The sequence below is a fragment of the Hibiscus syriacus genome, unplaced genomic scaffold, assembly GCF_006381635.1.
Source record: "Hibiscus syriacus cultivar Baekdansim isolate YM2019G1 unplaced genomic scaffold, ASM638163v2 tig00111640_pilon, whole genome shotgun sequence".
Taxonomy (NCBI): domain Eukaryota; kingdom Viridiplantae; phylum Streptophyta; class Magnoliopsida; order Malvales; family Malvaceae; genus Hibiscus; species Hibiscus syriacus.
In genome coordinates this window covers 333,711-385,506 of record NW_024063142.1, presented here as the reverse complement: position 1 = coordinate 385,506, position 51,796 = coordinate 333,711, and the positions used below count along the sequence as shown (strand labels likewise).

The 51,796-nt window shown below is 35.5% G+C and overlaps 8 protein-coding genes and 2 pseudogenes across 12 annotated transcripts; 4 read left to right on the top strand and 6 right to left on the bottom strand.

Annotated features, from left to right (window-relative positions):
* The first annotated feature begins 7,301 nt into the window (after nucleotides 1-7,301).
* On the top strand, nucleotides 7,302-8,929 carry LOC120166365. Its single transcript, XM_039175628.1, has 2 exons — nucleotides 7,302-8,595; nucleotides 8,788-8,929. The coding sequence occupies exon 1, from the start codon at nucleotides 7,365-7,367 to the stop codon at nucleotides 8,553-8,555; it is 1,191 nt and encodes a 396-aa protein (XP_039031559.1). The 5' UTR covers nucleotides 7,302-7,364; the 3' UTR covers nucleotides 8,556-8,595; nucleotides 8,788-8,929.
* A 786-nt stretch (nucleotides 8,930-9,715) lies between these two features.
* Nucleotides 9,716-10,424, bottom strand: LOC120166530 (annotated as a pseudogene).
* A 1,937-nt stretch (nucleotides 10,425-12,361) lies between these two features.
* LOC120166393 lies at nucleotides 12,362-14,441 on the bottom strand (annotated as a pseudogene).
* A 1,455-nt stretch (nucleotides 14,442-15,896) lies between these two features.
* LOC120166529 lies at nucleotides 15,897-16,989 on the bottom strand. Its single transcript, XM_039175783.1, has 3 exons — nucleotides 16,951-16,989; nucleotides 16,576-16,846; nucleotides 15,897-16,334 (listed from the first exon to the last, which is right to left on the bottom strand). Exons 1-3 carry the CDS (start codon nucleotides 16,987-16,989, stop codon nucleotides 16,048-16,050), a joined length of 597 nt encoding a protein of 198 aa, XP_039031714.1. The 3' UTR covers nucleotides 15,897-16,047.
* A 6,342-nt stretch (nucleotides 16,990-23,331) lies between these two features.
* On the top strand, nucleotides 23,332-28,084 carry LOC120166599 (pyrophosphate-energized vacuolar membrane proton pump-like). Its single transcript, XM_039175831.1, has 8 exons — nucleotides 23,332-23,672; nucleotides 24,994-25,568; nucleotides 25,665-26,044; nucleotides 26,129-26,215; nucleotides 26,303-26,633; nucleotides 26,976-27,386; nucleotides 27,525-27,584; nucleotides 27,688-28,084. The coding sequence occupies exons 1-8, from the start codon at nucleotides 23,423-23,425 to the stop codon at nucleotides 27,892-27,894; spliced, it is 2,301 nt and encodes a 766-aa protein (XP_039031762.1). The 5' UTR covers nucleotides 23,332-23,422; the 3' UTR covers nucleotides 27,895-28,084.
* Nucleotides 28,085-28,624: 540 nt separating this feature from the next.
* On the bottom strand, nucleotides 28,625-31,190 carry LOC120166432 (nucleolin-like). 4 transcript variants are annotated; one of them, XM_039175686.1, is made up of 4 exons: nucleotides 30,992-31,190; nucleotides 30,750-30,885; nucleotides 29,429-29,487; nucleotides 28,625-29,325 (listed from the first exon to the last, which is right to left on the bottom strand). In XM_039175686.1, the coding sequence occupies exons 2-4, from the start codon at nucleotides 30,867-30,869 to the stop codon at nucleotides 29,001-29,003; spliced, it is 504 nt and encodes a 167-aa protein (XP_039031617.1). In that variant the 5' UTR covers nucleotides 30,870-30,885; nucleotides 30,992-31,190; the 3' UTR covers nucleotides 28,625-29,000. The 4 variants fall into 4 exon arrangements, with proteins under 4 accessions (XP_039031617.1, XP_039031618.1, XP_039031615.1 ...); XM_039175687.1 differs by having other exon boundaries at nucleotides 30,750-30,880; XM_039175684.1 differs by having other exon boundaries at nucleotides 30,750-30,905; nucleotides 30,992-31,189.
* Nucleotides 31,191-37,368: 6,178 nt separating this feature from the next.
* Nucleotides 37,369-40,756, top strand: LOC120166614 (zinc finger BED domain-containing protein DAYSLEEPER-like). 2 transcript variants are annotated; one of them, XM_039175849.1, is made up of 3 exons: nucleotides 37,369-37,612; nucleotides 38,289-40,117; nucleotides 40,148-40,756. In XM_039175849.1, the coding sequence occupies exons 2-3, from the start codon at nucleotides 38,303-38,305 to the stop codon at nucleotides 40,586-40,588; spliced, it is 2,256 nt and encodes a 751-aa protein (XP_039031780.1). In that variant the 5' UTR covers nucleotides 37,369-37,612; nucleotides 38,289-38,302; the 3' UTR covers nucleotides 40,589-40,756. The 2 variants fall into 2 exon arrangements, with proteins under 2 accessions (XP_039031780.1, XP_039031779.1); XM_039175848.1 differs by having other exon boundaries at nucleotides 38,289-40,756.
* A 1,511-nt stretch (nucleotides 40,757-42,267) lies between these two features.
* On the top strand, nucleotides 42,268-43,035 carry LOC120166528. Its single transcript, XM_039175782.1, has one exon. The coding sequence runs from the start codon at nucleotides 42,268-42,270 to the stop codon at nucleotides 43,033-43,035; it is 768 nt and encodes a 255-aa protein (XP_039031713.1).
* Nucleotides 43,036-43,895: 860 nt separating this feature from the next.
* LOC120166602 (protein NUCLEAR FUSION DEFECTIVE 4-like) lies at nucleotides 43,896-47,203 on the bottom strand. The gene is made up of 3 exons (XM_039175836.1): nucleotides 46,862-47,203; nucleotides 44,839-45,749; nucleotides 43,896-44,576 (listed from the first exon to the last, which is right to left on the bottom strand). Exons 1-3 carry the CDS (start codon nucleotides 47,183-47,185, stop codon nucleotides 44,090-44,092), a joined length of 1,722 nt encoding a protein of 573 aa, XP_039031767.1. The 5' UTR covers nucleotides 47,186-47,203; the 3' UTR covers nucleotides 43,896-44,089.
* Nucleotides 47,204-49,122: 1,919 nt separating this feature from the next.
* Nucleotides 49,123-51,031, bottom strand: LOC120166412. The gene is made up of 2 exons (XM_039175664.1): nucleotides 50,337-51,031; nucleotides 49,123-49,725 (listed from the first exon to the last, which is right to left on the bottom strand). Exon 1 carries the CDS (start codon nucleotides 50,969-50,971, stop codon nucleotides 50,354-50,356), a length of 618 nt encoding a protein of 205 aa, XP_039031595.1. The 5' UTR covers nucleotides 50,972-51,031; the 3' UTR covers nucleotides 49,123-49,725; nucleotides 50,337-50,353.
* Between the last annotated feature and the right edge of the window lie 765 nt (nucleotides 51,032-51,796).

Below are 51,796 nucleotides of genomic sequence, written 5' to 3'. Positions count from 1 at the left end.
ATCATTGTTGCCAATGTAGTCCATGACATCCTCCTAGTCATATGTCTCCGTAGTTGCCACCGATTAGCTATTGGAATCGTGTGGGATTACGATTTTCATCATAGGGTTTGCGGGGTATAAAATGTTGATTCATCGTCAATCGACCTTCGATCAGTTACGATTTCTTACGAGTTTTGGTCATCGGGGAGAGGTGAGGTGAGATGGAGCTTTGTCGACGGTAAAGGGCGACGACCGACATGGGTTTAGGGGTTGAAATGAAGGTTTTTAAAGTTTTGAGGTTATTTCAAAAATTCTATGTTTTTTTAATATATATATTATTTTATTTTTTTAATTTTAAATAAACTTTTTAAAATTACCAGATTGTGACACGTGTCACTTAACAGGATAAATTAACACAGTTGACGTTCCGGGCACTTAAAGTGGTAACATTTGTAATTTTAAGCATCAAGATGAGTCAAAAAATAATTTAGGCTCATATTCGTGAAAAGTGGTATAGTTTGAGCACTTATTTTATATTCAAGCCAACAATATATTATGATTTTATGATAATTAGACGATGAGGATTATATATTACATTTTTTTTGGTTTTTAGGTTGAAGTTTTATATATTTTTAAAGGGATTTTGAGAAGATCTAAATTAGTAAAGTGATAGAGGAAAATGAGACGAGATCATTGATATCTAGAGTGATTTAGAAGACGTCAGAGAATGACAATGTCTAGAGTGTCGATGGTGATATTTAGAGTGATCTAGAAGACGTCAGACTAGAAATGACCGTCCAGTTCAGCTAGTAGAGCACAAGGCTTTTAACCTTGGGGTCGTGGGTTCGAGTCCCACGGAGGGCAATTTCATAATTCGGAGGTCTCCCACGGAAGCTGCTCTCAACCTGGCGTTGGGGGCAGCCTACTATCCTACCTCCCCCTTACCTCATTACATATGAGAATAAGGGTCAGCTAATTTTAATTTTTAGAAGACGTCAGACAATGAGACGATATCATTGATATCTAGAGTGTTGATGGTGACCTAATATAGAGATGAAACTTTAAAACTTCTAAAATTATTGAAAAATGATAAAATTGAAAGAATCTTTTTTTAAATAATAAGAAAATGACGCCCTTTAACATTAACATAAACAGAAAATAGTTTATATCGGCAAAAAGACAATGGCACGAAAAAAACAAGTTACTCACATTGTTATCTTTGATTCAACGTTCAAGTGATGAAAATAAATGATTTAAAAGTAGAATGATTAAATTATTAAAATAAAATTATTTTCAAAATTAAATAATGATATTTATAATTTACTTTAAAAGTTTTAAAAATGATGTTAATAAGAGAAATATATCTTTTGTTTAATAATTCGTTTCTACTTTCTTTTTTTGGTTACAAATAAGAGGGACTGAGCAGACAGTGGTTGGCCTACAGACGAACCATTTTATCTTCCCTTATTATAATCTGAACAGCATCCGGAGGCCGATGAAGATGAACGAGGCCAAGAGGATTTTATGTTCCCAAACGAGCAAGAGTGTCAGCCAATTTATTCGCTTCACGTTTGATATGGTAGATCTCGACTAGCCATCTTCTGCAGAGGAATCTACGGATATGGCGGGTTAAAGTGTCATCATAGGCATAGCTAGAGGACTTGAGCCTTCGAACAGCTTCGCTGTTATCGATTCAATCAGGGCCATGGCTAGGTTGTTGGAGATCATGTGCAAATTCTTGTAAAGAAGCCCTTAGATCTCAAAATTATTTTTCTAAAATAATAAATGACTAATTTCATTAACTTAAAAAACTTCACTTAAATAGTAATTTCAAATCATCAATTACATCACATCCATAAAAAAATACAACTTACAAATTCACTTAAAACGTGATACTCGTGTTACATTCTTTAAAACAAAATCATCTATAAAAGTTTCAATATCAACGTCTTCCAAAATATCACTCTCAATAGTTATTAAAGCAAGTCCATTTAGCCTTTCTTGCGTCATGGTTGTCCTTAAGTATGACTTAAGCAACTTTAGCTTTGAAAAACTCCTCTCTGCAGAAGCAACAGTAACATGTATAGTCAATAAAATTATGTATGCAATTGTGACATTTGGAAAGCAATTGAAGCGTTTCAAGAACTTTAATATATCCATTGCTCCCATCTTTTCCTTAGGTAACATCTCTAAGCAATTTTAACTCAGTAAAAAGATCATTTCCATGACAATCAGAAAACTCACCTCTCCTAAGAGCATTTTCAAAGTGACTACAACAAGATTGGAGTTTAATGTCATCCATTGATTGCAAATTTTTAGAAGTAACAAAAATTCAAAAACACTGTCATATAATTCATATTGTTCAAACCTCTTTTCCAATGATGAAATAGTTTGATCAACAATGTAGATAAAATATTGAATTCTAAATGATTCTTCTGGAGATAATGATGTCTCCTCACTATCAACCTCATTAAATTGTTTTTTTTACGTATTACACGCCTTTGAAGAAAGATAGGGTTGACTCCAAAATCAATGGCTAATTTTTTTGCAAGGTCCATGACATTTGAAAATCCAACATCTCTATAATTTCTGAAAAAGGAAATCAATCCTTTTATCTCACACATAGAAATATCAATCACCATATTTTCTGACTGTAGATATTTGCTAACCTTGTTCACAACAAATAAAATATCATACCAAATTATTGTAGATAGTAAAAACTCAAAACTACCAAGCTCATTAGTTGCTAAAGATTTTGCTTCACTCTGAGTTTTAGAATCAATATCAACAGTAGATACTTCAAGTAAGGCTTCCCTTAATTCAACAATTTGAAATCTTATTGTTGTGATACTATCAATTCGACTTTCCAAACGTGTGGCTGACTGTGATTTGGGAGTATACTCTTTCACATAATGCTTTAAAATATCCCACCTATTTGTTGAACTAGCAAATATAGTATATATGCGTTGAACTAATCCAAAAAAGTCCCTTGCTTTATTTGAAGTGTTTGTAATGTCACACAAAACCAAATTAAGGGAAGATATTCGACTGACGAAATTTATCAGTGGACTTTCCTGTGAAGGGAAATCATCCAAAAATCATATTATTTGGTTCAGACTAGCTCAAAGGAGCCACCTGAAGAACTATGGCTGGCCTAGACCTGTGAAGGGAGGCAATTTTTTTTAAAAGATAGCATTTGCAGCATAACTCAAGGCTAGAAGGGTTATCTGTCACAAAGACCTTCGAGTTCGATTGCACTCAACTTCAAGGGAATATCATTTGCAGCATAACTTAAGTCGAGAAGGGTTATCTTCCAACCAAAGACCTTCGAGTTCGACTACGCTCAGCTCCAAGACATATCATTTGCAGCATAGTTTAAGTCGAGAAGGGCTATATGCCAAAGACCCCTGAGTTCGATTACACTCAGATTCGAGGGCATATCATTTTACAACATAACTCAAGGCTATAAGGGATAAAGTCACCAAAGACCTTTGAGTTCGACTACGCTCAGCTCCAAGGCATATCATTTGCAGCACAACTTAAGTCTAGAAGGGTTGTCTGCCAACAAAAGACCTTTGAGTTCGACTACGCTCAGCTCAACGGCACATCATTTGCAGCATAGCTTAAGTCGAGAATGGCTATCTGCCAAAGACCCCCGAGTTCGATTGCACTCAGCTTCGAGGGCATATCATTTACAGCATAACTTAAGTCAAGAAGGGTTATCTGCCAACCAAAGACCTTCGAGTTCGACTACGCTTAGCTCTAAGGCATATCATTTGCAACATAGCTTAAGTCGAGAAGGGCTATCTACCAAAGACCCCCGAGTTCGATTACACTCAGCTTCGAGGGCACATCATTTACAGCATAACTCAAGGCTAAAAGGGTTATCTGTGACCAAAAGACCTTCGAGTTCGACTACGCTCAGCTCCAAGGCACATCATTTGCAGCATAGCTTAAGTCGAGAAGGGCTACTGCCAAAGACCACCGAGTTCGATTATATTCAACTTAGAGGCAAATCAAGCTTACATAATAGCTCAAAGCAAGGAGGGCTATCTGTCAATAAAATTATCGAGTTCGGTTCCAGTCAGCTCGATAACACCTCAATCACACTACTGTCCGGCTGCAATAGAGGTTTTCAAGTCGAGAAGAAGACCCAAGTTAACCGTGCCTAAGTGACAAAAGTTATCTATCAACGAAGACCTTTCGAGTTCGATTTCATTCAGCTCAAAGGCCTGTCAACTACAAATAGAGGTTTTCAAGTCGAGAAGAAGACCCAAGTTAACCGTGCCTAAGTGACAAAAGTTATCTATCAACGAAGACCTTTCGAGTTCGATTTCATTCAGCTCAAAGGCCTGTCAACTACATGGTGGAATCAAAGAACTACTTTTCAGACGAATTTTTAACCAAGGTCTTTAGTCGAGAAGAAGACCGAAGTTGACTACACCAAAGACAACGAGAAGCCACATTCCAATTCTGAACTATAGTTTCAATTCCATATCACTTCAAGATGGACTCGACTTCGCGACGGAGGGGCCATCCACTACTCAAATCGACAGGGAGTTATTCTATTCAATCTTCAACTCCACCGGACGAAAATTTGTGTCTTTTTATCTTTGTCCTATTTTTCGTTCCACAAAAAAAGGACAAAGAGGGGCAGCTGTAGACACTCATTTTCATCCAAATTTGGGCTTTTTTATTATTTATTTATTTTTATTATAAGTATATATATATATATATATATATAGTAATATAGTATAATTTTTGAAAATGTTTTTGAAAAATATAATATATAGTTTTCAAAAACGGTTTCCGAAAATATTTATTATATAGTTTTTAAAACGTTTTTGAAAGCTTATATACAATATATAAGTTTTAAAGCATTTTGAAAATTATATAATATATAGTTTTGAAATCATTTTGAAAATATAATGTATAGTTTTAAAAAAAACATTTTTTGGAAAATTTATATAATATATAGTTTAAAAAACATTTTGGAAAACTTATATAATATTTTTAAAAATCATTTTGAAAACTATATAATGATTGGGCCTGAACCAGCCCAGTACAATGTGGGTTTGCAAAACCTTAACATACTCAAGCATCATCGCCGCAAGGCATGGAGACAGTCAGTAAACGGCGTCGCACAACCAAACAGTCAGGGGCGAAACGGCCGGCCGAAGATCCTGAGACTGACCCATCCCGGGATACCGACCACAACAACAACGACCCCCCTTTTTCGGGACTCACAACGACCGGTGGGGTATTATAAAATCCCAACGACACAACACGGCATGGGGGGGAGCCAGTAAACTAAAATCAACAGAGCCTCATCGACAGAAACCAATCTCAACACATCATCCAACATAAAAAACAGAGAGCCACAAACAAAACACTAAAAACCAACAAACCACAGGAACACAATCACAAAACAAAACGCAACCATCAACTAAAAAATCGAGGCAGCAAACAACGAAGCAATTATATTTGAAACAACAAAGAACATAACCCAAAAGGTTCAGCCTTTGAACCATTCGGAAGAGAGCACGACCGTTGAGCACTAAAGGTTGCCGGAAAAGCGAGAGGACAACGCATCAAAGGTAAAACGCTGAAGCTTTGAGCGTAGATCTACGCCGGTGGGGGGAGTTCTTGAGTGTTTAAGTTTCGGTTCTGGCTTGGGGGCATTGAGACGAGTGTTTCGAGGTGAGTTTAGTTTTTTTGACCGCCGTATGACGGCTGAAAGCGGCGGCGGGGCGGTTGGCATAGGCCGAGGAAGGTGGCCGACTGGATTTGGGTTGAGAGAAAAGAAAGAGACGAGAGCACGAGAGTGTTAGAGAGATAGGGAATGTGAGAAATGAGGATTGAGGGATATTTCTGAGCCTTTCACACCCATATATGTCCCTCCCAAAACGACGCCGTTTTGGGAAGGGATTGTTGTGCAATTTTGAGATTGGATTAACCTCGTCTGCAGCCCTCAGGTTTTGTAATACTTATATTTTAGTCACTGAATTTAATTTTCATCATTTTAATTCGGATTCTGAATTTAATATATTTGCGATTTGATCCCTAATTGATGTTTCCCTCAAAAATAGCCTTGGAATTTTTGCATGTTTCAATTTAGTTTTTTTCTTCTTATTTTTTCTGATTTAGCCACTGACATTTTTAGTTTTTGCATATTGATCATTTTTTGTTTATTTATTTTTACATTTTCTCCGGATAATATTCATTACATTAACATTTTTAGTTTTTATTTATTTTTATTATTCTTCTTCTTTTCCTACTAAATTTCATTTATTTTTCACTTATCTATTTTCTTTATATTATTATGTAAATATATTTTCTTTTCTCTCACATTTTTTTCTATTTTGTCATTTAATACATTTTTAGTGATTCTAACCAATTAAAGGTAAGTAACTCGAATTGAATATTTTAAATTTTAATTTTAATTTTAAATTTTTGCAATAAAAGACAACCTATAAATTAATTGGTACCGAAAGGGTAGTTCAAGGATGCTAATCCTTCCTTGACCGTAACCGACTCCCGAACCCAACGCGTTTCTGGTACAACGTAGATCAGGTAAGATGGTGTCCGACCCACCTATTATCGTTTTAAAGTGGTCGCTGGCGATTCTAACCCAATCCACATTTTTTAAGTCGAAGCCCAATTTCGGGACCCAACCGAAAGACGGTTCCGACAAACTATATAAACAAAATAAGAATAATGATACTACACATTTTTAAATTAAATATTAAGTTTTTGATGTTATAATTTTATCCTTCAATTATAATTTTTATTTTTAAATCAATTTCAAAAACTTTTAACATTTATATTTCATTTTCAAACTATTACACTCATTTTAATTTGGTCCCAAATGTTCTAATTTCATCTATAAATTATTAATATATATATATATTTTACATCAATTTATTTTGTAACATTCATAATTTTTGGTTTTCTGTATAATTAATTTAAAAATAATTTAAAATGAGAGTCATAGTTTGAGGATAAATTTAAAATATTTAAAAATTTACAAACTAATTTAAAATAAAATTCATAATTTAAATATGAAATTATGTATTTAATAATTTATGAAAATTTGAATAAAATAAAATTTTTATAAATTACACAAAATCAAAATTCACATATCATATTGTATATTTTATGAAAATTTAATATTTTCTCTTTAAAATAATATATAATGTAGAAAACTGAAAAGAAACAAACATTACTATAAATTAATTTAATTTATTTATAATCAAATTTAAATATAAAATACACGAGGAGAAAAAATCATAAAGATCAAGCGGCTGAAATCAACCTCAGCCCCTTGCACCCAAAAACAATATTCCTTCTCTTTATTTGTATGTAACTTTGGAGAGAATAAAATCATGACAACCATGGGAGACCCATCATCCAAGGAAGATAACCCAGGAGTTCTAAAGGTTCTCGAATCTCTAAAACAAGCTTCGCACGAGTTACAATCTCATCCAACTCGCAACCCGGCTCACTCCGACTCACCCGCCATTAAAGCTCTGCTCGAGCTTCAAACCGAGTCTGACCCCATACTCTCCAAAGACCCACATCTCTCTGCTCTTTCCCGCTACATCGCTGAACTCAAAACCCTCGTTGAAACCCTTGAAAAGACTCGTGGTCATGGCCTCAGGAGCTTCTTAACACGTCGTGTCTCGACTCATTCCATTTCCCGAGTTGCCGGTTCGATCGAGGCCGAGATTCAAGCTTGGATCGACCGTGAGAGCATTGAGAGCTTGCTGAAGGTTCTGAAAGAACCGTGGAAGGACGAGGACGAGTTAGTTCGGTTACTGACTCAGTTCGAAGACCGAGTCTCACAAGGCTTTGATCGCGAGTTACAGGATTTATTCCTGAAATCGAAAGCCTTCCCGGTCTTGCAGACGGTCCTTTGCGACCCGAGTTGTCCAAATCGGATCAGGGAAAAGGCAGCGTTTTGTGTGGCCGCTTTGATTCGATTCAACAAGGATGTGTTCGTGGGGCAAGTGAATATGGGAGATACCATCCACGCCCTTTTGGAGATGAAATCAATCCATAGCCTCAAAGTTCTACGTGAGTTGATTACATTTACTAAATCCCCATTTGTGGATGAGATACTCTGTAACGGGGAAATCCCCAAGATTTTAATTCTATTGGAATCCAAGGATTTGGACATGAAAGTAGTGGCCTTGGATTGCATCCTTGAAATTGGATACTTGGGACGCAAGGAAGCTGTTGAAGCAATGCTTAAAGGAGGATTGATAAAGAAGCTCGTGGAGTTGCAGAGGTCAGAATTTGGTGGGGATTTGATTGAGATGGGAAAATTTGACGATGAGAATCAGGAGAGCGAGGGGAAGAAAAGAGAGAAGAGAGAAAACAAGTTTTTGAAAAGCCATCCATTTGCAAGCTGTGTGGCAAGGTTTGCAGTGCAACTAGAGGCTGGGGAAGGGCTGAGGCAAAGAGAGAAAAGGGCCTTTAAGCAAGAGATTTTGGAGAAAGTTAGAGAAGCATCTGTTGGTGATGCGGAGGCTGCCACCATTATTGCCGAGGTTTTGTGGGGGTCTTCACCTTGATCCTGTTCTGTGACAATAATTCAGACATGGGGGAAAATAGGTAATTATTTTCGAATTCTTCTTTTTAGGGGTAAATCTTTTGGTTTGGTAGATAGAAAATTGGGTATGTATTTGTTGTTGTAAAAGAGGGTTTATAAAGATTGTGTCCTCACCTGGAAATTAAACTATAATGAATGTCTCCACTCTCCCTTGTTAAACGTTTTTTTTTTCCTTTTCGTTTTTGGGTGTACAGATTACATTGGGTCGTTGCCTCTCAAATTTCAATCATGGAGTGGTTTGATAAATTGGTATTAAATTATAACTTCTTACCTTTTTCATATGAAAATTATGTTGGTGCCTCCCAAGGGGTACAACAATCATTGCATGTCGTATGCTTTTCTTTTATATATGAATTTAGAAAAAGGAAAAACAAAAAAATGTGATTTTTTTAAATAAATCAAATCGGAAGAAACGAAATGATTAAAGATTACCAAAATTCAATTTCTTATTCTCTAATTTTTATATACAAGTATTTGTTCTTCATTCCGACTCCATTAAACATGAACGGGAGGTGAGCATGAATCATGATGCCTTAATCACTAACGTGTTTATTACACATCTGTTCCCATTCCTCTAACGGCAAGCATTTGTTTCACGTAGGCTCACAAAACCTTATGACCAGTCCATGCAAAGTTCCAAACACGACACGGATGTATTACTAGGAAATTTCTTTTAGTTGACCTTTCCTTTGGACATCCACTATTTTTCAATCTTTCCCGACAATGTTAAAACATGTCTAATTCATTAAGACTTTTCTAAACAGGAGCTCTTTCCTGTAGGGATGAAAGACACAATGCTCAAATTGCTAATTCTTAACAAGGGCGGGCCCTATTCATCACTTACAGTATAAGACGTAAGTTGCCTTTGCTTTTATCTAAGACAACGATTGTTTGGATTCTATTATTTTCCAAAATCATGGCACCCTACGTCTCTTGAAGATGGAAACAAAGCAATAAAAACAAGACAGAAATACGCAACAGCTGACATCAAGTTGCAGACACATGAGCAGATAACTCAGATGTTAATGGAGGCAGAGTAAAAACCCAAAGTAACCATTTTGATTCTTCATCCTAAGAATCTGGAAAAATGTAGAAGTTATTTATATTGCAATTTGCAGGCATTCAGTTAAGGGGGAGGTTCATGAATTTCCTTTTTGCAAAGGCTAGCCACCACTTATTTGGTGTTCCATTAGGTCTATACGCGACACTCAACAGTCTCCCACTTGTCTCTTCTCTTACTTGCTTCAGATAATACCTAAGCAGTTCTGCATTTAAGGAATCAGGTCAGGTAACAGATAAACGTGTTTTTTTCCCCAATAAGGAGATTTACCAGCTTCATTCTGAGACTGGAGGGGGAAAGAGCGCCGTAAAAGGAAAACCTGGTTCTCCAGGTATGGTAACATTTTCCGATCCTAGGTTAATAATGGCCTTAGTCCCCTCCGCCAAGGTTCTACAGCCCTCGAGCCTTTTTAGAGACAAGTTTATGTGGTAAGTCAAATATTTAAGGAGCTTCTGCAGGGTTCTTAATATCAAAGTTCCGGAAGAAGACATTTGCACGGAAGAATGTGATGGCTTCGTCAATGATATCTGTTTTACCTGCATGCAACCATCTTCCATTATCAAATCAAATAATAAGAAAAAGGAACATCATATCGTGAACAACTAACGAATGATGCTGATGGGGAAAAAAAAAAACATAAATCCGACCTTGTTCTGAAACAGGAGCAGGACCCTTTTTCTCACTTTTCAATGAAAGTAAAGGGCAGACACAGGCTTTGGTAATTCCTTCCTCGTCGACAAAACTAGAGTGGTAAACCTGCCACTTAATCATTTCGAAGTCAATATGAACCGAAAACGATCATAACCAAAACTAAACCAGATTGATTCAGATACCATTTTCCTTTTTGCAAACCAAGCGATTGGATTTCCCCTGATTTTGCAGAGAATGGGAAACCGTTCATTCTCTCTATAATGCACTACGTAGATATCCCAGTGTTAATAACAGGAAAAGAAAAGGAAATTTACCAACAAATTTTTATGGTTGATCTTGAATAGCAAAAATGACTCAGGTGGGTGTTGTTCCATGTAATTATATAGTTAGAAATGGGAGAGAAATACGGAAAAAGATGGAGCGACTTCGGCCAACAAAAGCTTTCAACACCGATATTTCGGCCTGCCTAGTTCTATCCAAATTGAGCTCGAGTAGTTAAATGGGCCGTGGTGTTGGCTTCCTGCCATTAGTGAAAGAAAGTGAAATGAATGTGCTCTAAATACAAGGCCCAGATCAAGAATGAAATACAAATCCTATAGATGAATCAATTACCGGACCAAGTGAATTGGTTTATGGAATCACTTTAATCGTGTATATTTTGAAATCCGAATCACTTGATACAATTGACGCTCTTTATAATTTTTATTTAATATAACATAAATTTAATATATCATTGATACATGAATTTTGTTGATGTCAAGTTAAAAGCTTTGGAATCCTGAGTGTCTATCTACCATGTGGAAATACAATGTATACATTTTTGGGTTATCAATTCATCTTTGATTCTGATTATAGTTATACGGATATTTTAATTACGACCCTAGTCATCGTCAAGCATTCTGGAACCACCCAGGCAATCAAAACAGTCTGGCCATCACACAGCCAACTAAGCAACTTGGCTTCTTTTGGCTTCTTTTGGCTCTTACTGCCTTCACCTAAGAAAGAAAATGAAACTATACAGCTCAGATATTTATACCATTGCCAACTTGTAAATTTTCAACATATTTTTCTTTGATTGAATCCTGCCTTCTGTTTGCCTTTCAATAAACAGTCAAAACTACCATTCTCCCCCTACCCTCATAGTCCAACCACCTGTTCGATACATAAATTAAAGCATAATTCCAAAAAAAAAACATAAACATTATCAGAATGCATTAATATAAATTATTAATGTTGAAATCCAATGCAACTTATAAATATATAATTATCATTAGAAGATATATTTTGAAAATATTCTAGATTAATATGGAAAAAGTATATATCTAGAAATATCCATCAAATAATATAGAAATTTATAATATGTAATATTATATCTAGAATTATCTATTAGAATGACCTAGATATTTGTAATGTTAAATGACTAAGAGGTTGATATATGTCAATATCCAATGACAATTAGAATCTATAAATAGGTGTGAGTTTCTTTGATAATGCAAGTAGTGTTTTACTAATACATGTTTATTAAATGATATTGACTTACAGCTTGTAACCAATAAAGATTTTGGCTTAACCAATAGGGATTGGTTCAAGTGATAAGCAGTTTGATATCGCTTAAGCAAGGTCTCAAGTTCGAGTCCTTGTGTATGCAGAAAATCTCTGGTGAGAGACTCACCCACTAAAGTCAGATGTGCGATGCGGGTCGGTCTGGATTAATAAAGACGAAGTCTTGGAATCGGGAGGGCAAAAAAAAAAAGAAGATTTTGGCTTACTTTATAATCAGGTTTAGAACAACCGTCATTTCAAATCTAACACATTTTTTTCTTTCACTTCAAAAGCCAAACTAAAAAAAAAACAAAAACAAAACCATGAAAACTACAACTTTACAATATTTTCAATAACCTAATTTACACACATTTTTAGTAGAATTTTGCACCTCTTGAAGACAACTGACAAAGACCTCCGAGGCCAAAAAATAGTAAATTGTGTCAAAATCAACAATGCTTACTTAAAAACAAATCTTAGTTACATTTAAAATGATTTTGAGGTCTTCTATTAAATTAGTTTGTGATAGCTGACATTGAGACATAAGAAATGTTGACCAAAGGTCATCTTTGACAGGCAAGTTCGTGGATATCCTTTTCGATATCAAATACAACATTTGGGTGTGCTAGTTTAAGTGCATTCTCTGACATTCTCTTCAGCTCATCCGTCTTTGTGTTGAATCATTCCGACACAATTCTAGTTGTTTCCTTCAGACTTCTAGTGAACACACCTGCTTCATTGTCTACTACATATGGTACGTTGTCCTTTTCCTAATGTAAGAAATGAAGATTTAAGGTTAAGACTTGAGAACAACAAAATTAGAAGGCTCCATTTACAGAATAAGGTAGTTTCAATAGGAAAAATTGGTAACTAAACATGTCCTGGAATGTAGTCATTGTTAACAATTGGAAGCCCCTTATCAAGGCCTCTGCAATAGTACTAGGACCAACCTGTAATTTCATATAGTCTAATTAGCCTATATACACTAAGCAAAAGTAATGCATAAACATAGGAAAGTTTAAATTCAATTTCATTGCCTTTGTAATTATGCAGCCACAAGCACCCATCCATTTCTCTATCTGGGTTTCAAACCCTCTCACCTAGAGTGAAGGTAAAACATGGTTTAATCAACCATTTTCATTGTGCATGTTTAATGATTTCATGGGGTAAGTTGAATCTTAAAAAAGAAAATGATATTACCTTCACCGGGATCATCCATTCCTGCAATTCCAATGTTGAAGCAAGGCCTTTGTTTCGGCTACAAATTATGATCATTTGTCCTATTGGTTTTCGTTGATGTTTATCATATAGTGATTCACTGAGTGCCACTGTTGTTTTCTTAACAGGTCCCATTCCTTCACCCCTCCTGTCAGCAAAACCACAGGCAACTTAGGATCTAACTTTAGTTCTATTCTCAAGATCCCTCCAAGCTAATGCAAGCATATGGATTAATTGATTGTTTTTATGTGTACTACAATCCTCACCTTGGAAAGAACTGCACGGACAAACGAAGGCCGAAAAGGAAGACCGAAAACCCGAACTTGTGAATCTTAAAACCATCGTATAATGATCTCTTGGCTACCTTCTTTGACGGGCAGTAGCATATGTTAACTCTAGGATGAAAACTGAATTGAATTCCAATTGTTTAAAGATACTCAGGTGGAGTTGCTATAAAGGAAATCTAGAAGTTATAGGGTTTGGTGAACTGACCATGTAGGATGGCAGCTATTGAGATATGTAATTACAGTAACAAAAATCACTTTTTTTGAAGGCCTTTCCATTTAAGAACCAAGAGAGGAATGTGTTGTATCAATGGATGAACACTAATGATAATGTCTGGCTTATACTCCATTAAACCCGCCTCTACCTCCCTTCAATGACAACATACTTGGCGTAATAGTAAGCAATGGCAGGCAGATAGCTGCTCTGTATCCATCTAGGATATGTACCGTGAAAGGCAACTTTCCAGAGTAGTACATGTTTCACCATAAACTTGTAGGACCTTTCCATGTCGTTCAATAGCCACCATGTATATTCTTTTCACACATCTTTCACATGTATCTGAAAAAGCAGGTGATGACATCTTATGCTTCTTGAAGAATTAATTGCGTAGGCAAATTCATTAACCGAGACATTTAATTAATCCAAGATCTTGATGAACAGATTCAGGACTTAGTCTGAATTTGAATTAAAAAGCATAGGAAGGGGACGAGAAATGGAAAAATCCAAGATTGAATCGTACCATAAAAGAAAAGAAAAAGATACGATGGCCATCACCCGTGTCACTCATCAGGATCAGCACATTCTTGCTTCTTTCAGCACCCATCTGCATCAGCTGTATGGTCCCGTCCTCATCCTCGTATTCGTCTTCACTCTCGTAAGAACACCGCCTTCGATGTTTAGGGTGGTGTTTATGATGATAATAACGGCGGCTGCTACCGTTACCGCCGTAAAATCTCTGCCAGACCTTCTCTGTAATGGAAACCGCCTTTTCTAGCGTCGCTGCCTTCACCAGCATGGATGCACAAGTCCAAAAAAACGAAAGAAAGCAAGATACCAAGAATGACAAAGAGTAGTAGCCTTTGGAAGTTGTTTTAACTGCCGACGACGGGAAATGGGAGTTTTCCGGTAGATATATAGGAAGTGATGGCGGAGACAGAGGTGACAAATAATGGTAATTGATGTTTACAAGGTTCATGCGGTGCATAAGTTGGCAAAAGGTTCAAGTTTAATAAGGTTGTTGCAGAAGGAAAGGCTTTTTTAATTAATTGGTGAATTTCTGTGATCGTCAGATTCGCATTTTATTTTGGAATGTTCGACAGCGAAGATTCGGATCTTTTCCTTTGCTCTACAATTATTTTTAGACTTAGTTTTTCTACATTGATTGCGTTAACTTTCTATTTATTTAAATATTTCAAAACACATTTTTATATACTTTACAATTGTTTAGCCGCATTATATATAATAATTTTCGGGAGAGCTTATCACATATATAATATATAGCGGAACGACATATATATATGAGGGTGGGCACGTGCCCACACTTAAATTTGAATTTTCTTTGGTTAATTTGTTATTTATTGATAGTGTTCATTTTAAAATTTTACATATACTTACCCTAAAATTTTAATTAAGCGTACCCATTCAAAAAAATTATGTTGCTAATCTATGTGTGCCTACATTAAAAAAATATTTCTGGATCCGTCACTCGCAGAGTTTGATATCACTTAAATAGATTTTGAGTTTGAGATTTTATGTATGTACAAAATCCCCATTAAGACTCACCTACTAAAATCATATATACAACTTGGGTTGATCCGAATCAATCAAGATGTTACACTTAATAAGCTAAAATGTAAATAATAATAATTATAGGTTTTCATTTCAAATTACTCCATAAACAAAAACAATAATGATTTATATGTATATCACCTTAACTAGAAAGAATTTATAATTTATAGATGGCGATACGTGGAGCAAAATCCAAACAATTTAGAATCGAAGCATTGTTGAATATAGATTACTTGAACTTTCAGTACTAAAATTTCAAGTTTGTACTCGCCCTTCGCAATCGCTTTCTGAAAATCATTATAATTTGATATAAAAAAATACGTATCAAAATATAAAGAGTAGATTTATATATGAACCGAATTTATATCTCAATATAATGCTTGATAGCAGCTAAATTTTACGTACATATATATATTTTATTTCCAATATCAAAATACGGAAACTAAAAAATCAGAAATTGACTGAATCTCTATCAAGGGGAGTGGACGGGCGATCATCTTTGAAAATCTTAAATAACTTCTGACTATGATAACTGTTAATGCAACCAATAGGCAGCCCCACAAGAGCTGCAATTTGCTGGAAATGTTATTCTGTAAGTAGCGTTGCTAATGCAAATGCCCATAGCACATATAAAATTTTGTCACGGGTGCTTCTCCTGTTGATACTGTTAAGAAACGGACCAACACTGCCAAGTAAACTAGGTTCCAAAGTACAGGCATGGCATTATCATGCCTTGTCAGTATTCAACCTGAAGAAATCTCAGCAATACAATGCTTGGTTATGATCCTAAACTTTCAGCTAAGATAACTACATAAAGCCTACATTCATGCCCTATTTAACTATGTCCTATATGTCTAGAAAATTACTATCTGTCGACTTTTGTATGTACAATCATTCTTTAGTAGAAGCATCAAACTCGTGATGGCGAACCAGAACATAAGGGACATGGCGGGTCACACCTATTCTCAAAACTTGTTCTCTGGTCCAGACAATCTGCATGATATGCATGCCCACAAACTAGAACTGCCACAACAGAGAACTCGGTAGAAGCCAACGTGTTTCCGAGAAAATAAGGGCTCCGTCTCAGATGCTTCTGACATATGCCACAAATCATCTTCACCGTGTCTGGTGACACTGCATCCACTAACAAACTAGACCGAATCCTATCTGGCCTGCTGAAAGCTTGATGCCTACTATCTGCAGAAGTTGGAACACTAAGTTTATATGGCAAAACATAAGCATAAGGCATCGGAAATTTTAAGCTGCGAGCGCGGATGAGACTCATAGTCAAATTAACGCCAGTTCTTTAATTTCTAAACAATGGAAAATACGACCTTAATTTGTAATGATCTTGACAAGATAAAAATGCAATCCCACTGTCACATGCTATGGAAACAAACAGATCCTTGCCATGAAAACGAATAAAGATGAATGTGACCTGCTTGACGTCCTGACTCCGAGTTGGACTCGGTAAACTTGAAGGATAATCTCTCGTCGTGCAGAGGACTAATCTCGCCACAAGAAGTTGATAGATTAGAATGGTTGCCATAGTACTGCCATCGGTAGTGCTGATCATAGTGACGGCGTGATCGTTTTGAAAACGTTGAGCTCCCAACATCGTAATGGCGTCGAGCAACAGAAGAGTTGTGATCATGTATCTTGACAGAACTATCTCCAACACCCATGCCAGCACCCAAATTCAATGAAGGCTACAAAGGAAGGAGAAAACAAAAACAATGGAACATTGCAGACCATTCAGTTGACAAATAGATAAAGAAAAACTCTCAAAACGATCCGAGGAAAAGAACAAAACCTCCTTTGTTAACATCTCTGCTCCCGAGAAGCACGGCATATGTTCTGCAATATTCAATAAAAAGCACAGCAAATTATTCACATTTTAGTTGCTCAAATCAAAAATAGGAGGAATTCATAGCTTTGCCTCTCTGTCGAATTATAAAAGCTGAAGATAAACCAATCCTTCGCATGAACATATTATAATGTGATTGTACTTTTAACAAAGTATGGGCTTACCTAATATTTCTCACCATCAAAACAGAAAGCTCTTTTTATTGATTCGCATCATGTCGAAAAGAAAGCTGCCAGCCAAAGTGTCACCAAAAGCAACACAAAAGGTGATCAAATCTGCACGAATTAAGTTACTTCAGTAGGTCGTTGTTATTTTTAGAGGTCACGAATCCTAACACCAAAGTTGTAATAAAGTGATTAATTATTTATGGTTAAACAGTTGAAAATATTTAAAATATATACTACTTTATAATAACCTTAGCTTAATAAAAAATGATCGAATTCTTAATAAATATATATTGACAAATTGTTTCAGAAAATGAGAAATCATTGAGAGACTACCCCGTTCATAGCATCTCGAAAACGCTTGGCAAATGAGTCATCAAATATTAAGGAAAAAGAAAATTTTAATTTATGATTTGATCCTTGAATTATAATCGATTTTCTATTTTGGTTTCTAAATATATTTTTCATTCTATATTAATATCTAAATTATCATTTTTATCTCAATTTACTAAGAAAAATAACAGTTAACAATAACGACACATTTTTTATAAAAAAAATGAAACAAAAATGATAATTTAAATAGGGTAAAAAGACTACAATAAATATTAAGAAAAGAATATCAACTATTATATCAACAAATGAGTAAAATGTAATTGTGTTATTATTTAATTTAACGATATTTTTTTAATAAATTCTAAATTTAAATTTAATTTTAATTTTGTCTAGATGAAAGATAATGGAAACTTTAGGAGAAGGAAGTAGAGTGCTCCTAGCTTGACCAATCGGTTAAATACGATTACTCCTAAGTTAGCTATATTAATTAGGGATGAGCATGGATTAGGTCAGATTTTCGGTCCACCCGATCTAACCGAAAATTATACATCCTCCACCCGACCCGAAAAATATACACCTTTCACCTGACCCAAACTCGACCCGCCTTTTTTGAGAAAAAATCCTAACCCGACTTGACTCAAAATAATTTATTTATTAAAAATATTATTATTATTTAATAAAAATAGGAATTTAATTGTAAAAAAAAATAATATAGAGAGGGGTATTATTGCAACTATTGCTAAATATATAATGTAAAATTATAATTTTTTGAGTCGGGTCAAACATTTTTCATCCTAAACTCGAATCAAACCTAATCTAAAAATAACCTTTAAAAAAAACTATACTAGACCCAAATATAACTTTTTAAAAAAAACCAAACTCGATCAGATCGAATCGAGGTCCCATATCCATCCATAATATTAATCTTTACTTTACCGTTAAATGAATAAGCAGTAGAGATACCCAAGGTGAAAAAAAACATCAACAAAGAATAAATGCTGGCATTGGATCTCCACCGCCATCCGGAGCATTGGATTTTGGGATGGTAACCGGTCGGATTTGGATAGGATTCAGCTATACTCATATCCATATTCATTTTCACATCTTGGACCAGGCCTGCCCAGATCCGGATCCAAAACGGGTTTATTAAAAAATAATCATTCGATCTATTTTTTAACGTAATAAAATTGTCATTGATTAATTTCACATCACATGTCTATCACATGTCCAATGGATAAAAGATTAATTTCAATACAACAAGTAACAAAATAAAAAATGATAAACTAAAGACTAAAAAAACTTTACACAATAACACAAACATCTTTAGAATAACACAAACATTAAAAAATATAGATCATGAAATATTTTATTATCACAAGCCGAGTTTAAATCTTATAAAAAATCAACCTTATAAGAACTTTGGTGTCTCCTTTATAAAATATCTATATATATTTTAAAAATTATTATTTCATATATATATATATATATATATATATATATATATATATATTTTAAAATTAAAAGTGGGTTTTTTCTATAAACGGGTTCAGACTCGATATCTTAGTATTAAATTTGAATTCGCCGTACTCTAATTAGAAAATTCAGATATAATCCAGATCCATCGGATCTAAAATTTTAATTTTCAAATTTTATAAAACAAATTTGAATCTACGGATTCGAGTCGGATCTAGATTCATTGATCCCCACCGCCGTCGGGTTCTATAATTTATTTCAGTCTTTGCCTCGGGTAAAAGCAAAAGCAGAAAACTTTGTTATATACAAAAACGGAAGGAAAAAGGGGCGCCGGGGGGGTTAACTTAAAACTGTACGAATAGAGAGAGTGGACCGAGAGACCTGCAGGGGCTACTTTGCAAGACCCTACGATGGTCCCATAGTCGGCAGTTAGCTAGCAGCCATGACAACACAGTTCCAACCAAGCTTACCTTTTATTATTCACGGCCTTTTTTAAGTGTCCAATCGGGTGATGAGTCATAATAACGTGTCCACCCATGTCTCTTGTTCTTCATGAATGGCATGACAAAACCCTTGCAATCTTCCAATACCCTTAAATTTAACCATCATGGCCAACTGGATATCCACCCCATTTTATGTCATTTTTCGGTGATATAGCCCTTAAATTACAAGTACTCCTCAATTTTGATTTACCTAAAAAAATATGGGAAATAATTTCATTTTTTTTAAACCACCATTGATGAATCATATGTGGAATGAAGCTTTTGTGAACGTTGATATTGTAAAACAAGAAACTTGAGAGAATTATGTAATAAATCATCAGGTAATGGAAAGTGAGAGAAAACCAACATGATTGAAATTAGAAACTGTATTAGCATTTATAAATTAGATCAAAGGAGAAGATAAGTAAAGATCTTGATTCCCTCTTCTCCAAAATCTTTCATGTTAAAGAGTAGTAATATTTATTTGTACTGTTCAAAAATTTATAAATCGTTTAATTATACTCCATTCAAATTTCCTAATATAAACTTTTATAAGATCTTTAGTTTAATCCGAATTTTATAACTAATTTAAGTTTAAACCAAGGATTTGGTGCAATCAGAGTTAAGATTCTAAGAAGAGTGGGCCCGGAAGGAGGTGCCACCCTCTTTGGGTGAAGGGTCTCCATCTCATCTTCAGTCTTCTCCGTCTAATTATAGGTTTAACAAGGAATGACAATTTAATCCGAAATTAATGAAATTTAACTCGATCTAATTTGATATAGTTGATTTTTTCAAAAAAATTTTGAGTTTTGATTGAATTTTTTTAAGGGTGTTAATATTTTTTTGACTTTAACCGACTCTCGAATTCGATATATTTCTGGTAAAACATAGATCAGGTAAGATGGTGGCCGATCAACCTAAATATTATTTTTAAATGATCGGTGGCGGCTCTAACATTTTTTAAGTCGAAGCCCAATTATGAGTCCACCCGGAAGACAGCTACGATAAATTATTTGATACACTATAATTAATTTTATACAAAATGAATAAAGTATGGTTTGGTTAATATTTTCAAAAAAAATTGATTTGATTAATGATTAAATTTTTTTTGGTTTATTCGGTTAATAGAAATTTAATTCGATAGGTGGTTGAATTAACCATTTGAACATCATTATTTTTTAATTATTAGTATTTTATTAACATAATATTAAATTATTATATTAATATTAAATATTTAATTAATATTAATATTTTTTAAAAGAAACGGGGCTCGTTAAAATATAATTTAATATTATTATATTATAAAAATAATAGATAAATATTAATAATTTATTTAAAAATATAATATCATATATTATTATAATATATCTGATTATATATTAATATAATATTAAAAACATAATATTATTACAATTATATTATATGTATATAAAATATTTTAATAATTAATATTTTATTAAAATAATATTAGAATATTAATTGTATAAAATAATATTTTTTTGAGTGCTTATACTCTGAAAGTGAAAACTTAGAAAATATTTTACGAAAGATCAGATGGTAAAATAATTTACAGAAAACACAAATGAACTATGAAAATGAATTATATTTGAGAGAATCAATTAAAGCGGTTAAACACAGAAAAATATTTTTCGTAAAACCATTACAACTATCAAACATAGGAACAGGAAAACATTTTCTTAAAGACAATTTTCAACTATCAAACACACCCTTATTTTTAATTTCCAATTCAGTTACTAAATCATCCATTGTATAAAATTTATTTTTAATTAGTAAAAATAAGAGACCGTTGACACATAAATTAAAAAAAAAAAAAATCATACACATACGACGACGAAAAATGAGACTTAACCCTTCACGTTCATCTCATTAACATGTTACACATGCTTTAGTCTCTTTTCCCAATATAGTTTTATTCATATAATTTGTATGTAAAAAAAATGGTTGTCCCTTATTCTCATATGTAATGGAGTAAGGGGAGGTAAGATAGTAGGTTGTCCCTAACACCAAGTTGAGAGCAACTTCCGTAGAAGACCTCCGAATTATGAAATGCCCTCCGTGGGACTCGATCCCACGACCTCAAGGTTAAGAACTTTGTGCTCTACCAACTGAGCTAGATGGTAAGATAATTATAAAATTAGGTTAAAAATATTATTTTATCTAAAACAATTATATTATAAAATTATAACATAAGTATTGTGTTCTTAATTGAAGAATTTAAATATTAAAGTGGATATTACAACATTACGATATTCGTAAGAGTACAATCATTAAAGGGTAAATTGAAATGATCACTTACGTTTGAATTTTATGAATTTATTCTCATTGAATTAAAAAAAAAATCCTAAGATTCGATCACTTTTGTTTCATTTTAATTAAGATGTCGTCACTAAAGATTAATGATAATTAAATCTTTAATTGTTTGTTGACATAACACGGTAAATATATATAATTAAAATTACATTATTTTCACGTAGATAATATGTGAATTAAGTTTTAGTCACTTTCTTTTCATATTTCTATATATTTGGTCACTTACATTATCGTTTTATTAAGTTTTAGTCACTTACGTTATCGTTTTATCATTAGGTTTTTTTCACTTATGTTATTGTTTTATTAAGTTTTGGTCACTTGGAAATGAGGTACTCCGAGGCGCTTTTTCAACGAAAAATCATAATGACGAATGATATTCGATTTTCGGGTTATTTAGATCCACTTATTTGTCTTATTGTTCCTTGTTAGATTTTCGGGTTATCTAGATGCCTACTCTCTCTTTTTTATATGAACTTTTAGTGTTATTATTTGTTATTGGAAGTTTGAAATCTTTCATTATTCTTGAAATGAAAGAAGACAAATAAAGCAATGGAGTAATAAAACAGAGATGTCTAAAGAAGAAACAATGAGAAGATGAACAATATTGGGGTTGGAAAGAAAACTTATTAAAAATGGATAAATTGAAATGTTATCTCTAAACTAATTTAAATTTATAAAAATACTTATAATCAATATTTTGTCTAAAGTGTAGGGGTTAAAATAAAAATTAATCATTTGACTAACGAGTCACATCATCAAACTTAATAAAACGATAATGTAAGTGGCCAAAACTAAAAAAACGATAAAGTATATAAACATGAAAGGAAAGTGACTAAAACTTAATACACGTATTTTCTACGTGGAAATGATATAATTTTAATTTTATACATTTACCTTGTCACGTTAGCAAACCGTTAAAGATATAACAACCGTTAACCTTAAGTGATCACATCTTAATTAAAACGAAATGAAAATGACTAAATTTTATGGTTTTTGAATTCAATAAGAACAAGTTTATAAATCTCAAACGAAAGTGACAATTTCTATAATTTACCTTTCATAAAATCATTATAAATTATATAAAATAAATGAATATATTAAAATTTTAAATATAAAAATCATAGAAAATAAATAATATTAAATAATATTAACTTTTTTTAATAATCTGAATTGATTATAAGAGTTTATATGTTTAGTTTTTTTTCTTAATCTATTGATAAATACTTTAAAAATAAAACCGATTTATTCTATTGATAAATACTCTAAAAATAAAATCGATTAAATCTAAATCTTTAAAAAATATTTTTATCATTCAATTTAATAAATGAATTCTAAATAAAATTAATATTTTTTTTATTAATTTAGAATGATTATAAATAATATTATTTGTTCTAATAACCATTCGTACTAATATGGTGTAATAGAAAATGGAAAAAAAAAAGCGAAAAATATTTATTTTCACACATTTCCATTCGTTAACTTTAATTTTCACCGCAAAGCCGTAAACTTTTCGTGTATATAAACTGTCATTTCTCAGCCATTTTCACCCTCTCTATCGAAAAGGAATTCTCTATTTCCTCTCCTTGGTCATAACTCGCATTTGGCGGTCTTTTGCTCTTTGAGAGGGTGGTTAGGATGGCGGCTTCTATTTTGTCAGATCTCGGGACCGAGATTCTGATTCCCATTTGCGCCGTGATTGGAATTGCCTTTTCGCTCCTACAATGGGTTATTGTTTCCAATGTGAAGCTGTCTCCGGGTTCTCCCGGAAACAACGGTGCTGGTGGGAAAAACGACTACGCAGATTACCTCATTGAGGAAGAAGAAGGACTTAACGAACATAATATTGTTATTAAATGTGCCGAAATTCAAAGCGCTATCTCTGAAGGTTGTTGCTCTTTTCATTTTTCTTTGTGTTTTTAGTGGATTAGATCCGCTTTTCTTTAATAATCTATAGTTTTAGTCTTGTTAGTTTTTTTTATATAGAGTTTCCGTGAATTCTTTTTGGGGTTTTGTGCCTGTTTGATCGTTTGAATTAGTGAATGCAAATGGTTACTTCAAAAATGCTGGATCTTTTCTTCTTGTTGTGAAACATTTGGTTTTTATGTTCTTGAAGTTTAGATATTTTGTTTCTCATTGTGTTTTACATAATGTTTTGTTTCTGGGAGTTTTCTTGGGTTGTCTGCAAAAGTTTTGTGTCGTTTTGTGAATTTTTACAGGGAAAAGCGTTGGAGCACGAGATTTGCTTTTCTTCATGTTTTTCTATGTTAAAAGTGCTTGATTTAAAAAAAAAAATACAATTGTCATATATATATATATATTATTGAAAACCCATGAAAAACAACAGCATCTGCAAGCTCTCTAAATATAAAAATGTGCTTCAATGAATGTTTTCTTCAGATCGAAGTGTAAGATGGGGGAATTTGCAGTTTGGACCTACTTGTATTTAACAGTGAGATAACATTTATATCTCACTGTCAACATTTTTTCAAGTTGTTGGTTCTTTTTCCTGGCAAATTGAGACTAGAATTGAGTTCTAGGCCTCTTTAAATCCTATTTTATCCGGTTTTTAGTTTTAGGTTTGTAGCAGATGGTATATTGAAATGGAATTGAAGGAGTTTGTAGCAGATTTAGAACTTATATCGGATCCGGAAGTCTTAACAAAGACACAAAAAGTTTTCTTCTTGGTTCAAAACAAAGACGTAAAAGTTGGATGATTTAATTAGTTTGTCTGAAATATTTTTCATAGTACTTTTGCACGTGATGCCTTATTTCATGATATGCTATTCTCAACACTTTATTTCACTTTTGGAATGTTGGAATGTAATGAGCTATTTTCTGGTGGACCATTTCCTTGTTCCTCATTTTAAATACTTAATTTCCTTGTTCCTCTTGAAATGCAAAATTTATTTAGATCCAATAAAATTTAATTTGCTGTCAACAATTTTGTATAACAAAATGCAGTTAGCTTAATGTTGGAGGCGAATTATTTCAATTTTATCTGTTATTCCATTGTTTCTGGAAACTTGTCGAAGAAGCTTGGATGGTATTAAGAAATCTTTTGCTTGTAAAAGGGACAATGTTATGACAATATTATTTGTTACGAAAGATTACTGGTATATCTCGTGGCTCTGTTTATTGCCTTTTCTGTTGGCAATCATTGGAAAAACTTTACCAGTTAGGTAATTTTTGGATTTATGAGCTTACAGGGGCGACCTCATTTCTTTTCACCGAGTACCAATATGTTGGCATTTTCATGGTTGCTTTTGCAATCTTGATTTTTGTTTTCCTTGGCTCGGTAGAGGGTTTCAGCACAAAGAGTCAGCCGTGCACATATGACCAATCTAAGATGTGCAAGCCTGCTCTTGCCACTGCCGCATTCAGCACAATATCTTTCTTACTCGGTGCTGTCACTTCAATTGTTTCTGGCTTTCTTGGGATGAAAATAGCCACCTATGCAAATGCTAGAACCACCCTGGAGGCAAGAAAGGGGGTTGGGAAGGCATTTATCACTGCATTTAGATCTGGTGCTGTCATGGGCTTTCTTCTCGCTGCAAATGGTCTTTTGGTGCTTTACATTGCCATCAACTTATTCAAGATCTACTATGGTGATGATTGGGGTGGTCTTTTTGAGGCAATCACTGGTTATGGGCTTGGAGGTTCATCCATGGCTCTTTTCGGTAGAGTTGGTGGAGGCATCTACACCAAAGCTGCTGATGTTGGTGCTGATCTTGTTGGCAAGGTGGAAAGGAACATTCCTGAGGATGATCCTAGAAACCCAGCTGTAAGTGACATGTATCTATGAATATGTTATAGCTCTTTATATTTGAGTTCCGGTTCCTTGTCTCAGGTTGTGACTGAGTTGCTCTTATGTTTTCAGGTGATTGCTGACAATGTTGGGGATAATGTTGGTGACATAGCAGGAATGGGATCCGATCTTTTTGGTTCTTATGCTGAATCATCATGTGCCGCACTTGTTGTTGCTTCCATCTCTTCTTTTGGCATCAATCATGAGTTCACTCCAATGTTATATCCTCTCATCATCAGCTCTGTTGGTATCATTGTTTGTTTAATCACAACCTTATTCGCAACTGAATTTTTTGAGATTAAGGCTGTTAAGGAAATTGAGCCATCATTGAAGAGGCAACTTATCATCTCCACTGTTCTCATGACAATTGGAATTGCGGTTGTTAGTTGGATAGCTCTTCCATCTTCCTTCACCATTTTCAACTTTGGAGAGCAGAAAGCTGTGAGGAACTGGTAATCACTTGGGGCTTCTTTTGTTGACAAATTCAAGAGTGGTATGATTGTGTTAGAGTTCTTATCATTGAGTTTCTTCTGCAGGCAATTATTCTTATGTGTTGCTGTTGGTCTTTGGTCTGGTCTAATTATTGGTTTTGTTACCGAGTACTATACCAGCAATGCATATAGGTAACTAGTCTGGATGGCATTATTTTTTTCCTTGACTAGTCATTTAGATTTATTGATTTTAACACTTCCCCGTACTTTCTCTTGCAGCCCTGTACATGACGTTGCTGATTCCTGCAGGACTGGAGCTGCAACTAATGTTATTTTCGGACTTGCATTGGGTTACAAGTCTTGCATTATTCCCATATTTGCTATTGCAGTCAGTATTTTTGTAAGCTTTAGCTTTGCTGCTATGTATGGCATTGCTGTTGCTGCCCTTGGAATGTTGAGCACCATAGCCACTGGATTAGCTATTGATGCTTATGGTCCGATTAGTGACAACGCTGGAGGCATTGCTGAGATGGCTGGCATGAGCCACAGAATACGAGAGAGAACTGATGCTCTTGATGCTGCTGGAAACACCACTGCTGCTATTGGAAAGGTTTTTTTTACCCACTCAAGCACAAGGCTTCTTTTTCTCATTTTATTATATTCATGGCGTCTCTGTGTTGGTTACATTACTAGTCCTATCGAAGGTTTATTTGTTGCAGTTCACACTTGTGTCTTTGGTGAAGTGTTGCATTGGTCTATCGAAGGAGCTTGAATTTTCTTGTCATGTCCTAATTTTTTTTACCTTAGTGTAGATGAAATTTAGGCGTTATTCAGTATCTTGAGTAATTCTTATTTGCTTCAGTAGTAGTTTTCATACTAATGTTAAACTATAGCTGCAATTTTTTCTTGATATAGCTTTATATGTTTGCTTAAACACTGCATTTGTTCCCAGGGTTTCGCCATTGGTTCAGCAGCCCTTGTGTCCCTTGCCCTCTTTGGTGCCTTTGTGAGCCGTGCTGATGTTTCAACAGTTGATGTATTGACCCCTAAAGTTTTTATTGGTTTGCTTGTTGGGGCAATGCTTCCTTATTGGTTCTCTGCTATGACCATGAAGAGTGTGGGGAGTGCAGCTTTGAAGATGGTTGAGGAAGTCCGCAGACAATTCAACACAATTCCAGGTCTCATGGAGGGTACTGCTAAACCTGACTATGCTACCTGTGTTAAGATCTCTACTGATGCCTCCATCAAAGAAATGATCCCACCTGGTGCCCTTGTTATGCTCACACCCCTTGTTGTTGGTATCTTTTTTGGTGTGGAAACTCTCTCTGGTGTCCTTGCTGGATCCCTTGTCTCTGGTGTCCAGGTAATATTAACTAGTTTAAATATTTGATATTACCACAGCTTTATGATTTGGAAATATCAAATACGTATTAACTTGCTGCTTGAAAATTTTCCTATAGAAGGTTCGTCCTAATCCATTTTATTTGTGTAACGATTGCAGATTGCTATCTCTGCATCCAACACAGGGGGTGCTTGGGATAATGCAAAGAAGTACATTGAGGTATCCGTATATTGACCGACTTCCATGGGTTCTGCTTCTGAGTTATGATTAGCATTTGTAAGTAGTGTCTCTATATTAATGTCTGGATTTTTGTGAAATGCAGGCTGGTGCTTCAGAACATGCAAGAGCTCTCGGTCCTAAAGGATCAGATCCTCATAAGGCAGCTGTTATTGGTGACACCATCGGAGACCCATTAAAAGATACATCTGGGCCATCACTGAACATCCTCATCAAGCTAATGGCTGTTGAATCACTTGTCTTTGCTCCCTTCTTTGCTACACACGGTGGGCTGCTTTTTAAGGTATTTTAAGTGAAGACATTGTCTGCTACTCGTCTACCATTTCTGGCACCTCTTAGTTCTTCCTTCTAGGTTTCATTATGAAATATATTTAATTTGTAGCGCATGATGACATTGACGATGGTGGCCAATCTAGGAAAGAGTTGAAACAACGTTGTTACTGTTATTACCGTCTTGTTCAATGAAGAACGTTTTTGTCGCTCTTAAATTCCTGTCATGAGCATTTTTAAGAATCGACTTGTGCTAATAATCATTCATTCAATCCGAATGGTGCTCCAACCCGATTAAAAATATACATACATGTATGATTAAAAATGTAATTTTCTTGATATAATTTGTGCATCCAGATAACAATCTTGGCCCCACATTGTGCTCGAAATAATATTCAGTTCTCAATTTATGTTCAGCTGCTTGTTTAGGATCCAACCTTAAACTTTTTACTTGTTGAGTCAAGCTCGACTCGGCTCATTTACAGCCCTATGTTAGAAATAACTTGTAGTAATAATCTTTGAAAAGCGTAACACCTACTGAAGGTTGCTTATTCCTCATATTTTCAACACTTCAAAACACGTTCAGATCAAACTCCAATATCTTCCTGACCTTTTTCTCTTTATCAAAATCAAGTCCGACACAAGTACCTCCATATGCAAAAACTGCTAGGAAGCTTAGAAAGACACGATCGCAAGATCTGGATTCCACGGGTTCTAGCTTTTGGGTAAAGCCAGGTCTTGTGCAAGATCAGTAATTTCCATCCTGCTAGTTTGACATAATTGAATAAACTTCAGTTTCCAACTTACAGTTGATTGCTTGATCAAACCCTACCAGGTTACTACAAAAGCCCAAGACCTAATCAAGCGATCCTGCTATTACATGCAAGTAAGGATACCAAGGTCTGCTAAACAAATAGTCCCCGACTGTTAGTTCAAGATGCAATGATATGTATCATAACCACCTGTAACATGACTACATGACAAATGCTGGAAATAAGGTTCGTCCGGAAAAGAGAATCTTCTACTCTAAGCAAATAAACAAACTGAATTCTCCCTCCCTACTAAAATTTCCCCACCAGAGGAAAAAAAGCAGGAAATAGTAGAATATCTGAAGGCTGATGATTAGTTTCATTTCCTCTTCTTAGAAGGTGGCTGAGGAACCTCATCATCCTCATCTCCGTCCTCCTCTTCTTCATCCTCAGCGTCGTCGTCGTCGTCGTCCCCATCATCATCCTCATTGTCATCATCCTCGTCACTGCTCCCTCCATTCCCATTGGCTTCAGGTTCATCCTCAGGATCCCCTTCCTCGCCTTCTTCAGCTGAGAAATCTTCATCATCTTCATTGTCATCATCTACGTTGTCCTCTTCATCTTCGTCATCATCCTCTGTATCACTGCCATCTTTGTTTTCTGGACCAGGCTGTTCTCCTTTTAGAAGTTCGTCAAATGGAAACCTGAAAAAGAAGTCAATCCCACCAGTCGTCACTTGTCAGATTTCCTCACCAATGATTAATGGATGATAAATTAAGATAAAAAAAAGGAAAGGAATTCCATTACCTCTGATCCACTGCATTCAAATTAAGTGATGCATTCATATCATTCAACACTGTTCCTGTCTGCAACATCATAAATAATGTTAGAAAGTATACTGAGCAAAATGCTATAAATAAGCAAATAAATGATTTAAGCTTCTCACAGGCAACATGCTTCTCCGCACATTTAATGATGCAGATCGACATTATATGAATATTACCACCCAGAACATAATCAAGATCAAAGAAAGAGAAAAAAGGAAAAATGGTCCATTGACATAGGGGCGCAACAGTAACCAACTCAGTATGAGATTATTTGCAAGCCAACATTTCTTTTTATATTGGTATGTTAGCAACTTATTCAAATGAATAAAATAATCATGTTCGTCATCAAACAAAGATAAATTCAGACTTCCCAAATTGAGTCAGAAATAACCTTGATGCCACAAATCAAGAACCATAAACTAAAATCTTTAATATCAATTTACAAACACAGTCCTGTATGAAATGATAAGGAAAGCAATCTTACCCAACTTATTCATAAATGGTAGCACACAACGAAGCTCAATATAAACGTAATGGTATTGGGATGCATTCTAACACAGACAGAAAGATCCCAAGCACTACAAGGAGCAGGGGAAACGTCGGTTGACGTTTGGAAACCATTAGAAGTGGCATAGAAGGATTCCAGTATCTTATGTTGAATATAACTAAAAATCAAAATTTGCAGATTCCACAGGCAGCAATGTCCATTACTGGACATAAAGAATATGGAATTGTTCAATTACGGACAATACAATAAAAGGCATATTATTTTCTGGTAGCAAGATCATGTTAATTATCGTACCAAAGCTTAAACTAAACTTACACGGAAAAAAATCACCATTTCAGGTAAGTAAAAGCTTCAGTCATCGAAAAGCAATAAAACGTAATAAAATCAATTAAAAGAGAAAGAAAAAGTGCAAACAAGTGGAAGTCTTCCACAAACGCCTATTCTAAAAATAAGAGGAAAACTTATGACCCCCAACAGGTGGTCCACACAGTTTCAATAGCTGAAAACAAAGCTTGCCCTTAACAACCAATGTACAAATTCATAACAGAAATTGTAGTAATTCTAACACTTTGGTATCTCAAAAACCTCAATTGAGACAAAGAGAGGGTCAAGTCAACCACCAAATTCAGTAAATGTGTTGGGAATAACACACTACAATCAACATAACCTTAAAAACAAACAAATGTAATGTTTTTTTTTGGACAACCCCCAAAAAGTAGAACATAGCAAATGAAGCAAACAACACAAGTTTCAAAGTGGGAGGAAAACTTTAGAAATAATAGAGTAAATATACCAGCATGAGAAGGCAAGCAAGAGACTTTCCAGCCAGAACTAAAGTCTCAGCCATCAAAGCTTCCATTACAGAACACACCCAGATTCTCTTTTCAACTGGACTGAAACAACCCACTTCCATTGCTGACTTAACTATGCTAAAAACAGAAGCACAATCCTAAAGGAAAAAATGAAATCAATTAACAAAAAGCAAAAGACGTTGTAAAATAGTGAAGATACAGAGAAGGAAGGAGAAAGAGAGACCTGAGCACAGAGTGGTTTCTGGATCTGGGTCTGGGTCCAATTAGGGTAAATCCTAGGGTTTTTGGTTTTCAAATATTGATATTTACCAAGGTCGATTTTTGCCGCTTCCAAGAAAGATGAAAGCAAAAATGATGTGGTTGAGAAGAGGTAAGTGAAGTGGAAGTAGAGTAAATGGGTTTGGAAATATAGTATTTATACAGTACATTAAATTTGACTTGACTGGTTAAATTGTTTATGGTAATATTATATTAAAAATTCCCATTAATTAATTTTTTAACAGTAATCCTAAATAGAGTTATTAGAAAAATAACTCTCAAACTGTACATAAGGGCTATTCCGCATCCTATAAAGCGTGAGAACGTGTTTCGCATTCCACAAGTAGTGAGGAACGTTCGACGTGGACGACAATTTCGGAGGAAGTAATTTAATATTGGTATTTAATACCTTGCGTTTTTTGTAAAGCAAGGTTCCCAAGAAAATGGATCGTTGTGAGAAATTTATCACGAGTGATATTAAAGGTATTTCACATTTTTCAAAATGTGAGGTCTTTTCGAATTAATTTAATAATTTAAATTTTAGTGTTAAATTTAATAATTTTATTTTTATTACATAATATTTAATGAAATTACATAACATCTGCATTATTTTTTATTATGTAATATTTAGTGTAATAATATTTTTAAAAAGTACACTCTCATGTAAATAGACACTAATAGCGGCAATAATATTAAACATATATATTGTTATGTAAATAGACACTAATAATATTGAACATGACAATTACGTATAACTTGACAAAACAAACTTCCTTCATGGTTCCAAAAACAAGAAGCATAAGAAGTACATAGATTGTCATAATGTCGGTACCAACATTGGAGGCTTGAATTATGTGCACAGTTGACAGGACAACTGTAGTCTTCGATTTGATCTGGAAGGTGACGTGGTGACGATGCCACGACTGTAAATGTGGAAACAGATTCATTTCCGGACGAAGAACAAGTAAATTTATTTTCGAGAGATCAAGAGCTCTCACGATTTGAAGTCCTTCATCCCTCAATTCGCCCCCAGAACAAACTAAAATAAGGTCATAGACATATATGGCGTTGATGTTACCTCCATTGGCCGCTTGCTTCAATAAATGTAAGTCGAAGTATGAATTTTTTCCACTAAAAAATTAAACATACATTCTCTATATAAAGCTTCAGGATTGTTAGCATGAAGACATCATCTTCTCGAGTTGAAACCATAGCATGATGCTAATATTTTTCATGGAAACGTTCTTGAAAATGTAATCATGATCGGCAACTTTATGAAAACTCTTGCAACTCAACTGCGCATTAACGAAATCGAGGATGAAGTTAGAAGCAACATGAAATAAAATTTTGTTAAGACTTATATCGGAAATTTGACAATATTAAACAATATTGTTTTGTCATTTTGCTTTTAAATCGATTTAAGAAACCTTCCAAAATAAGGGGTTATTTATATCAAACACCGCACTTATCCCGAGGCAAGGATTCCTTAGACCTCACTTTTCCCAAGATGCAAGGTACACATTGGAAAGGTGTGACGCTTTAAATCGAATAAAATCTAACGGTTCAAAAGAAACTTTATAGGACGCGAGGTACTAATTAATGTAAATATAACCACATAAAATCAATAAATTTGTACCAAATATGGAGTTATCATTTAAAAAACCCCGAAGCTAAAAAATAAGTTGGTAGAAATTTTCGTTGAGTAATATTGGATGTTAAGCAAAACATTTGCGAAATATTTTAAGATTACAAGCGTAGTTTTGCAACTTATAATTCAATTGAAACTGATATGAACACATATAAGAAATTATAAACTGATATGAACACATATCAGAAAAACACAAAGGAAAACTACGTCCTCTTTTTTTGTGCAGTCAGTATTGAGCAGAAAGGAAAAAAAACTCAGAAGGCATAAACGAAAATCTAGATGCCACCAGAAGAGGATGTATTTTTCAAACTAGAAGTTTTTTGAGCAAGTTTCGAGGAGATAGTTTGGGTCGGTAGAACAAAAGGAATTTAAGTAGGCAATAGTCAGGAATATCTGTTGTTGGGAGTCAAAAATATAATCAGAAACTCGCGTTACGTAAGACACGAGGTCAAACCACCATGTCAAATCAAATGTTGCCACGTTAGGAATATCATAAACTCGTGTTTTGGAAAACACGAAGTTCTTACCACGTCAAGTTAAGTCAAGAATATTATTTGCAGGCCGCCCAAAGTTAAAATAAAGAAAGAAATTGATCAACATGCTCAATCTCACTTGTAAGTTTATTTGACGCTTCTTGATTATTACATAGTTTGAATGCATTGTCATTTCGTGTATATTTTGATCTTATATTTGCATGATCATATATATTTTCAGAACATGTCGAAGAGAGGAACTATTACTGCTTTGGTATACTATGATGGCATAATTGTGCACGATGATTCTCTTGACATCGTCTTTTAGTCCGCACATATTATGACGGTGACATTGTCTAAAAAATTAACTCATAAGAAGTTGATGAAAGAAGTCAATAATGTTGTTCCACATAGTCTCGGGAAAAAAATCAACATGTTGAAGTATCGACTACCAACATCGTTAGAACCACTAATGTACTCAATATGCAATGTTGATGATGACGATGATGATTATGTGGACATGATGATCGATTGCCACATGCAATATTTATTAGGATGACCACTTGAGATGTATTTAGATTTCTCATATGATAATAATGCTACTGCTGTGCCAAATAGAAGACGGGCTGATTATGACTTCAGTCCTTATGTCCATAGTCTGAAAGCTAATTTACATAGTGACATGAACTTTTTGAGTGTTACTGCTTGGGGAAATGATTAGTGAATCATCTTCTTTGGTGCCAAGGCATTCTTGCGTCGCTAGCTTGGACTTTGACTTGAATTTGCAACTTATAACGTACAATTCATACAGCGATGGTGTTGGTGCATCGTCTTCTCAGAAGGAAATAAGGTTGCAAGAATATGAATTGTTTAACCCATTCGAAGAGTTGGAAACATATATAGGGAGACATTCTTGTGTTGGTGTTGTCGACTTTGATCTTCGTAATACGATTCGTGAGCGGTCTCGTGATCGACATACAAATGCTACTCCTACTGTCCCCGTAGTTGACAACGCTGAGCTATTCTGGTTTGATGGGGATAATTCTGACAAAGAACCATTAAGGGAGATCAGCCCAGATGGTGACGATATGGACCCCTTCAATGAAGAACCAGACAACCTTGATATGCCAGAAGGAGCGAATGATGATGACATTCCACATATCACGCCTCCTTTTCTTTTTACCGTCCATCATCCCACTTTACAATAATTGAGATGGAACCTTTAAAAGCTATTGACTTTCTAGAATTCCCACAGCTTGAGCAATACAACGAACATGGTGATTGTGAGCTTTATGTTGGAATAAAATTCAGAACAAAAGAACTCGTCGTGACTGTAATTAAAAACTACAATATGAGTCGGTCATTTTTGTCGACTGTGAAAAAAACAAACGCATATAAGTACATCGTTGAATGCGTCCACAAGTCCAACAGATGTAATTGGAAGGTTCATGTATCATGCTTGAAGAGACTGAACAACCTATGGAAACTAACAACATACAAACAACCTCATACATGCACATCTAAGGAGACTCACTCAGGATCATCCAAACTTAGATGTTCACATGCTTTGTGATGCCTTCATACCACTGGTCAAAACAAATTCACATATTATGGTTTCCAGTTGTAATGCTGCAATCATATCTCAGCACGGCTACACTGTTAACTACCATAAAGCATGGTACACTATGTATCATGTTCAACAAAAAGTGTATGGCTAATGGAAGAATTGTACAAAGAGTTGCGACCATGGCTGAAACTGATGAAGAAATATATACCGGGCAAGGTCGTCAAACTGGAAATTGTTCTGGCGTACGAAAATGATTGTGTCGTATAAGATGCGTGCCAGTTTCACATGTTATTTTGGATATTTTCGCAGTGTGTTAATGCATTTCGGTACTATAAGTCGATGGTTCAAATTGACGGTACTTGATTGTATGGAAGATATACACAAATAATGTTGTTGGCAGTGACATATGACAACAATAGAAAAACAATCCCATCACATTCGTAATAGTCGAAAAAAAGATATAGACTCTTGGAAATTCTTCTTTAACTACCTACACATATATGCTTTATCACATGTCTCATGAGAACGCCCTGTTGGGATATGTCTTATTTCTAACAAAGGCGTAGGGATCAGATACGTAATAAAGTGTATGAGCATGTCTTAGAAGCCTCCCCATTTTTATCACTGGTATTGGTTATGCCACATTGCCGTAAATTATTTGCAGAAATTTAGGAACGAAGATGAACGCGTAATGGTGCTTTGAATGGGTAGGCCACTCATATTCTGCACGCGAGGTTAACGAGTTGTTTGAAGAAATGTGACACAAGAATCAGGAAGGCTACAACTACCTTGCTAAAATCCCGAGGGAGAAATGACTTCGATCATTTGATGTGGGCAAACGATATAGTCACATGATAACGAACTTGGTTGAGGCAATTAATTCATCACTAAAGAGAGTGTGACATTTGTCTGTCACTTCCGTTGTCAAAGCGAAATATTATCGTTTGGAAACCATGTTTACAAGCAGATGAGTAGATTACAGGTGGTCAGAGAATCCACCCAGGCCTTCATAAAAAATTGCATGCCTTTTTGCAACACCCAAACACGATGAGTGCAACATGTGTCTCTCTGAACAAAATCAATTCCTTGTTTCAGAATATTCTTGGCCATTCGAAGACATACAACACGACACATACGTCATTGATCTACGTGACAAAACATGCGACTACGGAGTATTCCAAACATTCAAATATTCGTGTCCGCATGTAATCGCCAATTGTTCTTCTGTAAGGATTGACTACGTGTAGTTCGTTGATCGCATGTACTTACTGAAAATCGTATTCGATATGTATCGGTATGAGTTTCCTCCGATTAGAAACGAAAGGGATCCAGATGCGATTGATTATGAACCTACAATACGTCTAGATTTCTCACTACAACACTAAAAACAAGATCATCCACGCTCAACGAAGATTTATTGTGACGAAGATTTGGTCGACCATCGAGAAAGAACTGGACAGCCGAAGCGTTGTAGTATTTGTAGGAATCCCGGATACTCGAAGAACAAATGTCTTAATCGATCACGCCCTAATCTCGATTAGTAGAGGAATTGAGGAAGTGTTCCATCGCGTCCACAACAAGATAAAGTGATGTAATTCAGCTGGAATGTTGGGGCCGGAACTACCGGATAATGAAACTCATCATCAACATATATGATGTTATCCGCGCGGATGTATTTGAGCTCTGAAAGGCTGAGCAAGGGTCCTAATGTGCTTGGGATTCGAAACTTATCGTTCGGTAGGTCCAACCATTGGAAGGATGCTAGACCTTGAAGGGCAGATATATGTCCAGACAATTCATTGTAAGAGAGATCTAATGTCTCAAGAAACACGAGGTTGGAGAAGCACATCGGTAAATACAAAGATTTCAATTTTGAGAACGCAGCAAGTATGCTGTTGTTAAAGAGAGTACCACTTAAACCAAGCACCTCAAGGTTTGTTCAACCTCGACAGTCCTTTTGTGCACAAAGAGCTATTAGTAAAGTCAGGCGAGTTACCATGAAATCGAGACCTGAGACACTCGATTTCGTTCTCCTACGAGTTTCTCAAATCACGAACTTCTGCTCCTATCCAATAAAAACATGTGTCAATGAATTTGATCATCATATTAAGCATGAGATTCAGAAAGGCACAAAACATGGGCCTAAGATCTAATTAACAACATAAATAAAAAAGAGCTGATCATTACCTTGAGCTTAATCTCGAATCTAATGTGGGCTAAACTCATTTCAATCCACGTTCTGATGTATAAAAGGGCGACCATTGCTCGGCCTGTTATAATTCTTTTATTATACGAAGATCAACTAAACTTATTAGTTTGCTCACATGTTGCAATATTAGTTTCGAGAAATAGACCCGAAACAAAATCGAAATCGTTTGAAGAATCAAGAAAATAAAATTAAAAATGAAAAGAAAAGAAAAGCGCCCTAAATTCTGATAATATTTTAGCATATACACGTAATTTTAATAATTGGAGGTGGATGAATATGAAGAGGGTATAGTCCACGATAGAACCGCCTTCACAGAATAAACAAAAATTGGACCTTTGAGAGAGTCCAAATCCAATTATGATTTTTTCTCCTTTGCCATCTATAAGTGCGGCCTAAATTCCGAACGAAAAAGAAAAGCGCCCCTAAATTCTGATATTATTTTAGCCCTAGTTTAGGGTTTTGGCTTTTTACTCTCACCGAACAAAAAGAAAGCTCTGAACTTTCTCCCGCCTCTCTTCCAGCCCAATTAACCTAACTCTTCCTCCTCTGCGCTTCCCTCCGTTACCCGATATTCAAAATATTATATATATATATATATTACTTATTTCAGTTTCAGGAAAACAAGAATAATCAAATAAATCTACAACTTTTGTTTCGAATCTGCCTTCCGGGCTTTTCGGTGAAACAAGGTACATAATCTTTGGTCAATATACTGGGTTTTGTTTATTTCAGCGTAATTTTATGTTTCGATGCCTTGTTTCTTAGTTTATATGGACTTTACTGGGAATTATAGATTTTTGTACGATGCTGTCTATTCTCGGCGTTAATGGGTTTTGCTCAAAATCCTATTTCTTCGTAGTTCTTGTATTGCTTTTTCTGATTTTCTGGCTATTTTTTTTTCTGGCTTTATCTGCATCTTTTAATAAGTTCCCCTTCTTCTACACATGATATTTTAGTGTGGCCCACGTTTTTTTAGGTCTTTTAGTTTGTGATAAGCTGATAGTTATTTCGTTTTTATGTTACAACGGGTTTTCATTTATGTTTCGGCTCCAGATCTTGATCACTTGATCTTATGGTTTGTTAGTTTGTAAATATGAATATGTATTGTCTTGTGAAGCAGAATCTACTGCCCATAAGATATAATGGAGTGCAGACGTTTTGGGAATTCTCTTTATTCGATAAGTTTAGGGTCTAATGTGAATATCAAAACTTTGGATGTCTTCAAATCACTTTGTATCATTCTTATCTGGCTACTACATATTGTTGTCTTCATGTGGTCTGCCTCGTGTTTTTCCGTCTACATTTTTTAACATAATCATTATCTAAATGAGAACTTATAATTAGCTGTGCCTTTGATATTTGCAGGACTGTACATTGATATGGAGACTGCAATTGTTCCTGCTACCATGCCTGATACACCTATTACTCCTACTGAGAATGGCGAGCCGCTTAGTTCTGAAGTAAAGCCGAATAAACGGAGGAGGAAAAAGTCTATTGTCTGGGATTATTTTACTGTGGGGACTGTTGGAGATGGATGTATCAGGGCCTTCTGTAATCAGTGCAAAAAATCATTTGCTTACATTACTGGTTCAAAGCTAGCTGGAACTAGCCACCTCAAAAGACACATTGCATTGGGTATCTGCCCTGTAAGTCGTCAGAGAAATCAACAGTCACCAGACCCTAAAACTGGTAATGCTGTTAATGAACCACGGAAAAGACAACGAACAACTCAGAGAATTGCAAACATCCCTTTTAACCAGGAAAACTGCAACCATGAGATAGCTAAGATGATCATAATGCATGAATATCCCCTCCACATTGTGGAACACCCTGGTTTTAATGATTTTGTGCGAACTCTTCAACCACAGTTCAATATGGTGAGTTTCAACACTATTCAAGGAGATTGTGTCGCAATGTACTTGAAAGAGAAGCAGAGCCTTCTCAATTTTATCAATGAAATTCCAGGTCGGGTCAGCCTTGCATTAGATTTCTGGATTTCAAATCAGACTGTGGGTTATGTTTTTGTAACAGGACAATTCATTGATACTGAGTGGAATTTGCATCGCTGCTTGCTTAATGTGGTCACAGTACCATGTCTTGATTTAAATGGTGCCTTACAGCAAGCTGTTGTTTCTTGTCTATCTGAATGGCATTTGGAGAATAGGCTATTTACACTTACTCTTGATCAGTCCTTCTCAAATGAGAACATAAATGAAAGCCTACGAGCTCTGTTTTCTGGCAGGAACCCTTATGTGCTTCATGGTCAGTTATTGATTGCAAATTGCTTTGTTTGCGTAGTAAGTCTTCTTGCACAAGAGGCACTATGGTCTGTGGGGGTAACTGTGAATAAAATCCGAGAAAGTGTGAAGTTTGTGAAAACTTCAGATACTCATGAAGAGACATTTTTCCATCTTAAGGAACAACTTAAGGAGCCTAGCACGAAAGACATATTCATTGACGATCAATCAAAGTGGAACACAACGTATGACATGTTGGTGGCTGCCTGCGAACTAAAGCAGGTATTTCTGTGCTTGGAGACGACCTTTCCTGATTATAATATAGCCCCAACAATGGATGATTGGAAGCAAATAGAAATTCTCTGCACATACTTGAAGCTTTTCTTTGATGCTGTAAGTATTTTAACTGCCCAAACATACCCAACTGCCAGTGCATTCTATCATGAAGTGTCAAAAGTTCAATTAGAGTTGACGCATGCCTCAATGAGCAATGACCCATTTATCAGCAACTTGACCAAGCCTTTGAAAGAGAAGTTTGATAGATACTGGAGTGACTGCTTCTTAGTTTTGGCAATTGCTGTGGTAATGGATCCAAGGTTCAAAATGAAACTCGTTGAGTTTAGCTTCTCTAGGATATACGGTGATGATGCTGGAATGTGGATTAAGATTGTCGATGATGGGATTCATGAGCTCTACCATGAATATACCATACAAGAAGTTCCCCCACCTGAAACATTTGTGGAAGAACGGAATGAAAGCAGTATCCCTGAAGAGAATGGGAGCATCATCCCCAAAATTGAACCTCCTGAAAATGGCTACCTTCAAGGACTATCCGAAGAAGGATACCTCCAAGAGGGACCATCTCAGGAAGATGCTCGTCATGAAATGCCCCATCAAGAAGATGCTTGTCATGAAATGCCCCATCAAGAAGATGCTTGTCATGAAGTGCCCCATCAAGTTGTAGGTTGTCATGAAGTGCCCCATCAGGAAGTAGGTTGTCATGAAGTGCCCCATCAGGAAGTAGGTTGTCATGAAGTGCCCCATCAAGAAGTACCTTCTTCGGATCCCCTTATTTCTATTGGAGATGGACTTTCAGATTTTGAGGTCTATATCTCCGAGATCAGTGGTAGCCAGCAAACAAGATCTGAATTGGATCAATATCTCGAAGAGTCGCTTTTGCCTCGAGAACATGATTTCAATATTCTGAGCTGGTGGAAACTAAACAAGAGGAAGTATCCTATTCTCTGGAGGATGGCTTCTGATATATTGTCAATCCCGTTTTCTACTGTTAGTTCTGATAATGTTTTTGACACGGAGAGAAAAAAGATGGATAATTATCACAGTTCATTACATCCAGTGACACTTGAAGCTCTCATCTGCGCAAAGGATTGGCTTCAGTATGGTGGAGCATTACAGAGTTCCGAATGAATTGTGAAGATGGAAAAATTCTAGAGTGTAGATTTTGTTTACTGTCATCTTTTACAGGATATAATAGTGGTGATTCTCATCTCAGCATAATTCTTAGTAGCCATTAATGGAATCGACTCATTCTCAGTTAAGTGAATCAAATCTTCTTTTGATTCACATAAATTTCTAGACGTTTTTCTTGAGCTCCTATTTTTTTTTTATGCAGTTCTTTCCTTTATAGCAGATTTGTTGATGTAAAAACCAACTTGTTTAATATTTTATTGCCAACTCTGTTCAAACCGTTTTCAAGTTATCCTACAAAGCTTGGCTTTGTTACTAGACATCTGAAGAATGTTATTTTGTCCATTTCTAACATTGCAAGCATGTTACACTGCAAGAATGATATTTTAGCTTCAATGACTTAATTTTCATATTCCAGTGATGTTCATATATACACTATTTTTTTTTGAAAATATACAAATACAATATTATATAAATACTTCAGTTCGATATTTGATACCGTTGTCCCAGATAATATAATTTCGTCAATGAATACTCTCTCCGGATAGTCATTAGGCCTCGTTCTCTTAGGTACACCCTCTGGTAGGGTAGGGAAGCCCTATTTTTTTAGACAGTGGTTAGTGCTAAGTTTAAGCCAGCCTTTGATTTTTGATGAATTCATACACATATCTTGTGGGGTTTCATATCGCATAAAGCCCTCCACTTCCAAACATATCTCTTTGACTTTTAGGCCCTTTCGCCAATTTTCATATATGCCTGCCTGCCTACTAAAAACAGCATTTCTGATTCAACTACTATTCATGATTGGCTCAACATTTTCCATCCGACATAAAATTAAATATGCATGTTATGGGTCACCCTTCCCCTACCATGTTCATTCTTGATGACAAAAAGTGGGAACGGTCAGTCAGCCCACTTCAATCCCTTTTGCCAATGCCCATAAGCTTGCAATTGGTAGCTCACTGTTTTGACATCTCCCAACACAAAGTAGTGCTTACGCCTCCAAACAATCAATGCTTCTATATGCTATTCCGATATAGTAATTACATCTGGTAGAGATCTTAATTCGAATTTTAATTCATATGACCTGATAAGATAATGATATGATCTGTTTAGTGAAGAATTATTTTTTAAAAAATAAAAATTATATCGATCCGTTTTTGTATGCATGCATATTTTTTTAGTGATGATTTTCATTTTGTAACTCTGGTACACATAATCAGAATTGGATATAGTTTTTGTTTTATTGGAAGATTTTGTTGATAGCAAGCACATGTGCCTATAGTGCAGCCCAAAATAAAAGACAAAAATTGATGAAAACATATGATGGATATGCCCTAAAGAGAAGTCAAGTGGGAAACCTTACAATGAAAAATACAAGGGAGGGTAAATTCCACAATTTCGCTTCAGCCAAGTTTCGATTACATCATAAAACAGATATGTTCACCCTCCCCTTTCACATTTATTTACTCTTCACCTTTCTTTTATTTGCTTACTGTTGTATCTGTAAATATTTATCCTAAATGATCAAGTAAGACGACCGCAAACACAATAAATACGACCTAACTAAAAAGCATCCGTGGTTGCAATTTGAAGATGGACCCCTTGTCACATGCAACCAGTTTATATAGACCTCCCATCTTGTGAGCACCCTAAGGTTTACGGCAAGCACCAGCGCAATGGACTGGTACTCTTGGTTATCAAAAACTGCTCTCGAGCCCTTGCTTGTTTACGAGTATGGCCTTGCCTTTTCTCGAAATGAGCTCGAAAAGGAGGACTTAGCGCACTTCAACCATGAGTTTCTTCAGAGCATGGGAATTTCAGTTGCCAAGCATAGGCTGGAGATTCTCAAGCTCGCTAGGAAGGAAGCCGGAGAAGCCCCTAACAGCCTGGCCAAGCTCATTTTGGCAATCAACAAGACAAGAAAGTGCTTCAACAAGTACGTTAACAAGTTGTTACATCAAGATAATCATGCGATTAAGCCGTTGCCGGTTCCGGTTTGTCATCAAGATCAGTGGAGAGTGGCACAGACGTTGTCACGGAAGGGCAAGAACGAGAAGGAGCTGATGAGGATAGAGCAGACAGCATTGAGATCAAGGAAGGTAGCGAAATCTGGTCCCTTGGATTACAGAGGACAAGACAAGTTGTTGGTCCCTCCCAGAAGATTGAAATTATCAGGGCCCCTTGACAGAAAAATGCAGGAGAAGGTGATACTCAATTACACGAGCCCCATAACTTCTGGTCCTGCTGATATTGCAATGGCAGCACAGGAGAGGTTGATGCTAACAAATGGCCGTAGTAGCCCAAAATTATCTGTACCTCTTAGTTTTGTAAGAACTCCAAGCCCAAAGATTCATGGTGATCATTACAACAAGGAAAAAGCAGGTAAGGACTATGATGATCAAACATTGTGGGCAGATCTTTTCCAGGACATGAAACCCACTTGATCATGTCTGAGCAATCTTTCTTACTTTTGTCGGCTAAGTCAAGTAATGCTCATTCAAAAGTTTCCTCTCCAATCACAGTGATAGGCCCTACATGACTGGTAACAACTGCTTTTTTATGCATGTGAATCTGATATAAGATTAGTACTTCCTAGCACTGGACAGTTTGTATTCTTTCTGGATTCATGTAACCTAAAGTTTCTACACTAATATATATGTGCGTGCGTTTTGTTGTATGCAAGTAAAGAAAAGTGATTGATCTAAGGCGATAGAAAAGATAGTTTCAATATTGTATAGATGTTAATTCTCACACCAGATGCTGCTCGAGAGTAATGTTTCGAGGTGTAGACATTAACTAGCTGCTTCAAAAAGTAGGACACGAGATTTATTAGCCATATTAAAAGAACTCAACGATTTTCATCCTCCAATTCAATATTGTCGATTCGGCTAATTCGAATTCTTTAACAACAGCCAGCCACTGTCTTAAATAGTTGCAATGAATATCAGCCTCCCTCATTCAAATCATCTTAAATGTTCCACCCGCAACAACTATGGTTCCTTAAAGTTCTTGTCTACAATTGCAAAGGAGTTTTAACTCTGCCTGCTGAGAATTTAAGATATCAGCAACTAATCGCCAAAGGCAACAATTGTTTACGATAATTATCAATAATTTCGTGTTTAAAACCTAAGGATTCAGTCTTCATGTACACAAACAGCCAAATGAAGAAAAAGTATAGGTTGATTGCAATTATAAGTACTTAATGGGCTGCCTTTACATTCAGCTAAAATTTGCAGCTCTGTTATCATGGTACACACAAACTTGCAACATCATTAACAACAAAATGCTCGGATATATCGGTTATCAACTATGCATCAACATTCTCCTAGATAGATTTTACAATTAGAGAAAGGGTTCGTAAAAATCAGAGCCCCACTGCGCGTGTTGAGTAATAAACAGGCATCCAGGCATAAACTGCATTTATTAGAGTTCGCATACTACTTAGAGTGGGAATATCTAGTCCAAGATGTGCCTCAAAACTATTGAAATCTTCCACACTCAGTGATTAGAAGTTTGGGGCAGCCTAAAAGAACCCCGTCCGTAAAGCATTTCATAAACAGGCCATATTCGCTTAGTAAGAACGATGCTTGCTACTGAACCCATACCACAGAAACCAGCAAGAACCAGGAAAGTAAGCCTAAAGCAGTTTGGACCAATGCACGAAATGCTTGAACTGATCAGATTGAGTCCATGCTGCTTTGCGGCCTCAGTATCGTAGATATATCCTGCTAGGAGCCCCGAGAAGAGGAATGCTCCAAGCGGATTTCCTAGGGACATGAAATTGTAAAATATACCAAAATGCTTCAAACCGAAAAGCTCAGAGACAGTGGGAATCATGATGGAGAATTGAACACCATAGCATATTCCTAGTAATGCAGTTGCAGCATATAATGTACCGTCAATAGCTGACGCAAAAAGAAGGTATGTAATGACCATGATCATTTGAGTGCATGTCATCCAAAGGGTGCGGGGAACCAGTTTTGACCTGCAAATAACAAAAAAAAATTATAATTAGGTGACCTAAGCATAAACATATGAAAGCGTAATGGCTAGGGGGCAGGGGCACTAAAATTCCGTAAAACAGTTTAAGAAGAAAAAATATTACTTTTTGGCAGCAAGTAACAAATGTTATATTGGTGCATGCCAAATTTACTTTATGCTCGGAGAGTTCATAGCTTGGAAGCGAGGCAACCAGTACAAAAGTAGCATATTTAAATAAATTTGTTAATCAAATGTATTCTCCTTACCTGACAAAATGTTCCGATACAACACCCCCACCAAGACGGCCAATAAAGTTACAAAAGCTGAAAAGAGATAACAGTATTGTTGTGCTGTGTACACCTTGTGCAATCCCAATCTGAGCCAGATTGTTGAGAACAGTCACACCGGAACCGACACCAGTGAAGTAAACCAAGAAAAGAAGCCAGAAATCAGCTTTGACTACAGCTTCAGTAAATTTGAAATCCTCTCCCCTTTTAGGCCTTCTCTTCTTCTTAACTGCCCCCTCACCCACAGCAAGAAGCATGTCCATCTCCAATGCCTCATCAACTTCACGAAAACTTCCCAGGTATGTCGCAGATTCTGATGACTTCAACAGTGGCTCTCTTTTATCTGCATTACCTTCCCCTTGAAGCGTTTCATCTGAAGGTGCAACTGGTTGGTTAGGCATCTCTGGTTGGTTGATCCTCGAGAGACAAATAGTCATTTTTACGGGAATGGCAAGGGGAGCCATGAGAAGGACAACCATTCCGACAAGTATGGCAGAAGAAATCTCAGCACCAAAATGAATAATAGGATCTAATATCGTGGTCGTTAAAACATACAAGCCAAGAACCACACTAGCAACTTGGATAAAAAGAAAATGGCCACGCTCCATGGAGTCTGCAAGAAAGGTGGGAGTACAAGCCCTAACAAAGTACATCATGAGAAAGCAAAGAATAGGGACACCAAATGAAAGAAACATCAAAAGGTTAGAAGAGGACTTCCGAAGTATGGTGCTGTAAATTTCTGTAAATACTGCAGCACTTAGCCCAGAATACCCCTTGAGAATACCAGCAACTGTGCCTCGACTGACGGGGAAATTTCTCATATTAGTAACAAGCACTGCAGTGCTCAACCAAGCACCACTATTGGTAGCTACACAAAGTGCAAGCCATAGCTGCAGAATCGTAGAAAATGAAAATAGTAACCGTTAGCCAATTGCTGATTGAAATTACCAAGAACTATCAGACTGACACACATAATTTTTGAATTTTTACATATCCATTTTCATTTGGTGAAATTGATGTTTCTGTGCAACATTGATAAGCAAAGAACATGCCCTGCTCCAATATGGGTATGCTGGATAAAATTTGTAAATCTTAAATACAAAGATTAAAAGGGAATGCACTGACAAAACCATCTAAAAGAATGAAATTAAAATTGTAATTAAACTTATATTTTAGTTCATGTTAGGTATGATCAGGCGATAGGTAAACTAAAAGGATACACTCAGTCCTGGCTCTTAAGTAACTAGAGAGCTGTCAAGTATGAATTTTATTAACAATTCTAGGAGACAAATATTACAAATAGATCTGGAGACAATAGGAGCAAAATCAAGAACAAAGAAAGAGGAATAGAAAGCAAAATTCATAGGATCAAATATTACTTCTCATTGATCCATCACCGTTTGCCTTCTTCAAACCGAGTCTTTTCCGGACTAGGTTCACATGTAAAAGCTATTAAACATTACTACTACACCTCAGCTATATGTTTCTGTACATGTGAAAGAAACCGAAAGGTAAGAATAGTTTTCTCTAATTAAAGCAAAGATTTTGGACTCTTTTAGCGCAACAAAATTGTTGGGAAACTAGTTTTGAACCACATGCTACCATTCCACTTCTTGTAGTTTTCGGACCATCACTTTCATCAGGTTTCAACGAAATTTCCTACTTTTTTTAAAGTAGCAAGCAACGCAAGATAAAGCTCAAGTTCCACAATGGATTTCCGATAAGCACAGTGTTTTCACTAGGAGAAAAAAATACGAACTTTCCTAATATTTCAAAACAACTTTACCAAAGTTGTGTCGATCATTACAGTAAAGCGTAACTATGAGTCCTGATTAAAAGAGCTTTAGATTTATCTCCCAAAAAAGAAATCGTCTTTCATTGACACAGATAAAATTCATATTTAAAAGCATTCAGATCAGTTAAAAATCTAAGACAATCCCATCTGAATCAAGGATAGAATCAAATTCCAGCTCAAAGTGCAGATGTAAATAACTAAACTTACCAGCCAATAAGGAAGATTCAGAACAGTTCGGCTAAGAGCGAGCCAAAGAACACCATAACCCAAGAAGCAAGCAAAAGAACCGATGGAAAGAACAATCCAAGGCGGGAACTTGTTACAAGCGATACCAGGGAGGAGTCCAACGTTTTCACCAATATCATTGGCCACACCAAGCATTGTCAGCTGATGTTGGTTAAAGCCCAGAGCAGATTTCAAGGAATGGGAGTAGAGGGGGAAGTTGTATGCATTCCCAGATGCTATCTGCACCCAGACTGCAGCGCCCAGACCAACCCATGGTGGTCTCGTCCCTGCCTTGAGGTTCGCCATTGATGAGCCTGGCGTTTTAGTAACTCAACAGGAGATTCTGGGTTCGTTTTGTTGAATCTGATGTGTGTGTGTGAGAGAGAGAGAGAGAGAGAGAGAAGTCAGTTTTGAGCGGCACAAAGAAGAACTTGTTTGAAGGAAAAGTAAGCAAGGGTTAAAGTCTTGTCGGAGAATGTGATGACTTGGCATTTGGACAACTTTGCGAGTTGTAACTGTGCAACACGTCATATTTCCATGTCTATTGGAGCTTCTGTTTTCATTCCCCCCCCCCCCTGTAATTCTCTCTGGCAATCTATCGATCTGCTATCAAAGATGTGCATTTTTAGAAACGGGATAAGAAAATGACATTTCATTATGCATTTTTTGTATGTAAACAATTGCCTATCGATCAAATAACATCACACATTACAATTGTAATTACAATCTTTTTAATTATCATAATTTTTAATTTTCAACATTCTCAGGTGACGGTGAGACTAACACTTCAATTTTTTAACGGAGGAGCATGTTCCACACGGAACACACTTGTGCCACACGAATCATGGAACATCCCCTTCTTGCAACACAAAGGATTTCGGTGGGTATATATATATATATATATATATATATATATATAATAGGTCATGATACACTTTTTTTCCAAGTAAAATTAAGAGTTTTATATATTTTTTAAATCATTAAATAAGGAACTTAAAGGTTAATATCAATTCTTTGTTTTTTTGATAAAAATATTTTTATTTTTTATTAATAATCTTAGTATTTGATTTTCTCTTCTAACCAACGATTCTAAAAAGTGTAAAACTGTTTTTTTTATACCAGATTTAGTTAGAAACTGCCCTACATATAATTACAGATTGTTTTGGTTCAGTTTTACGTTGCCAGAATGATTAGTGGATCACATGATTACTGTTTCTTTTATTAATTTTATGAAGTTAGAGTATATAATTATTTAAGGGGAAAAACAGTATCTGATAAATATAAAAAAAGTGTGAATCATTGAACCGTGCTTGGAGCGTCACTTTCGAACGCGCCATGTGGCTTGAATCAAACAAAGAAAGAACTTATTAGTAACGAATATATTTCTGTGAACGCAAATTGGACACATCTGGTTCTGCACTGCTAATTTCTTAATCGTGGGTTAGTGATCTGATCACCTTGAACTGCGCAATCTTAGCCTTAAATTCTTCATTAACGCCGATGGGTAACGTGCGTCTTTGTTTCTCCAAAGAAAAAACAAAAACGTAAACAACGTAGATTATTTATTACTTCACCAAGGACTATTCGGCTCACAATCCAGCCTTTTTAATGATAAAATTAATACATAAATTAACGAAATAGTTTAGCCTTAAATTGATTAGCATTACTAGTCTTTTTAATGATTATTTGTGTTCATTTTTCTTTAATTATGAAAATTTACTTATCAATGAATTATAAAGAAGATTAAAAAAATATATATTTAAAATACTGCATTTTTATGTTTTGTTTGAGTTCTTATATAATTCGTTATTGCTCTTGATGATATAAAATAATAAATTTACTATTTGTGTAGTTAGTCCTCCCTCATTTTTTACAATTTTAAGGTTCTCATCGTGGAACTTCTCTTTCTGGACCCATTTCGGTGCCACCGAAATAATGAGAATAAAGTGGGGGCGGTTTCCTCAAATTGTTTTGCTTATTTTCTTTCCTTTTTCTTTTTCCAGAAAACACATTGCCACTTGTTTTATACAAATCTACAAAGTCGATTATGAATTTTTTAAATTTTTTTGTTCCATGTTAGTTTTATTTATAAAATTTGTATTATCTATTTAATTTCTATTTTAAACGAAAAATATCCATGTTAATTTCAGTACAATATCTATAATCTATTTGATTTCTCAAAACTATAAATTAAAGAGTAATTAGGTCTAAATAACACTCGAACACCAAGTAAATACATCGGATTTAGTTAATGTTTCTGTGGGCTATTTGAATTGATGTGATTGCTAAAATCAACTGTGTGTTTGTGTGAGCCTTACAATGACCTGACAACGTTTTTCATAAATTATGATGGCCCAACTCCTATGCATCTATAACTATTAAAGAGACATAGTTTTTTTTTTTTTTTAGAATCTCTCCATTAGAGAGGAAATGAAAGACATAATATGTATTAATGTACCGTATAACTTTCCTAGTATGAAACCTTCGTTGAAGAGAAGAGAGATAACACTTCACTCTCGTTTATTCCTTTCTCATCTGGACTATCCCTTACCAATCATCAATTTCATATTATATGTTCCTCAGATTTTTTAGTATTCCCGGTTAAATACCCACCCAACCTTTAGTTTCAATAACGGTTCATGCCGTCACTCAAGTTTCTATTTAAAATTATGGAGTTTTAATCCTTCATATCAATGGATTCCGGTTTCCCAAAGGCTCAGCTCAATCTTATCCAACGTTCAGTTTATTTCATAGTTTGTCCAAGTAAATCCGATGATATGTTCACTACTTTGAAGCGGTCCAAGAAAATCAAGATCTGTACATTCCGCCATGTCCAATTCCAATGCCTGCAAAAAATGGAAATTATTAACAGTAAATCAAAATAAAAATTTAGATGTAAGAAAACTAACAAGAAAAATTGAAGAGATGAAAGAATGAATAGAAAAGATAAAACTATCGACGGTACGATTCGAAAGAGAAAAGGAGACAACTGAAGAAGGTGCAGAACTTTGAACCGGAAAACGAGAATTTTGTGCTGGGATTGAATTGAATGGTGTTTGGAGAACAAATCGAATGAAAGAAGCAAACCTTGAAACCAATCAAAACTGAGATACGAGATCAAATTTTTAGATTTTGGTTCAGTGCGATTAGATTGGAATAGATTAGTTTTTCTGAGTGTGTTAAGATTTTTTGTCCAAAACCTCCTCTAATTTGCCATTGGCTGCAAAGATATGTATTTACACCAACAAAGTAAATGATAATACGGTATTCTGTGTCTACGGTTTCTGCCACCCAGAGAACACTAAAAATCAAAAACCATTTCGACCAGATCTCCAACCTCTTCGCCGGATTCTGACTCCATCAACAGCATATGAGGCGCTCCTCCCCAGCTCGATCTCCAATCACCGGAAAATCTTGGAGAATTAACCAAAAAGCTTGAAAAAAAAATAAGACATACCACAAAAGGAAACTTCATCAATCCTCGGCTTTAGACATCACGGAGAGCCGGCTTGGCCTCGGCTGAAAATCTGCACGTCGACGCTGCTGGTGTGAGGAAGGCCTAATCAAAGCCGACAAAGCTCTCCTAACCAAATCTCCCTCGACTCCTCCAATTCTAACTAGTGAATTTGTCATCGCCGATCTACGCGCGTTAAGCCGATTATTAGGCGCGTAACCGGACGAAGCGTGCTGAATATTGAAACCCTTGTGAAGACTGCAACGGAAAGATCCAGGATGCGTCGTAGGCGAACACATACAAGTACGCTTTGGCTGCTTGCTCTGTAAATTCTTTAACGCCTCGATGTTTCTACGTACAGCTGAAATCGAACGGTTCGGCGAGATTGGACGGTTATCAAGCGAGAATCGCACGGACGGTGACGATGGAGAGTGGTTATAGAGATTAACACGCGGCGGAGAAATAGATCTCTGTTGATTAAAGAAAGTAGAAGAGCGTGAAGAGAAACTTGAACTCGAATAAGCAAAAGCCGAAGAAGAAGAAGATGGAGACTGTGAAGCGTAGTGAGAACTGAACCGGCCCGATGGTGAAAGGGAACGGAGAACCCGTCCACTTGATTTTCTAGAAGATGCCGCCATATTTTTAGGGCGTTGAAGAGCGGAAGTAAATAAAAAAGAGAGAAGCTTTATATTTCTCAAGGCGTTTGGCTGTTCAGTTGGGCAAACCTAGCTTCACTCCAGCAATCTATTTATAGGGTGAGGGGAAAGGTCAGTAATTCTGAAATTTCGCGTATTTTCAGAGTCGGGGATTTGTAGTTCTTGTGTTTTGCGATTATACCTCTCAACTTTTAGGGATTTTTCCCCATGCCGTACTAAGTTGCCGTTATTACTGTTTGCGGCTGTACCAAGTCATTCTCATTGATTATTTTTTACTTTTGGATAAATTATGAGTTTAGTATATTAACTATCAGTTTTAATCCACTTTAATTCTTAAACTTTTAATTTTTTAAAAATTATACCTAAGATTTAGTTTTTTATTTTATTTTAGTAACCTTGTTTGAAATTTAGCGTTAAGTTTTGAAAAAAAATGAAAGCTTAGGTATTAAAATAGACTGAAATTGATAGTTTAGGTACTAAATGCGTTAGGTTTTTAACTGTGGGTACTAAAATGAAACAAAAATTTAGCATTAGGTATGATTTTGAAAAAAATGAAAGTTCATGAACTAAAGTATACTAAAACTTATAGTTAGGTACTAAATGCATAATTTACCCTAATATTTTTAACAATATTGCATGTTTTTACTAAATTTTATAATAATGTATAAGATTCATTTTTAAATTTTGAATATTATTTTTAATGAGTTCACAAAAGTTATTGATTTTTTTTACAATTATTTAATGTAATATCATCAACAAACTATATTCTATAAACATTTTTAATACGTTTACATTTAATTTTTAAAA

Bases quoted from the DNA above. Each gene is read 5' to 3' on its own strand.
- LOC120166365 (XM_039175628.1), top strand. From the start codon at position 7,365: ATGACAACCATGGGAGACCCATCATCCAAGGAAGATAACCCAGGAGTT.
- LOC120166529 (XM_039175783.1), bottom strand. From the start codon at position 16,989: ATGCCGTGCTTCTCGGGAGCAGAGATGTTAACAAAGGAG. The intron at 16,847-16,950 runs GTTTTGTTCTTT...CTTCCTTTGTAG, and splicing joins CAGAGATGTTAACAAAGGAG to CCTTCATTGAATTTGGGTGC. The intron at 16,335-16,575 runs GTCACATTCATC...CAACTTCTGCAG, and splicing joins GGAGTCAGGACGTCAAGCAG to ATAGTAGGCATCAAGCTTTC.
- LOC120166599 (XM_039175831.1), top strand. From the start codon at position 23,423: ATGGCGGCTTCTATTTTGTCAGATCTCGGGACCGAGATTCTGATTCCC. The intron at 23,673-24,993 runs GTTGTTGCTCTT...ATGAGCTTACAG, and splicing joins TCAAAGCGCTATCTCTGAAG to GGGCGACCTCATTTCTTTTC. The intron at 27,387-27,524 runs GTAATATTAACT...TAACGATTGCAG, and splicing joins CCCTTGTCTCTGGTGTCCAG to ATTGCTATCTCTGCATCCAA.
- LOC120166432 (XM_039175686.1), bottom strand. From the start codon at position 30,869: ATGGAAGTGGGTTGTTTCAGTCCAGTTGAAAAGAGAATCTGGGTGTGT. The intron at 29,488-30,749 runs GTATATTTACTC...ATGATGTTGCAG, and splicing joins TTGCTTGCCTTCTCATGCTG to ACAGGAACAGTGTTGAATGA. The intron at 29,326-29,428 runs GTAATGGAATTC...CTTCTTTTTCAG, and splicing joins TTGAATGCAGTGGATCAGAG to GTTTCCATTTGACGAACTTC.
- LOC120166614 (XM_039175848.1), top strand. From the start codon at position 38,303: ATGGAGACTGCAATTGTTCCTGCTACCATGCCTGATACACCTATTACT.
- LOC120166528 (XM_039175782.1), top strand. From the start codon at position 42,268: ATGGACTGGTACTCTTGGTTATCAAAAACTGCTCTCGAGCCCTTGCTT.
- LOC120166602 (XM_039175836.1), bottom strand. From the start codon at position 47,185: ATGGCGAACCTCAAGGCAGGGACGAGACCACCATGGGTTGGTCTGGGC. The intron at 45,750-46,861 runs GTAAGTTTAGTT...ACGATTCTGCAG, and splicing joins TGAATCTTCCTTATTGGCTG to CTATGGCTTGCACTTTGTGT. The intron at 44,577-44,838 runs GTAAGGAGAATA...TGTTATTTGCAG, and splicing joins GTATCGGAACATTTTGTCAG to GTCAAAACTGGTTCCCCGCA.
- LOC120166412 (XM_039175664.1), bottom strand. From the start codon at position 50,971: ATGGCGGCATCTTCTAGAAAATCAAGTGGACGGGTTCTCCGTTCCCTT.